Genomic DNA, 70,317 nt, shown 5'->3' with positions numbered 1-70,317 from the left:
CAAACTCAAATGCAACACACACACACACACACACACACACACACACACGCACACACACACACACACACATACACACACAACACACAGAATAAGTTAATTAGATCGAATGGCTTAAGGGAACTGGCAACTAAATCACGTTGGCTACTTCTCCAAGCTCACAATGAGATCTAATTATGCAGTGAAACTTGTGATGGCAAAGTATACCTGTACAAAGTCCAGAACGACTCCAAACCAAACCACACAGACATCTGCACTAGAGTTGGAGCGATAAAACAATCGGGCCAATATCAGCTAATATTAGCTTATCACAGATCTACTGGTATCAGGGGATATGTCAGCCCATAATATAACAAGAAAGTGTGATGCAGAAATGCTGAAGATATGTTTGAGGTAATATAGACAGAGTGACGCCATTACGTTTATCAACAATAAATTGTCCTGCTCCAGAGATTTCTTTGAAAAAAAAATTTAAAGCTGCACCAATCAATATTTTTACATTAATGTGGCTACAATCAATATTTTTATAATAACAATGTATCAAATGACGATGTAAAAATAATGTGGCATTTTGCTAGTAATGATGAGCCTAAAGAGAATTATCACCCGTATCTGCAGCTCCTCTTAGCTTTATGGATTTTTATATGGAGTTTCAGCTCATTGTTCAACTCTGCGGACCCCAGCTTTACTGTTCTGATTCCCTTTGACTGCTCTCCTACTGTCGTTGCCATAGTCTGCAGGGACAAGGTTGTAAAAACCCACTGCACGCTAGCTGCTCAGCAGCAAACAGCAGTTAGCAACTAGCTGGTGAACACAGTGGAGCATTTATCAGATAAAGAGCCATATATTTCCTCCAGGAGTTGGTAGAGACCAAAAATGGAGCTAGAAGAGAGTGAATATTGGACTTACAATTACCAGGTGGCCAGAAACTCAAATCCAAATTAACATTAATGTTGTTAAAAAACGGTTAATTTGTGAAATAGGCAAATATTTGCCACTAGGTTCTCCACATCAATTAAAAGGAATTACGCTTACTTGCGTTCTTGCCAGGAGTTAGATGATAAGATTGATACCTCTCTCATGTGGTAAATATGAACCTACAGCCAATAGCCAGTTAGCATAGCTTAGCATAAACATTGGAAATTGGGGAAAGCTGCTAGTCTGGCTCTGTCTGTATGTGCCAAAATCTGTCTAATAGCACCTCTGAAGCTCCCTGATTACCAAATTATGTGTTGTTAGTTTAAGGTTTCCCTGTGTTTCCTGTCTTTGTACCTAACTATCAGCAAAAAAGCCGATTAGCATATTTCCCAAAATGTTGAACTATTCCGTTATCAAAATATATCTATTATATTTAGAAAAGAAGTATACTGGCCAACATATAAGATTTTTAAAACTCTCAAACATCAGTACTGGCCTTAAAAATCCAGTATCAGTGGGTAATAATCCTTGTCTGCATGGGCACATTATTATTAGACAAAAAACCTCACACATAAGTTATAAATTCTTTCTCTTCCAGTCTCCTCAGATGTTAAATCTTTTAATTGGAGTACGACTTGACTACAGATCAAAAAAGTGAGCTGGTTATTAAAGGTAGTTTTCAAACAGTTTCTTCAGATGACGCATATGTGTGGTTTGGATTGAATTACTTTTACTTTGACTCTGTGGTCAGCTGCAGTCTGCAGTGATGTGCTGTTTGATCACCTCCATTAGCATCAACATCCTCTTCTTTCACCCCTCCCCCCTTCAACCACATACCTTCATTTCGAAGCAGCTTCATATCCACACTGTTTGATCTCCTTGGGAGGGCCTTGTGGATTAGCTAAATGACTCTGCAGTTAGCTTTTAAATTACACAATGCCACCCCAAAAATAGTATCCTCTCAGCTAATGCCTAATCATTGTGCTCCAGCAATGACGGCTTAGTCTGCAAGACAGGAGTCAGCTTTGGCACTGCTGTGACCCATTTGTAGGATGTTAGTTGCCATCATTTGGGTGTTTATGAAATCTATAACAAAAAAACAAAAAAAAGACTGGAATATGACAGTTGTTCTGTTAATCCTATCACTATCTCTAAACTAATTCCTTTAACAGTTGATTGGCTCATGAATACTGGAAAGAACTCTGGGCCACAGTTCTTGCTTTAAATCACCACAGCTTGGTAGAAAATCACTTTCTCATTCTAGTTAAGGATTAATTATTCCTAATCTTGGGGCGTTTCCAATCGAGATTTTATATAAAAGGCCAATACATCTTTGTCAGGAACAATCTATGTTAATTATATTAAAACTGGTGATTAGATTTTCCTCAGTTGTCTCCTTTATGACCATCAAGCAGCCATCAATCTTGGTCATTAGTTACTCAATGTGTCCACTAGATGGAACTATTAACTGTTGAACAGTATTGGTAGCTGCCATTTTCATCTCCCTAAATATCGACCCCTGCACTGCTTTCCAGTTGGTTTTAAGACAAATACTAAAGTCCCCCTCCACTCAAAAATATACTTTACCTCTTGTTTCTTCATTTGTATTTTTTCATCTTCACTGTGCAGAATGATGTATGGGAGGAGTTTGATATTTCTATCTCCTGAAGGGGGCAGTTTCTCTGCACTCACTTTAAATATCAGATTAAGACATGTACATACGGATTGGATTTTTTTCACATCACAACTAGTTTGGAAGCCAATCGTGGTCCAACATGCAATTTACCAAAATGTGCATTACTACTTACCTATTTTGTAGAGTACATTTCATGTATGAAAGGCAGTATATCACATTTATTATCAAGGGACGAGAAAAATCAAATAAACAGTTCTCTCAAGTGATTTAAGAGGAAACAACTACAACTATCATGTCATCTATTTTCTCTATTAATCTATTTTCTCTATTAATAAAACAGACAGAAAAAGGTGTTGCATAAGTTGCCATGGTTTCACCATAGCACCTCTTTTATTAGCAAAATCATGGATATTAGTCCACTAACGTCCCCATCCAATGGAAACAGAGGGTTGGGGGTCTAGGGGGGATATGTAACTTGAAACCATCACAGATCATAATCAACAACAGTGCACTTGTACCCAGCCACCTGTTTGTCTGTTTATGCACTGAACACAAATCTACATATGGTCCTACTGTCTGCTACAAGGCCGCCATTGGCATCCTCTTGTCAAAGCTTCTCTGTACTTAATTATTCAATCAGGAATGTTTTAGTTTATAGCAGCGCACCAACAACGTGCGCTCATTAGAGAGAGAGAGTAGCTTCTTTTTGGTCGTTTAGAAAAATAAAACTTTGAAAGGAGGATGACAAGAGTAATAAAGTCCCTTTGTTTTAAATTGTGCACGCACTGAAACACGCAATCGCTCACAATCACACCGGCTTTTGGCCTCAATCAAAACAAAGCTCCAACTCGCAGCACACATGCAAACCACAGCGGGAAGGTTTACACACGGCTCTCACAGTATGTCAGAGTCAGAGTGAATTTGGTCTACAGAATGACTTGGTCTTACTTGGTTTGTACAAGGAGGCATAAATGATGCAACAATGAAATAATCAGATTAAAAAATTGATAAAATGGATTCCAGGAAGTTTGGGAAGAGTTGAATGGTAAAAGCTACATTAAACTAACATCTAAGTCAAACAAAAAGAAAACACTGCAACTAAGGCATGCAAGGCACAAGCACCTACAAATACAAAACACAAAAAGTGTTCATTCATGGACGACAAAAAAAAAAAAAAAAAAAAAAAAAAAACAAACAAAAGTGAAGGCCCCCCTTTTTATATAAAAATTGAAAAATAATGATAAGGTAAAATAAGCACATTTTAAAAACCGTGAAAAATCCCCGGGCATAGACAGTTGTACAAATATTTTACACAAAACGTTTTTTCTACACACCGTCTTTAAAACTTTTAGAGATGAACATAAGTTAATAAGAGATTAAAAGTGACATTTTCGGCAGGGTCCATGACAATCCCTCCAGTCAGACTCCCCTTGAATAAAGTCACTTGGTAATTCGGCCACCAAGCTGCCTGAACAGAAATAAAAAACAAAAACAAAAACAAACAACACACCATGATTAGAGGCAAAAAATGTGACAGACCACGCTTCATTCAGCTTGTCCTTGAAGCAGCAGACATTACCTTTAGAAAAGGCCACAGTCCTTCAGGTTGTTCTTGATGATGACGTCAGTGACGGCATCGAACACAAACTGCACATTCTTGGTGTCGGTGGCACAGGTGAAGTGGGTGTAGATCTCCTTGGTGTCCTTTCTCTTGTTCAGGTCCTCAAACTGGCACTGAATATAAGCTGCTGCCTCCTCATAAGTGTTGGAGCCTAAAGGAGGGGGGACAAAGGAGGAGGAAAAAGAACAGCACGCACACACGCATGCGCGCACGCACACATAAAATAAACCTTTTTTTACTGTAAAACAAAACAAAAAAATAAATAAAACTGTAGACTACATAATGCCAGATTTTTTTTGTTTGCTTGATAATAACAACTTTGACTAATACCTTAATAATAAATAATTCAATAATAATTAAATATACACATCTCCAACACTGTCACCAAAAACTGAACGTTGTAAACTTTGTAAAGGTAGAATTTATGGCAGAGCTGCTGTACTGAATTGCATTAGATTATACAGGTGTACGTAATAAAGTCGCCAAAGATTTTTTTAAAACTGACGCAGAGGAGTCCAATATATCCTGATGTTTAGTCCCTAATATAGGTCAAGCTCCAAAAACACTGGATCCAGAAGACATTATACGGCTGAGTAGTACTCCTCACAACAAGCAAACCAAACTTCATGTGTAAAATCGCAGCGCTACCCCTTGTAATTTTGTTCAAATTAATATTTTTTTAATTTTATTTGGACTTCAAACTTCTTAGTGTTGTTTTTATCTAACCCGGCTGCAGTAAATGTATTTACAAATTGACTCGTTGCTAAACTGTTAGCAATAGCAGTTTGAACAGCATGCTACAGAGAAAACTTTACTGACACTGAACTGCTTTGCTCCATTTCATCTGACAATGGTCAGTTTTCTTACTGGGGCACAACTGATGGGAAAGGTTGGACACGTTTGGAACCTGACAAGGACATATTGTCTAAACATGAAGCAGCCCACACGGTTAAAGAGCAGAGCATTGAGGACAATAAAGAAAGATCTTTCTGTCAGCTGTAGAGACTACCCCCCCTTTGTGTGGCCACAAGAGGCAGACAGGCTGAGTGTTTAAAAACATGGATGACAAAATGTGAGCAAGTACTTTATGTCCTGGACCTGCAGACCTGAGTCTAAAAAGCAAACAGCACCAAATACAAAAAAACCACAGGTTTTAAACCCCCTATGTATAGATTTTTAGTGTGTTTATAGCACTTTTCAAATTACAGTGATGACATGTTTTTTTGTAGAAAAATTATTTAGACTACATGTTGCTTTTTTAACTTACTCATCGTTAAGCCATCCCTGTACAAAGTACAGTATTTGCATGTATAAAATACCCAAACTGCATACGAGTGACATCTGTACATCTTTCCCTCTCTCACCTGCATATTCTGGGTAGCAGATTGTCAGAGGGCTCTTTTTGATCTTCTCCTCAAACAGGTCTTTCTTGTTAAGGAAGAGGATGATGGAGGTGTCTGTGAACCACTTGTTGTTGCAGATGGAGTCGAACAGCTTCATGCTCTCATGCATTCGGTTCTGAATGAGAGGAGAGACAAACAATGGTAACCAACCAGAGAAGATGCAGAAGCTGAATTCCAAAAAAGATGAATAAAGGGGATGTAATGAATCTCAGGGTTTTGTTAAGGTCAGACAGGTCTTACCATCTCCTCGTCTTCAGCCAGCACCAGGTCGTAGTCACTCAAAGCCACGCAGAAGATGATGGCGGTGACTCCCTCAAAACAATGGATCCACTTCTTCCTCTCTGATCTCTGTCCGCCTACATCAAACATTCTGCAGGGAGATCACAGAAACACACTGTTAAATTACTGTAGCACACATACAACACATTTTCAGTCCTAAACATGCATTTCAACTCTGACACTCCTGTCAGTGTCAGACCCTTACCACTTCTACTGATGCTTTATTGAAGCGTGGATCAGTTTAGGACAACATGCCCAGACTATGATCTTAATTTGATTCGGGCAGTGGGAATTTTTTTTCTCCCCTGTTGTCTAAGCTATGGCCTGGTAATCCAATTGAATTGACATTTTGTTTCACTTAATTCATTCAGCCTGAAATGATGCTCAAGTTAGTCAATATCTGTTTGGTTTTGTTTTGCCCTTGCTAATCAGCAGCAAGTGATGTATCCGTCCTGCTGAGCAGCTAACATTTTTTACCTTGGTTAAAAAAAAAATATGTTGATTAATTTTTTCCCGCATGTTGACTTACAACTCAAGCAGCTGCATTAATCTCACGCACACTTGTTTTTTGTCACTATTTTTCATGTATGTAGCTAATTAGCCATGTAAAAAGATGACCCCCCCCCCCAGAGCTGTAATTGGTCTGACTTTTTCTTTCCGACCAGCATCTACAGCCACCATTGAGAACAACACAGAACCTATCTGGATCACTGAACAAATCGGCAGTGACTCAGCTATGGTGGTTGTACTCACTTGAAGTGCAGGTCCTTGAAAGTGAAGTGTGTTTCCACAATACCAGTAGTTTTGACTCTGGTCCTCAACACATCCTGCTGGGTGGGTACATAAGCACCGTGGGATATCCTGTCCAAGTCATTCAGGTAGCTTTGTACAGAAAAAAGTCAAGAGACAAAAAGGATAAAGATTGACACCAGATACAAAAAAAACAGAGTAAAGAATGGGATTTATTCTGTCAGGTACAGGTTCACATTAGTTCCTGTGTATGTGTCAGTGCATCCTGCTCACTATGCTGCAGAGTCGTTGAGCTGGTACTCTCGGGAGCGGCTGAAGCAGGCCTGAACTCCTCCGTCCTTCCATAGCCGCTGGATGACCCCGGCCAGCTCGCCTGTCATGAAGCCCTCCTCTGCTGAACCCGCCAGGACGAACAGCTGCCGCGCATCATCCTGACAAGACAAAGCCACTCCAATTTAAACCAAGATCCCCAATTTTTTGAATTTATGTCTGCTATTATGTCAGCGAGTACAGTATATCTATTTTTTAGTTACCAATTGTTAATTTTACATTTTGTTAAAACTCTGAAGATGAAAAATGTTCACAGTGCATTTATTGTCAAAAGGAACAACATTTATTGTATTTATCACAGCTAAATTGCATCACAGTTGGCGTGAGTGTGATCCTAACTGACTGAATTTCGACCTAATCATTGGCAGTCATTTCTCATAAAAATCACACTAAAAGATTTCTGCCACTTACAAACAGCACTGTTTGAGAACAAACTAGAATGGCACTCAGGAGAGCGCAGACTTCCGCCACGGCCAAGCAATCCTAAACATCTCTGTCTAGCTCTTATAATAGAAAAATAAAAGGAAAAAGGAAGTAGTCTGATAACATAAATTACTTATTTGTCATAATTCATAGTAATCACAACTTTGTGTAATGCAGATTCAGCATTTTCTTCCATCAGATCAGGATTATTATCTGGATCTGCACCAAACTGTACAAACTCAGATCTTTACACCATAAATATGTCTCACTTTTTACATCAAGATCCAGTATTTCCTGAGAATTTGACAAAAATATCAAAAAATGCCCTCTCTGGCAATGTTAGGGAAAGTGATTAAAAATTAAGATTAATTAACGGATCCGCATCAAAATTTAACGGGTTCTTCCCTGGTCCATGATCTATTCCTCCACCAAGTTTGGTGCAAATTGGTTCAGTGCTTTTTACGTAATCTTGTTGACATATAAACAAACAAACAAACCAACAAACAGACACGGGTGAAATCATAACCTCCTTGTCGTAGGTAATTAACAGATTAATTAAAAATGACAAATTAATGTGTCTGTTTTGGTCATTCTAGCCATGCCACTTTGCATAAAATTAGATTTCAAAAGCTGCACAGTGTCTTAAGCAGGTCAGTGGCCAAAAATTGATATCTGTAAGAGCAGAAAATCAGGAAAGAAAAGCTTTGCGTGTAAAATTGGTCACGATGACAGAGCCAGGCCAGTCACGCTGAGGCAATGACTAAGCCTCTTGTTATGCCCGGAAAAAAAAAACAAATTTGGAAAATGAAACAGGAGTCTGTTTAGAATAAAGAAGAAATAAATTACTCAGCAGTCTGCACTGTATTTATTTGCAGCGCATGGTAATAATACACTACAGTACACTACACTACAACCCACAAAGTCACCAAAAAGCAAGGAAAACAGAAATATTGCTGATTATTACTGTAAAACTAATGTTGTTGTCAGGCAGCTTTTTTGTACATGTACATACAAGTACCAGCCAATGTCCTGGTTTGCAGCACAGCAGGCTTACCGTTTGAACTGAAGGACCCACGGACAGTTGTCATGTCAGTAAACTTCAGCTTTTTTTTGAATGTGATACTAAACCCCTACCAGCTCCATCTGACCTGCTGCAGAGGACGGAGTAAAAAGTAAACTGCCCCAGTAGGGCACGATGACATATGACTAAGTAGCTGTTTCCCTTACGGCACTGAGCTATACATTAGAACAGAAATACAACCTGTATTATCCCAAAAACAGCTTGATGCCAGCTCTGTTTTCCCTTCACTCACCGCTCTGGCTGGATCAGCAAAGTCAATCTTGAGGCGTCCCATAGCTCTGATGATGGCGATAATGGACTGGATGGTGTTGCTGTAGACCACGGCCTTGTACTGCTTACACTCCTCCTCTGAGTAGCCCGCTTCATGGATGATCCTGGCACACAAAGACACGACATTAGCAGTTCTCTCAGAGTAGCACGGACATGTTCGTAAGATAGTATGATCAACAGGCAGTTACTGGCTGAAAATGGCTGTGGAGTGTGTTTTAAGTCTGTTTTCTGGATCTGGATTTAGATTTTTTGTTCCGATTTGTCATGAAATTTGACCGTTCTCTAAGTTTATTCAACTGTTTGATATACTTATATTTGGAAAACTTGACAGACGTAAAATTGACAATTTATTTTAATTAAATTTTTTCCCATCTAAAGTGGAAGCTTGTTGACCAAATATGGAAGGAATTATGGCTGTGAAATACTACCTGTTTACTACCTAGTTAGCTACATACATTTTTCACAATTTTATCAGTGTCCAATTTTTAAGTGTAAAATTAGTAGTAGTAGTAGTAGTAGTAGTATCACAAACTTCAAACAATGGGACCAAAAATGTAAAGCCCATAACATGTACACTGCTTTTTCATAGAACTCTAAGAAAAACATAAAACTGCAGTTATGTAACGTTAAACTTGTGAGTGATGACGCAAGTCAATAGGTTTCTGAAATCTCAATTTATGGCTCACTCTACGGTAAAAAACAAAGTCTCCATTATTATAGGTAAGTACAGATAAGTGAAGGAGTGAATAAAGGAATGATTTCTGTCACAGCAAGTAAGTGTGTAAAGGGTGTTTCACCTGTTGATTACTAACAATCACAGCTGTATCGAGTGATCTGGTGCATATATAGTAAAGTGTGTCATTAGCTCTCTGTGTAGTCATTGGGACTCTGAACAAACAATACTTGAAGTGTTTCAGTCGTGCTTGATGTGTCGTTAAACGTGATGCTGCTCGTCCACACTTACTTCATCTGTTTCACAATTGTACTTTTCCCAGACTCTCCAGCACCTGAAACAACATAGATGGGACAAAAAATTACAGTCGATACAGTGACATGATGTTCATTATTTTACGTACACATCGCGGAAAAGGAGGCACAGTATGTACAGCATCCTCTAAAAGTCACCGCAGGTTCATTGCTGACAAGTGTGATATAAACACACTACTTGCACAGATTTCTGTCATGAAGCTTCATTTGTCTGTCTGGTATCAGAAAACTTAAAAGCATCATTCTGGTTTACATTTGTGCTGGTTGTCTAGGCGTCTCCTGTCATTTATTTAGGTGCTGTGTGAACAAACATGATCAGACTTAAAACCTGTAAGAAACAAATATGTAAATCCCAGTAAAATTATGCATTCGTTTTTGTCAAAGGTTTCTGTTTTATTCCTCTGCTTCCCATTCAGTGACAGGTGATGTTCCCGAGAAGAAAATAATCCCTTAAAAAACACGTCACTATAACGTACATCGTTGTCTTCTTGTAGATGATCTTTGTTAGCTTGGACAACAGTTATTTGGAGCTACATTGGTTGGATTTTCACAGAGGTTACAAAGATTTTGCAACCGTCCGATTCTGCAAAATTAGAGTGAAAATTATTTCCCTTTAAACCCAGACCTACACCAATCAGTATTTTAAGTCACTGTGCAGCCTTAGCAGTCAAAACACAATCACGCCTATGATGCTAAATTAATGTTTTAGCATATCATCTTAAAACTCACACCCAAAACAAAAGTCTTTGCAAAATACAATTTTTTACAAATTTTATTTACTTTCATTTGTAGCATATCAGAGGCTACACTGCCACAGAATGCATTGAAGAAGTGTCTAAGGCCTGGTTTGGCCAGGTCACAGTGCAATTGGATTAATCAACTGGATCCTCCCATCAATGAGATTATACAAAGCTTAAACATCCCTGGGTTAGAAACTCATGCTGCATCAAACTGACTGGTTGGATTCAAAGCTGTCAGATGCATCTCATATGGACCGTTTGATTTATGTGTCATCAATATACAACGCTACAAGAGGCAGTACGACAGCATTGCAGCCTTAAAGGTAAAAGTTATGAAATATAGGAAACATACAATGGTGTAAATCTGACATCCATGTGAATTAGCCAAAGAAGTGTTGGGTGCACAGTCTTTCATATGGTTCTCCCGCTGCTCCCCTTGAGATCCAGGGGTGTTTTCAACTGAGCACACAACATTTTAATTACCTTACCTCTGCAGGGACTCGCAGCTCCCTGGTGAGGAGAAATGTTCATCAATTCAGCGTCCCATATGATAAACAGCCACACACCGCGCACACACAGAGCTAATATTACCACAAACATCATAATGCACTTAAAATTAATTCCAAAACACATGCTCACGCCTCACTAAGCTGCTGAAATTGAAGGGTTTAATGGCTGCCAATTATGGCAAAAAGGAGAAAAGGTAAAACGGTTCAAGTTTGTCACTGAGCTATGTCGTCTGATTGGGCTAAACTGCCTAGACCACGGAACACACATTCCTCTCAGGCTACATGAGATGCAGATATAAAAACAATAAACTATGAGCAAGCATCTCTTGTCTGCCCCTTTCTCTGCTACTGTACCACGAAAATGCCACTACACAAAAAACAAAGATCAATCTTTATGATTTGCATTTGTACTTGTGCAATACAAAGTCTACATCTGAGGCAGTCCCCCTGCTCAAAACACTCATCTCTAAAGCATGTTGTTTGCAAATTACTGCATTAATGCAAACACCCCCCGTGGGATGCCTTGCAGCAAACTGAAATACGCACAAGCTGCCTCTCTCTCTAAACAAACACACACACACACACAAACATTATAAAAGACATCCAAACTCACAAATGTGGAAGTAAACAACACCTATGTGTTCAAAGATATATGGTAATATCCCCATCAGATGATAAACCCACAAACCAACCCCACGTGTCTCCTGCAGGTGCTTGTGGGAATGGTGACATGAAAAAAACAAAACAAAACAATGAAAATTCTAATCCATCTCAAATGACGCAGGCATATACAAGAACCTACTGCTGTGGCTGGGCATTGTACAGTGTATGTGTTTGTGGTGAAGTCACGTGTGAAAAAAAGTGGTGCCACAGACACAAAGACCTGCCTGAGAAAAAAAATTTAACTAAAATATGCACAGTACCGCTGCATCTTCCAAAAAGCTTGTACACTACATGGCCCATGCAGGTGTCCAGTTAGCATGCACTGTCGCTGTTGTGTGTATAGTTGCCACAGATCCTTACTGCTGTCAGCCAGGCTGAACAGGTTGCTATGCAACCTCTAGACCGTCTTTTCCTGACTGGAACAGCCAGCAATGGTTACTAGCTACCAGCACAGGAAGAACTGAGAGGAGGTGTGGCAGCTTACTTTGAAAAAAATTAAACATTCCCAATAAATCTTGGAGATACAATACTGATATAGGGATTTGGATATGGATATAGTCTGTAAGATTAAACTATTGTTTCATCGTCATAGAATGTTTAATGCTGTCTTTTAAACAGTCTTGATTCCTGTTTTAGCTGGATGAAATGGGAGTCTGCCTGCCTGGCCGCAACATTCAAATGACCACACTAGTGTTTTTCCCCTCTGACAACCTATCAAAACTAACCTCATTTTGGATTGCACATAGTATAAAATGAATATTTGACGTACAGATAGATACCATTACATTATACATAATGGTAATGAATAAAAAGTACTGTGTATTATTCTTGAGAAATTGCGGATAGGATAGTCTTTCTCCAAGGTCCAGAGTTAAGCAGAAACATTCAGATTAGTTAAGCAGCATAGGTTGCATTGTCTCTAAACCCACTACATTAACTGCATTAACTGATATTTACAAAGACAAAAACTTTTGCGTAGTGATGATGGAAAATCTGATGTTTAAAAACATCAGCTAGTTTCATCCGGTGTGGCAGATGGGTCGCTTGTTTTTAGAGTGTGAACCGACCTGAAGTACGTTTTTTTTTTTTTTTTTTTTTTTAAATGCGAAACAGGAAGACGGCTAGCTACTTCCATTTAAATCATAACAATGAAGGTGGTCTGATACGCTAACCACAGCAGTACAGACATTTCAGACTTGTTGAAAGATAAAATCTCATAAACAAATTCAAGATTTCTGCTAGCTAACTAATTCGAGCTAGCGTCGGGGCGCTAACCTAGCTAAGGAGCTAACTGCTTAGCTAAATTAGCTCACCGATTTAGCGGCTGGTTGCTCTGGGATTAAAACTAATCTCACAGTTGACTGTTAATTAGTTTATTGTCTGAGCTGATTTAATTTGCTGAGGTGAAAAAACGACATGAACTCCAGCGGCTCCAACTTTTTTAGCTAACTGCGCCTCCACCGTGCCATTCATAGAAAGCCGTGAAACGTCTCTAACTCTGCCACTTGTTCCGTCAAGTTATTTAACGATATATCTTTAATTTAGCTAAACCACAAACATGCTTTTATACATGTTGAATATAAGTTTGCAGCGAGCGGTGGGAAGGAGGAACGTCCCTCTCCAGCGAACAGACCGAGACCCTGCGCCTCTGTCCCTGCGTATTTCTCTCACCGAGGAGCAGCAGCTTGACCTCCCGGGCCGCCTTCTCTCCGTCGTCCCGCAGGTTCTTGTCGATCATCTTGCTCCGCTCCTGCGCCGCCTTGTCGTCCGTGCTCAGAGTACATCCCATCTTCTTCTGCGCTGACCTCCGAACAAGTTAATTAAGAAAGACACAGACTACAACGCAACTTTAACTACGAGTGCAGCGACATGCAAAGGCTACCGAGCTAGCATCCAGCGAGGAGGAGGAGGAGGTGGAGGTGGAGGCGGAGGCAGTCTGTTTCTCCAACAGTTGAGATTCAAACACGCCCTTTCCTCGCACTCAAGCAACCGATCTCACAACCACGACGTCTCAGATATTAGTTAACCACAAAGTACGGCTTTCAGGACGTCTGACGTTCTTATTTGCTTCCAAAGCACTCACGGAGAAAACGGAGCAGGGTGGAGCAAACATCTACCCTGAGTCCGAGTCTGAAATATATTCGCTTCCTGTTCTTCTTCCAACACGCCCGTGAACTGCGCATGCGTAAAAGAGCAACGAGCTTCTTTCAAAATTTTAATCTTCGTTCTGATATTGAGGCCTGTCTGCTGTCACATCTCATATTTGGTTGATTTTTTTTTGACGTGGATAGAAGTAAATACAAGCCCTGCAGAAAACAGACATTAAATGTCAGCATTTGTCCAAACATTAATGCGCTGTTACTTTGTATTGCTTTAATTTAAAAAATACACAAAAAATGAACAGTAATTGTTGCATGTGGAAAGGTTTGCTCACCCTACTATCTGTAAAACATGAAGAACTTACCTGATTCGTCAGGACTTTTAAGGCAAATCAAGATTTGTCATTAGGTTTAGTCAGCTACAAACCTTGTGGTAACACTCATCAAATCGGGGCTCCTCTGAGGAACTGAATCTGAAAAGGATGCTAATTGATGCCCACAAAGCAGGGAAGGCTATTGACAGATCTCAGAGCACTCCCGGCTCGAAATTTCCACCACCCATAAAGTGTCATTAAGAAATAAGAGGAACTTTGGAAGTCGAGACAAGATCTGAAAGACCAAGAAAACTGTCAGGTAAAACTGCACATCTGCTAGGCAGAAAAGTGAAGTAAAACCCCCAAGTGAATGCAAAGGAGCTGTAGGAAGGTTTAGCTGTAACAGGAACGGTGTTGCACCAGCCCACTGCACAGCATTGATGCACAAACAGGATCTACATGGAAGAGTCGTCAGAGGGACAAACCTGTGACATCATAACAAAAGTCAAAGTCTGAAGAATGCAAAGCAACATCTGGATAAGCAACAGTTGTTTCGGAGAAAAGAGAGGAGCTGTATTTGAGGAGAAGAACTTGAAAACCTTGAAAACGGTTAAGCCCATATGGAAATATTCTGCTTTGGGCTTGTGTGGCAGCCATTGGCACAGGAAGCACTGAATGAATAGAGGGAAGAATGGATTCCACTAAAAATCAGCAAATTCTGGATTTGGATGTCCTGCAGTCAGTCAAGAAAGTTAAATTGAAAATAGGCTCGACTCTACAACAGGAAAATGATCCAAAGCAGACCTCAAAATCCACCAGGAACTACTTCAAAAAACACATGCTGAAGCTTTAGAAATGCCCCCCACAGTCCCCCTGACCTGAAAATCATTGAAAAGCTGTGGTTAGATCTCAAACGTGCTGTGTGTGCAAGACAGCCTAAAAGTAATTTCACGGCCATGTAATCTAATGTCTGTTTGTTGCAGGGGTATCTACTGTGTCTATTCACTTCAAAAATCAACAGAATATGTCATTTGCCCTGGGTTGCAAAAACCTTTGCATACACCTACACATAAAACGTTGAGCTCAATAAAAATAAAAAATTTTCTGATACTTTTTCCAAATAGTGAAAATTTAGACTTTGTATCTGATAAAATTTGATTTGATAAGACAAAATTATGTCCACTTCACTATTTTGACTTGGTAGTTTCATAATTTTGATTTAATTCATCAAAATATTGATTTAGAATGCCAATCTGGTCATTTTTACTTACTAAGTTATATTTTCAACTTTGTATTTCATAAATTTTGCCTAAATTTTGATTTATTAAATCAAAGTTCTGAATTGATAAGTCAAAATATTGATTTTGATCTCATAATTTTGATTTATCATCTTATAGTTTTGATTTAATTAGTGAATAAAGGGACTTACTTTCTCATTCTGATTTTGGAAGTAATGATTCTTGAATCATAATTTTTACTCATCACATGTGTTGTCATTTTTAACCCGCCCTATCTTCATCTATTAAATCCTTTTTTTTCTGGTGGAAATGGGCTTCCACAGATTACTTTAATTTATAGACCAGTTCTTAATTTCATGTCAGGTTTTTACAGTTTACAGTTGCAGTGTTTTCCGGGCACATTGTTTAAAAAAATTCTGGTGTGTAGCCATTCAGGAGCCAATTCAGGCAAATCAGCTGCAATTAGATTGTAGCAAGTTTGTTTTGTGTGAGAATGCAACAGAGAGAGAGAGAGAGAGATCAGTATAATGCATAGTTCAGCTGTGCTGTCACTTCTCATTTGCATTAAAAGCCTCTGCCATGAGCTGCCAATGCTCAGTAACATGTTTGCATGAGCAGCTCATACAGACAAACTGCTCCAACAGTAAAGCTTTTGGTGCTGAAATGTTTGGCTATTTGAGAATCTGACGACTTAAAACAGAATAAGTAAATACATATTTGGATACAGGTGAAAGAGAAAAGACTCTGGTTTCTTTCTTTACCCCTTTTTGCAATGTTTACTAAACATTTCTTGAATTTGTTTGAATCCAAAGTAACCCTTAATACCCGAATTCAAGTTCAAAAGGTCAAAACGTTTCTTTGTCAGTCCAGTTCTAAAAAAATGCAGATAAAAATGCATAATGTCTCTTCAGGATCCAGGTATGAAAAATGGACAAAAATTCAGACAAAAACATTAAAAAAGTAAAGTGTATGGATGGATCCTATTCCTTATAGAGGCTATTCTTGGAGATTCACATGTTGAAAATAATCTGAAGTTAAAAAGTGCTTCAAAATCAACTCAAATTCTACATAAAACATTACACAGGAAGAAGAACGGGGCCAGAACAAACAACAATACAAAAGAAACAGCACTGAATTAAAGCACGCATGTCAAAATTAACCCAAAGATTTATAGATTTAAGAGATTTAAACAACATTGTCCTCAAAAATCAGTTGCCCTGATGGCGAAGGCCTGCTGTCCTTTAGTGTTAAACGTCTCTGTGAGGCGATGGAGAGATAAGCTGAGGCTCAGAAATGAGGGTCACACCCTATGGTTAAGCTTTCTCCATGACCACATCCAGGAATTCAAATGACTGGCGGATGATTGTGTGATTCAACCTTGAGAGCTCTGTGGCCAAAACTGTACAGCTGAAATGAACAGAACATGAATGTGTCATTTCCAAATGATGAGACGTGAGCAGTGTAGATGAATAAAAATGGATATGCATGATGCTTATTACATGGGTCCTGTCATTATTTTTGAAATGACTGTATGATGTCGCTTATACATAGACACACGTGGTGCAAATATGGTGAAAAAATTAATCAAAATCAGTCATTTCATGTTGCAGAGCAGTGCCACACATTATGATCAGAATTAGTTGGACCTCAAGTGAACCATCATATTCTCAATGGTATTATGTATAATTTGGATGGGAAAGGGTTGAGATGTGGTCACAATTCATCTCCTCACTTTGCATACAATTTCCATTGCAGATGTCCCCTGTAACATGCAAAGCAGCACCATAATTTTTTCCAGTTCACTCTAAGCGAACACGGAAAGATTTTCCTGTGCACGTACAAAACGTGGGAAGAAGATGCCATCAGGTAAACAGTACAAACCCCTTTTCAAAAAATCATCAGCACACAGTAAAGCACACTAGTCAGGTTTTGAAGGTAAGATGTTTTAGTCTTTTTCCTGGCTGGGGAGGGACATGTAATATTGTTGCCGTGACACAACCATGCCACAGCAGCCCCAAGCAACAGGAAATGCTCTGGCTCTTTCGAGTGATGGAGCCTCATGAGTGCGAGTTGAATGATAAAACGGCAGCTAGTCAGCACTCTGATGCTCATTATGTTCCACACAGATTATGGCCTCCAAATGGGACCTATTAGTGTGTGTGTGTGTGTGTGTGTGTGTGTGTGTGTGTGTGTGTGTGTGTGTGTGTGTGTGTGTGTGTGTGTGTGTGTGTGTGTGTGTGTGTGTGTGTATGATTGCTATACAGGCACACTGTGCAGATAGCTGCAAAAAATTTACTTTCCATTATTCAGTCTTTACTTTAGTGCAGTTCATTCTGTGAGCCTCAAACATCACATCAAGCCCTATATTCAAAAGATCAGTGGTCACATAATCAGAACTAAATAATTCCTTAACCCCAACAACACCAGAAACCGGTCATAGCGTCAACCAGGAGTCAGCGACACGCTCCAAAAAGAGGCCACCCCTCCCTATAGTCCTCCCCTCGGCCACATATTAATTAAGCCCCACAATTAAGTCACGTGATGACAACACAGCCATCTCCATGACAACTGAGCAAACTCCATACTCTCATGAAAAGAGACGCAGTTGAAAGTGCTGAAAAAAGCCTGTGAAAGGACCTCGAGTTGTAATATTTTCTTACAACATTTGAAAGATAAATCACAGATGACAACTCTCCACCATTTTATTCACCAAAAATCTGTCATCTAAATGACATAAAATCACTTGTTGTGGTTACTCCCAGTGGATGGTTTATTCAGTCACAAAAGCTGGAACTGTAGACCAAGCTATATTCATTTTAATCCATTTAGTGAGTGACTTTGATTTGCAAGACACTACAGGCATGGTTAGGTAACTTCCGGTTTTTCAGTTTTGGTTAAGTTTATTTTGAGTTGTCACATTAGTTTTCAGTTTTAACATCCATTTGGTTACAGGCTGCGTTTGTCTGCCCGTCAATTTAGTCACAAGATATTTTCACTCACTCTGTATTAACGCCATAGCCCGAAAAGCGCTCTCTAAATGAGACTCATCTGCAGGTCTGTGAGGGAGATGAGAGTGTGTGAGGAGTCTTTGGATGGAAAAGCCATACATTAGTCCTCCAGATGGCAGCAGAGCCATGAAGCAGAGACCGAAACATGAGAGATGGTGACCAGTGGCTGAAGAATGGACGTTTAATGGGACCTTTCAGTAAAGGACAACACCTTCGATCTGTCTTGTGGTGTGTAAGTGAGGTGGCTCTAACTGCATTTTAACAGACATTTCTATTTAACCAGAGCCACGGACTAATGATTCCCAAAGCGTTTTCAACAGATGCATATGAGGAGGTGTCAGTGGGTCCTCCAAAATCCTCAAAGGCTCTTCTAACATTCTGGTTGAACAAAAAAAAACAAACAAAAAAACTTTAACCTGTTTCCAACCAACTTTCACCACTGTTACCAATTTCAAAGATGGTAGTTGCAAATGACACAAGTACACGTTCAAATTTGTATTTGACGTGATACAAAATTTTAAAAAAGTTATCAGGCTTATGTGTCTTTACTGTCTATTACTTTGTATTGTATTTTCATACGAAATAATTTTCTTATATCTGTCCTGTGTCTTACAAAACAAGCCAGAAAATGTGTTGACTCAAAAATCTTTTTTTTATCATGCAGCAGAGGGAATGTGTTTTCATCCAGATGGTTAGATGAGTCTTTGACAATTATAAGTAAGTAAGTACTGTGGAATCTCTCGTTATTTATTTTTTGCAAAAAATTATGTATAGCTCTGTAACTTGAATCTAATGATAAAGCATGACGCACACAAACTAATTTATCTGGAGGTAATATCAGTGCCAGTACCTGAACAGAGTCCAGGAAGCCCAAATCCCAACCGGACAATAATGAATCATAGCCTCTCTTTGATGAGTCCTCAGAAGAGATTATAAAATCACAATTTGCTCCAGCCCCTGAGGAGAGTTACAGTAAATGTCTAAGTGTCATCAGCATTTGCCCATTAGCACATGATGTAGGATACAGTCATACTCAGAGAAAAATTAATTCAGAGATTGTGAGAAAAGCAAAACTTGCAGTGTGACATTGAAGTTTTCCCTCTCCTTCTGTTACACTTTTTATGAACTCCACGGCTTTGTTAATAACCGAATGCACCAGGAAATTTCAGAAAATGTGAGGCTGCTATTGAGTGTGGCCCTTCTCCATTCAAACAGCTACTGGGACTCCAACTAGATGACCTCATTTCCCTGCAGCCTGTGGGCTTTTTTCTTCATATAGTGAAGAGGAGAGAGCTTCATTGTTAGTGTTTTTTTTTTCTTTCTTTTTTTTATTATTCCTTGGGTGCATAGAGCGTTGGATGGCAAAAATCTGAATGAGGGTGTTCCTCTTATTGAGAAGACACCGAGAAAATGTTTTTCATTTTTTAAGAATTGTAAGAACATATTTTAAGATCTGAGACTGTTGGGCTTTCATGGGCAAGGAAAACAGGGAAATATGTGTGAATATTAAGGAAAGGAATGATGAAAGAGGGGATTTGTGTGAAAGGCCAGTGTACGTGTGTACGAGGAGTGATGGCTTGTATTGTTGTGCAATAATATACATCGCCTGCCCTGCAGCAGTGCATCCTTTATGGTTTCCCTTATGCCCTCCTTTCAACTCTGAACACTTTCATGAATGTAAATACGACATACTGGGTTGGGCTTTTGATGGTAGGTCTGCTTGCGTGTAACTCCACCGGAAAAATACATTCCAACTCACACATTAAAACAAAGGACGAAGCCTTTGATGAAACTGAGACCTTTAACCAGCCCATTCACATATGCAGATGCTAATTCAGTGCTTGTGCATGGAGGAAGCCTTCGTATGATGTTACCATGCAAAGCAAATGCCAGCAAGGACTAGACACGATTGTACGACCCTCATTAATTATACATTCAGTGTTGAGCTTTAACACACAACCTCACAAGCCACTGCCCAGAGGAAGCATCATGAAGCCAGTTCTCCAGTTACATTTTGACATTTCACTTGGAATCACAAGAACCGTAAAACGTGCCACGATACGATACACATGTGGTCTCATTGTTTCACAAAAGTGCCAAGTGATGAGCATCTCTTTCTGCTAAGCAAACTGGCTGCTGGCTGTAGCGTCATTCAGTATTTATTGTACAGACATGATGGCGGTATCAATCTCCTCATCTAGCTCTCAGCAAGAAAGCGAATAAGTGCATATCCCAAGATGTCAGACTATTCCTTTGACTATTTTACCATTCATATGTTATTTATCCTTAGTATACAGAGCCTAATTCAACATATATGGTAAGGTCTGTGGTATCATTCACAATCAGGGTGAGTAACACTGCTAAATATAATTGTTTTCGAATAGTTAGAATTACAACAAGTAAAGGCAGTACATGCCAGAGTGTCCTAGAAATTCAAGAAGCTTCTGGGAGACAGGAAACCAAAGAAACACGAAGCCAAACACACACATGTCATGGAGACAGAGTCAAAGCCTCATATCGATTTGTGTTCATGACAAATGGTGAGAGAGCAGAACTGAATCTCATGGCTCATGGACGCACGAATATAGTTTTCTACATAACCATCACCATATCAAAATAAGAAAGTAACACACTAATAATAATAATAATAATATAAATAAAGTTTATATTTTATTCTTGCAAATCAATCAACAGTCTAATGTTGATGTGATAAGTGTGCCGTAAATCTGGACCAGGACATGCACAATAAATCATCTCATATTTTCTCATATCAAATCATGTTTACATGCCCAGCCCAGGCCCGTTTGATGGCACACTCCTCGTTTCATTTGCAATATTGTTTTGTGGAATGGGACCATTTTTCTCTGTGATAATTCCATCAAAGTAAGGTCATCCACCAACTGGGGCAGACTGCGTCACCAGTTTGGTTAAAAGGTCAAAACAGCAGAGTCTTAAAGGTTAACATCCTGCAGCGACAGAATAACAGTGCAACCCTTCTCTTTTGTTCTCTTTTTAATAGTGCTTTACCATTTTATTTCATGCCACAGCCACTCAAACGTCCGTCCACATGATTGCCTACAGCTTTTTAGCGCAGGAGAACATGATGTGTTTTGTGCTGGAGAGGCCAGTGTTCTAAAAACAAACATTTCTCTCTCTCTCTGTCTATGTCTGTCTCCGTCTCCCGTTTATTCAAATTTGCAACCCTAGCTTAAAGGATTCAATACAACACTCACTAATAGCTCCTGTAACCCCTCCTTACTCTGTCTGTCAGTCTCTCCTTCTGCCCAACAAACAAACACACACACACACACACACACACACACACACACACGCGTGCGCGCGCACACCAGTTTTTGTGAGAGGAGGGGCAACATCAACGTCGGGTTACTTTCTGCTTCTCTCTCTGCTCCAGTGTGTCGACAGAAGTGACAGTAACATGGACGAAACTAAAACAGCTCATCCATCTCATTCCCTGCAGAAAAGGTAAGATAACATTTCTCTGTGGATTTCTACCAAACTGCTGCAGGTAAGTTTAGGTAAGGTTAGGTTTTTTTTTTTAGAAAATTACCCTAACTTACAGGTCAGCAACTTTCAGGAGATTTTAATACGTTTCGGCTGAGGCACCGGTAAACCAACTATTTTTCTACACATCTATAAAGTTGGAAAATGCATTTCCTACATTTTGGATTTCACACAAATCCTCTCAGGGTGGGAATTTTTGTAACCATGTGAATCTTTCTTATGCTCTAAAGTTGTTGTTTTTAAAAAAAAAAAAAGCTTGATTCAAAAGATGCTAAAAGAAGCAAAACTGGAAGGTATAAAGATATAAGGCAATATAATGGGAACATTAAAATACTGATAACAATGTCACCGTGTAAACTCACAGATATACCAAAAGGAAAGTTCCAGCAAGATAATGTGATACATCAATATATTGATTGAAATTTTGCCCTCCACATGCTGAGTCAGCTTCCTAAGGAAGTTTCTATTTATTGTAGAGTGGAACTGGGTATTATTGTTCCCCCAGGGCTGCTCTAGAAATGTTTATCTTCATTCCCGCCCTGAGCTGAAAGGTTTCAGTCAGCCACCAGCGTCAGATCCCGACCCTGGATTCCCCAGTCTCCCTGCTCCCGAGGAATCCCCCTGGTTACACTGTTTGTGTTTAAGAGGGATATTAGATTTCACACAGACAGCTCCTCCCTGAAAACTGTAGCCCCACAAGATGAAATCAAGTTATGTTTGTTAATCTTTGCTCATTAACTCTCTCCTACTCATGCCCCCTGAGATGGACTTCCTCTGTTTGTATGGCACTGCAGTGTCCTTTCTATTTTATTATTTTCAATCTTTTGCCTCCTCTTTACTTTATCATTTCAGTTTTATTTTGGCATCCCTTCCACCCTGGTCACTCTGTGACTTGTGCCTTTTTTTTCTTTCTGTCTCCACTGCAGTACAAACATTCAATTGGTTTTCTCCTCTCTCCGTTACACTGCTGTGCGAGGCCAAAGCTCAGGTTGATGTGAAATGTCCCACTCTTCCGATTCAGGACGTTCCCCTTTGAAATCACAGCAAACCTACTTAGAGTTACTAGTGCAATGATATCAGGAACTTTGCTGCAAAATAAAAAATAATGAAAAACTATTTCAAATCTGTAAAATGTTGCCTTTACAAATCAAACACAAAGTCCAATGAAGCCTCAAACTAAGGGCATGTGCTGTACTTTTCTAGGTCATTGTATCTCATATGGATACATATTGTATGTTTACGTGCTTTGCAGTTGCTGGTTGTGTCTGTACAGACATCCAAAATGATGAGATTTCCAGTCAGAAACATGTTTGTCTTGAAAAGACATAGTAAACAATAAAATACATTTATGAGATAAAAATCTATTTCGCAACGAAACAATTAAAAACGACAACGCTTTGATCCCTGTAATCGTTAAATCCTTCTTTTGATGAAACTGTTTACTCTGTGTAATGTCCGCAGTCACAGATGTGTTTCCACACCTGCTCTTGTCTCTGCAAACAAGCCCCTTGTTTCACCGTCTCATCTGCCGGTAACTCCTGACCTTGAAGCCGACTGTTGTATCGTTCATGATATTAAAGACAGTGCAGACTTTTTAAAGCAGAGATCACCCAGCCAGATGAGTACTACTATATCCTAGAAGCATATTACCGGTACAGCTGTTGCAGGCAGCATCTGCTGGATCTAATTATTATGTCTCTGTGCCTGTCAAAGAAATACTGCTTGCCTCTGTGACTCTCTCCAGTTGCCCTGAACAGCAATAAGGTAGGTCCAGTAGTGTAGGTCCTATTAGTGTGAACGGAGAGAAGAAGTGAGGACGGGCTCATGAGCAGGCAGCAATTCCCACTCTCTTACCAGCCATCACATGACATGGAAACATCTTCACACAGTCTTATTAGACATGTGTATGTGGTACAAATCTACTTGGCAAACTAGTTGGGTATGATATTAACCTCACTGCCCCTAAAAACTCATCTTTGGAGAATGAGAGGCTTTCAGTTAAGTCAGTTAAACAGCTACATACAGCTAAATAGACCTGACTGTCTAAATGTCTATAAAATGTCTTAAAAATGTAACTCCAAAGCAAACATACATAATTTCTTGTCAGATAGGAGCAGTGGTGGAAAGCAGGTAGATAATTATTAAGTATGCTTACTCAGGTTTTGTATTTAAGTATAGTTTTGAGGTACTGGTACTTAACTTGAGTATTTCTATTTCATGTTATTTCTACACTACATTTCAGAGGAAAATATTTTACGCCACTACATTTATCCAACTACTGTCGTTTCTAGTTACTTGACATATTAAGAGAGTACTACACTGATTAACTTTGTACTCCTAAAACACTGTCAGACTCATAAAGAGGTATCAAAATTGATACAGTAGATGTGTTATGCTAGTAGTCGCCAATGTAGCCTCAAGCTGCTAGCCTCAAGCAGAGATGAGGAGTGGGCTGCAGAAGTCTGGTAAGCTCACGTCTTTCATTTTTTTCATTTCTAAACTTGTAGTCTTCAGGCCCAACCGAGGCTGACTCAAATGACATCACTTGAGGCATCTATCAGATTTTTCTGCAGCTCCCTCTGGAGCTTTTGTTTGTTTGGGTTTTTTTTTTACATATGTAGTGGTAATTTCCAACACCTGTAAACTAAACTATATGATCAGTTTAGAATATCGTGCATTATTATAGATTAAATTACTTAACAGTAGAGTACAATTAGGTGCTCACCTATCTAGTACATCACTGAAATACTTCATGCGCTTTGAAAGGGCCTATGCTGCCGATTGAGCACTTTAACTTTTGATACTGAAGTACATTTTCCCTATAATATTTCTGTACTTTTAAAATTATTAATGCAGGACTAAAATTGAGTATTTACTTGGTTGTATTTCTACTTTTACTTAAAAGGACCTAGATAGTTTCTTCACCACCGGTTAGGAGAACATTGCATTGACTTACATTAACTCCCTAGAGACTTACCCTATGTTAACCATTACTGCTACATGGCTTACTGTGACCCTAAAATTTACTTTAACCTAAACCCAAGCGTAATCTAACAGTTTACCTTGGGGAGACCTGCATGTTGCCTAAAAATGAGAAGTGAGTTGGTTAGGTGTGGTCATGTCAATAGGTTGTTGCCCACGCCACATGATCAATGCAAGTAAACTTCAACCTAACCCTGGTTCTTACCTTAGCCCAAATCTTGTCTATACCCTTAATTCACTATAAGACAAAATATTCTCGCAACTCAAACATAACAATCACAAGCTGTCGAGCTGTTTATCTAACACACACACGCGCGCGCGTGCACACACACACAAAGAGAGAGAGGGAGAGATACACACCAGCTCTTTTTTTCATCTGTGACAGAAAAGCCCCAGAATGGGTCCTTGATGAGTAAGTGATAGAGTTAGAGATGCTGTAATGAAGTTTCGTCTCGCTGTAAGACCAGGAGGGAAACATCTCTCAGGTACAGTATGATGTTATCATGTAGTCTAATGGAGTCACTTAGAGGGTTTCAGCAGTATGCAACAACCCTCGTGGTCTCATCTAAGTGTCTTTACATTGATTTTCTGATCAGAATACATCAGTTAATCACATTGTTATGCTGTGTACATGTTGTAGGTCTACTCCTGATGTGTATTGTTCTTTCTCTCTTGCCTTAATTTGTGCGTTTTGCTGTTTGCTCGACTGCTTGGGGCCATTTTAAATACACAACCCATTATAAATACAAACAAACAAGTATCTCTGTATGCATATCATATGTTGTTTAGTAGGGGATTTTATCCACAGCACCTAACAGCAACATGAGTGCCTGGATTTTTTGCATGGGTGGCCCCAGTGGAAATCTGTCTGTATACTCATTTACACAGTGACTGTGCAGACTCACTTTTTTTCTCACGCAGAGAGCAGAAATTACTCTGCAGGTAACCATTCTTTGGCCTCCGAGAATCTGTCCTGATTTGACATTAAAACAACGGCTTCTAATGACGTTTATGGTGGGCATCTGTCTCAAACAGCAAGCACACAAGCACAAATCAACACATGCATGCACACTCGCAGGCATTCAGTAGCTTCCCAAATGAAAACCCAGTTTCAAAACAGGCAGCATCAATTTCCTATCCAGGAGCCGAGATGTTTTTAGGAAATGACTTCTATACACTTGCAGGATCAAAATAACAACTTGACATTATTGAATTGGATCTCACGCACAGATTAGATACTCTCAAAAGGCATTTTGTGACTTTCAAGGCTGAATGGGAAATTTAAATGAACTCTCTAGAGGTGTAGGTGGCCTTGTTACATGGTCCTATTGAACCTGTCAGGTCAGATTTGATCAAAGTTAAGAATCCCAGGTCTTAACTGGTAGAGAGTAGCTCGGCAAACAAACCATTTATTTCTTTATAGAAGTGTAAAGGTAACTCAAACCCAATATTAGCCAGATGCAAAATGGTTTAAAAAAATCAGTTCATATAGGAAGCATCTGATACCCTTTAGGTCTAATCACATCTAATTAAAGTTGATTTTCAAAAATAAGCTAACACCTACTGTGCAGATTTTTATATAAACTCCAAACCAGTTTCAACTTGTTATTGCTGATATGAGTATGTGCTTTATATTCTTAAACACAGCTGCTGCAGCCTTTATTTGCTCACCTGTCCATCCTTCACACCTGGGCCAAACTACAAGCTCAGAAACACTCAATCACCTGCCAGCCGATTCTGCATCTGTGACTGTGTGGGCAGATAAATGCACACACAAACACAAATATTTTGAATCAAAATATTTGAAATAGCAAAACAGCTGTAAAGAAGCTGGTTCTTTCACAGTCTTTGTCATTACCTTGTATTGTACAGATATGACTCGTGCCTGAAGCCTCTGTGAGAAGGACATCCAAGAGGAGATAGAATGGACACTCTGAATTCATCACACACCGACAACATCAACAGCACTGATAACACCAGCGTCTTTTCTGGAAGTCCATACACGACTGTGGAGATAGTGCTCATCATCCTGGTGGCAGGATCTCTGAGTCTGATCACTGTCATTGGAAACATCCTGGTCATGCTCTCTATAAAGGTTCGGGTTTTCTTGTTTTGATCATTCAAGATTAATGAGTGTGTTTCGAGCATCCATCTCTGGACACCATGAAAAGCACACCCAGACTTAGAGATAAGGATACAGCATGTGGAACTCTTGTGCAGAGGGGTAATCTAATAGAAATGAGAGAGCACACATCACATTCTGCAAAAAAAGATTAGCATCTGACAGCCTTCCCCATGTTGTTTCTCTAAAGGTGAACAGGAACCTGCAGACCGTCAACAACTACTTCCTGTTCAGTCTGGCCTGTGCAGACCTCATCATTGGCGTCTGTTCCATGAACCTCTACACTGTCTACATTGTGATTGGCTACTGGCCTCTGGGAGTCGTAGTGTGTGACCTGTGGCTTGCCGTCGATTATGTTGTCAGCAATGCGTCAGTCATGAACCTGCTCATCATTAGTTTTGACCGTTACTTCTGTGTCACCAAACCACTCAGCTACCCAGCACGCCGCAGCACCAAGATGGCGGGCCTTATGATAGCTGCGGCCTGGGTCTTATCCTTCATCCTGTGGGCTCCAGCCATTTTGTTCTGGCAGTTCATCGTGGGCGGGAGAACCGTGCCGTCAGGTGAGTGCTACATCCAGTTCTTCTCCAACCCAGCGGTGACGTTTGGGACAGCAATAGCAGCTTTTTACCTGCCAGTGGCCATCATGATCCATCTCTACTGGCGCATCTCCAAAGCCAGCCGCAGCCGCATGAGGAGGGACAGCAGAAAGACCTCAGGCACAAGTCTGGGAGAAGGCCCCTCTCACAGCCAGGAGGACGGATGTGAGAGTCAGAACAACTGCATCTCGACAAGAGAAGCTCAGGAAGGGGCTGGAAATGGGAAGGAGAGGGAAATGTTGCAGCAGCAGAACGGAAGCGGCCCCTGCAAGGAAGAAAGGACTGACCAGGTGGACTCAGACAGCATCCACGCTTCAACATCTAAAGACATAGCTGCTGTCCCTGCGTCATCACAAAGGGGATCAAATAGTGGGAGAAAGACAAATCAAACACAGCCACCTTCTCCTGAGAGCTCAGCTGCCGACAGGCAAAGTCTGGTCACAAGGACACTGTTTAAGGTAAATTTGTATTTACTGTATAAAAAATGTACACCAGACACCAAAATGATCAGTCACAGATTTGGCTGGATTTACAGTTACCAATATTTTATGCCCTAGTGGTGTAGCTCTCTCCCAATGACTCTGGTGACCCCCTGAGTTTTCCTTTAGCAGCACCATGAGGTTGAAATTTGTTGTTTGGAGTGAAATGTCTCAATAACTGTTGGATGGATTTCCATGAAATTTAAATTTTGGTTTTTCAGCCCAAAACGTTGGTGTTCAAAGTTCATCAGCCTAGTTTCCAGAAACAACAGGCAGCTGCTTTCAGTGAAAAAGCTCTGAAAACTCGCTGCGCACTACCTGCTCCGTGCCAGATGACAAACAGACACACTTAGCAAGTAGCTGGTGAAGATAGTGGAGCATTTAGCAGCTAAAGAGCCAGACGTTTCCCTGTGGAGTTCGTACAGACCAAAACAGAGCTAACGAGAGAGAATAATACATTTATATTTCCAGGTGGCCAGACACACAGCTCCAAATGAATTGTAATATTACTCCATGTCTGCTGGATGTGTAAACAGATAATTGTTTGCTAACACCACGTTTGCTACAACAATTTGATAAGGTCAGAGTTGCTTTTACAGCTATGTCCACAGCCTCCAAGTGGCAAAAAAAAGAGCTATTGATATTGTTTTAAAACCTACAAGTAAAAATTTCCTCTTCTTCTACTGTCATTTTCCAGGTAACAAAGCAGAGTGCTGTGGCAAAGTGGAAAAAGAAGGGCATTTCCTCCAGGGAGAAAAAGGTGACGCGCACCATCATGGCCATCCTGGTTGCTTTTGTTGCCACATGGACGCCGTACAACGTTATGGTCCTGATCAACACCTTCTGTTCCATCTGCATCCCAAACTCCCTCTGGACGATTGGCTACTGGCTCTGCTACATCAACAGCACCATCAACCCGGCCTGCTATGCCCTCTGCAACGCCACCTTCAAAAACACCTTCAAGCACCTACTTCTGTGCCAGTATAAGAACATACGTGCAGCACGATGAGGGCGACAATACTGGCTCGCATCTGTGATGGAGTCAAAAATAATGTGGTAAAGAGTTGACTCCAATATTGGATTGAACATAATGTTGAAATGTAGAATGAGTGTGTTCTTCTTATGCACTTATTCCATTTCTTTTTCAACTTATTCCTGTTGCCACTGAAAATGAAACTATACATTGTTACATTTATAATTGTACGTAACTTTTAATGATTTTAAAAAAGACATGGCATTGTATTATAATTCTCCAGACAATGCATTCTGCTAGGAATGCAGTTTATTGTGAAAAACTACATTTGAGTGTCATTTGGGGTTTTACTTTGAAAGGATGTTTTCCTCTTTTCTCCTTCTACATGAGCTTGTGCGGTATGTTGTTTAATATGCAACCTGTTTTTACCCCAGCGTTAAATGTGTGGTTAATGTGATAAAAGTATAAGTCCACTATAAGAAGAAGATTATAAACTATATTATAAACTGCAAAATGAATACACTGTATTATTGACATGTCATTGCCTAAAGTGACACTGAGCTGTGAAACAGGAAAAATCAGCCAAACTGAAAAATTTGAAAATAAGACTGTAACCAGGTGTGTGTGTGTGTGTGTGTGTGTGTGTGTGTGTGTGTGTGTGTGTGTGTGTGTGTATGTGTATGTGTGTTTGTTTGTTTGTGTTTGTGTTTATGCATGTTTCCTCTATGGTTAGATTTACTCAGTCATATTAAAATGATGACATCTGTAATCCATGTTGTTGTGAAATGAGCCCAAATGTGTGATTTGTCTGTATCTTCCCCTCTGTCGTCATGTATTAATACATTCTGTCTGAAAATAAAATAGATCATGACAGAACATTTAATCTAGTATCAGTTTTCTTTGTCATAAACTGTCTCAAATTAAACTAGTTAATGCAAAGAATGACCACTCAAAGCCTGATTTATTGGCTCCACCGTCACAACAGGCTTCAGCCAGACTGGCTGCAGGTGCAAAATAGGAGGTTAATGGAAAATAAGCTTCATTTTACCCAGTTATGATGAAGCAAATGATGGTGCAGCATACAAATGTTATTATATATTTGTTGCTAGAGTTTAATTTATCATCCAAGTATACAGGCTATGCTGTGTCTGTCCTTGTGTGACTGAGTACTTGTGTCTCTCATGTACTAAACAAGAATAAATACGCTTCACAGCAAAGTCAGCAAGGATTCAGTTTTCTTTAACACTAAGAAGACAGATTACACACACTGCCACAGTTTTTCTGTGGATGCAACTCTGGTTTCCTTCCACAGTCAAAAGACGTGCAAGTCAGGCGGACGGCAGACTATTTTTCTACAGATGTCTGTAAATGTGTTCGTGAGAAACTTGCTGGTTGATTCCACGACTCCTGCTTAATATTTACTGGGACACCCTCTGATTAGAAATTAGTGGCAAGAGTGAAAAAAAAAAAAACAAACCCAAAAAACAACCTATCAAATCAACACCACAGACAGCCAGAAACAGTCGCACAGTTAAAGTATTTTCTGTGATTAAACAGATTATGGAAGGGCAAACCTGGCTGACAAAATTTTCTGCACCACAGAAACATAGGGCAAACCCGTGCAATCCTGCAAACTCATGAACAATCCCTGTACAATTTTCTTTAATTCCGTAAAAATGAACCGTTTAAAGGGTCCCAGTGAAAACCTCACTAGCCACTTAGAGGGACAATTTTCAATACCACTCCCTATTTAACACCAGAGTCCGAAATTCCTGCACTGAATAGAATTGTGGATCAGAGAAAAGCTTTGGCCGGAGACACAGAGGACTGGATACGGCATCCCTCTCCCGCTGCTCCTCCCCGGCTGGCTGGGTGTCATAAAGCTCTTCGGGTTCCCATTAGACACAGAAACAAAAAAGCAGGAATCAAGCTGAAATCCTGCCTCCGTCTCTGCACTTAATAAAGAAAGGACAGATGGTTCCTCTGCCTCAGCTGTGGGAAAACCCCCCCAGACAGCTGTGGAACTGTTACGCCCTCTAGTGGAACAAGAAGCACATCTCCTGATGACACTCCTCCACCTGAAGGCTCACCGGCAGAAACCTAAAAAAAACTTTGACCATGTGCCGTTTGCACTGTTACAACATCAGCTGCAACATTTGTTAAATATTTGGGTGCGTGTAACTCTGTGGAAGAGAACTTCTCTAAAACTGACCGTCTGAGTGTGTTTGTGATCACTGTGTGTTTTAACACTGTATGTGTGTGTGTGTGTGTGTGTGTGTGTGTGTGTGTGTGTGTGTGTGTGTGTGTGTGTGTTTTATGATGGCTCTCACCACAGTGAGTTTAGATGAAGCTTCAGCAGTGCGAGTCTCTTTTTGTCATGATCCACCTGCTGCAGCACGACTGGGAAAACACTGTCCAGTGAACATTTGTATTTGTATTTTCACCCCCATCACTTACGTTGAAAGTGCATTATGAAGAGATATTTTAATGATTACCGCAAGAAAAAATTTGTTTCAGTGTTCACATGGGCACCTGGCTGTTATTTCAAGACAGACAAATTTCACAATTTCTTACCATACGCTTAGATAACCAGATTAAAGTTAAATCCTTAACATTGTGTATTTCAAGCCTGATAACTACACCAGTCTGTTTGAGGGGCCTATCCCAGCACTTCAGCTCATAACTTTGGTGTCACTAATGATTTAGTTTCTGCATACTTGTATTAGCGATTTGGTTTGGCACACTTGTCTTCTAACCTGGTATTCGACTCACAAGGTGGAGGTGGCCAGTCACCATGGGGCCACTATTGATGCTGGTGGAGTTTTATGTAAACACGTCACCGTGCCTGTTTGTTTATTATGTAACCTTTGGTTTGTGTTGCATTCATGTCTTTGTGTTAAAAATTTGTTATCAAAGGCAACCCAAAAACGCGAAGTGGCTCCGCAGGTCTAAGTGCAGTACGTGCTTCTTTTTGGCACAAACGGGAGGAACCTTCAGTACCAAAGGCCGTGTGAGGGCCCACGCTGACATCTACACAGATGGTACTTTGGTAGCACTCAGGAGTTACATTCCTACATTTCCATGTTACATTTCCCTCCGTGTCAAAAAGCAGTGCTCACATCAGTGTTTACCTTGTACACACTGCATCCAGGGCCAATTATCTACTTTACATTTAGTCAAAGTAACCCAAGAACTGCTTCTATTTAGAGTCAAAACACACACCGTGCAGGAGGAAATATCAGATGTTATGTATGTGGGCAGTGTATGGCTGAGCTGTCACCGGGTTTGTTAATTCACTTCATTACTGGCTGCCAGAGGAGCCATGGCAGAGGACAGGGACCAGAAAGGAGCCCCCTGGGAAGACCTGCCACTACCTGATTATTATCCTGAACCACATATTGAGGACGGAGCTGTGGTGAATGGAGACGCAGAAGGGGATGCACCTGGTACCACAGAGGAAAGCACCAAAGATCAGGCGTTAAAATGTAGCCCAAACCTGATGCAGATGCTAAAGGCAGCAGAGAGCAGGTGGACTCCTCAGGGTCGGGACGGAGACGGGGCAGAGGCATCTGGGACAGAGGAGCTGGTTACTGAAGCAATGAAGACTGACATGGTGAGCAAGGGCACTGCTACACTTCCTGACTCTGACTGACCCCACAGGCAGCGTGAATCTGCATACACTCAGGCTGTCAATGATTTTAGTTGCAATGTGCAGGCCTCTATCAATGTTTGACCAGCTCACCCACGCACATGCTGCACTCATTTTGTCTCTCTGAAAAGACAGAGCAGACTCAAAGGGGAACTCCACCCATTTTACACATCAGTGTCTGTTTACAGGTCTTGGCGAGGACAAATGCATATGTGAAAAAAAAGTTGTATAAAGCCTTTTGGGGCTTTAAACGGACTTTGATATGCCTCACGTTATGTCCCTTGAGTCAGCGCTGGTTGGCTCTGAAAAAAAAAAAAAAATCCCCTGAATCTCCAAGTGAACTGTCTGCGGTCAGTTTGCATTGTGGGTAATCTAGGCACCTGGTTTAAGAATGTGTGAAAGAAAGACAATACATCTGGTTCTGCTGCATCAATTTTGATCCTTTTTTTAAACTGTCCATTGTGAGTCTGACAATGTTATAGGAGTGCGATGCTACATGAATGGAGTACTCTTTTATACAGGTACTCCACTCATTAGTATCGCACTCCAGTAAAGTTTGTAAGAGACAGATAAAAAATAGAGTGGCCAACATCGAAGCAGCAGAGGGTGAGATATCCTGACTTTTTGTTTCTTTTATGGGTCAGGCTCCAAAAACACTGAATCCTACATTTCCCACAATCCCCCGATAGCATCTACTATGAGACCCTCCCTGCCTGGTAAATGTCGAGATCTTTAGACTGCATGTAACACAGACTTTCTGTCGTAATCTGATCTCTCAGGCTCGTACTAACATAACCCTGATGACATCACAATGACATCTTCAGGGTTTTGTTTTTTTTCTTCTGACCTTACCGAGCCCCCTCCAGAGCCACAGAGGTCACTACACACTTTTACAGGCTGTGTGGTGGTTTCCATGATGGGTAAACTGTTCTGCATGTGGAAAATGGGCGGTGTGTCCCTCTAAGAGTAACACTACAGAGCTGCTTTGGTCATTTAGTGCACTGAAAACATTAAATTCCAGCTTCTATTGTCCGATCTATTAAGAGAAACCTAAGCTGCCATCTGCGTCCCTGAACGCAACATGTGTGCATATTCATACTCATCCGTGGCCTGAAGTAACACTTGACTGAGCCTGTATTTCCTTACATCGCTCTTGCTTCCCTCTACTCTAACCTGTCTCTCTTCTCTATTTTTTCCCAGGGTTCCCCTCTGTAACCCTCACAAAGACTCCATTTATTGCCACTTTCCTCCCTCTGTCCTCTCTCCACCTGTCACCTGGGCCTGCTGGGGCGAGGGTGTGGCATAAAGCGTCACTCCGCAAACTATGTAATCCGTTCAATAGCATCAGCTCGCAGCTCTGCAGGGTTGTTGAGTGTCACTGTGGGAGCGCTAGTGCCAGCATGAAGAAAGTGTACAGTCTAGTGAACATAACTAAAGCCAAGGACCAGGAGGCAGTGCAGTCTATCTGTATCAAGGTATCACTACTTTTGCTTTGGAAGCACTGTTGTGCTCTTTATGGGAAAAGTTTTTGAGTTTTCTTTTGAAGGGCAGCGAGTCAGGTCTTCAGGTGGAATTAGGCAGAAGTAAGCATAAAGCTGTTTTAATGGGAGTACTTGAAAAAACTTTAACAATCTTTTATACCTTTTTTTTTTTTTTTGGACAACTTCAACTGTGAATTGTATTGCTTCTCCAAGAGCAGGGAAGAAATCTAATAGAATGAATTATGTTATTTGGACTGTTTCTAGCTACAAATGAATGCTCAAATGCACATTAAGACTCACACCCACTTTGATTAAAATAATTATTGGACTTTCACAGCAGTTGGCTTGAATTCAAACGTATTTTCTGGTCCCTGTTAGAGACAGTTTTGGGACCATTAGGTTAACTTTCACACTGCTCCAAGTCACAGCTTAATGAATTTTTGTGTTGAAGATTAAGCAGCTGCTTGAGTAAGCGCCAGCTGTACTCAAAAGACTGCATTCAAGTTACTTAGAGCAAAACTGGAGTTAATTTTACACCAGTCTGCCTTTGAACAGGCACGACAGCTTGAAAATATTCACCTCCAAGCTCCAGGTGTGGGAATATTATTTTCTTTTCAATTTATTTTAGATTTATTTATTGATATGTCTGACTTTCAGGATTTATTATATAGAGATTAAATCAACCAGGTCAACAAAGTGGATATATTTAAATTTTAGCATGTTGGGCTCCTTCATGTTTTGCATCAGGAGGATTATGAAGAAAACAAAATTGTTATTTGTTTATGTGAAATACGTTGAAATTAAAGTTAATGTGCTTTTCAAATGTTATAATTGCGATTGGTGACAGAGTTTTTTAAAACTTTGTTGACTGATTGTCTCAGCTTTGTGGACCTCACTGTATCACCTTGTCACACGTGTGTCAGCGTCTTAAGCCCTACAGGCCGCCAGGATTCCCCTTTTTGACGGCATATAATATGAAACAACAGATAAGTAAAGTCAGAGTAAAGCATGGCACTGAGAAACCCCCACAGAGATCCTCATTTCAAATGCTGACACGTATCAGGTTTAATTGCTCCTAACGAGGATTTGAGGGCTCGGTTTGAGCAGCAGGATCACATGAAAGATGCCTCACTTTATCCTTACTGATACTGATGCCTTTCCCCACTTATTTCACTAATGCAACTGTAATGAATCTCATTATTCATGACTAGAAGGCTTGCTGCAACAATTATTTCTGAAATACATGGAAATGTCAGACGTCAGATGTTTCAGTTTGACTTGTGTGATAAGCCTCCAATAACCGACTTGATAACACATTTGAGTTTTAATTCACACCTTGTTGATACTGGAATATTGGAATGCCTCACATTTTTCCAACCCCGACTCCATTTTTTTATCCAAAAAATGTCTTCCTGGCTTCTTCAGCGCTCTTATCTGAACTGACAACTGATGAAGGACTCGTCAGGACATTTTATAGAGGTCACAGCACAGCAGAGGGGTAAAAGAGAGGAACAAAAGACAGCACATACACATTGCACCCCTTTAAGGGTTACTCCAGCAATTTAGTATTGCTCTCTCATAAAGCTGGGGCACATGACCAAAGTGGTCAAAATCTGTGCAGCTGAGACATAGTGACTTTTAGTCCCTAGTGTGGGTCAGGCTACAAAAAAACTGGATCCGACATTTCCTAGAATGCAGTTCGAATGCATCTAACCGGTAATTCCCACATCTTTCAAATTACATGCCCGGTTTGTAAATAAAGCTTTGTGTTGAGAATTTGTCTCCGAGCCCAAAAGCCACAACAACCCCGATGACATCGCCATGATTCTCTCAACAGAGTTCCTTCAGAGCCACATAAGAGATTATATAACTGTTTTCACCACCTGTGTTGTGCTCCCTGTGAGTAAAGTCGCCTTTATATATAGAATCGGTGGCGTGCCGCTTTAACTAAATGCAATTAAGATTTGATCCAACAGTGTATATGCGTATAAGACTGTAATAGATCTGTAGTATACTGTAACTCCCTAAAGCCCTGAAGCTTCAAACGGTCAATGCATGCAATGCAATGTATATTTTAAAGGTGGGGCCAGTGTCAGGGGGTGTGTCTGGGTTGGTGGGTGTGTGCATGCGTCTGCACACGAGGAATAAGCCCTCAGCGAGCCTGCAGTGTGGGTTTTTTTTTTTTTTTTTGGAGCTGGACCTGAAGCTCAGGCAGCAGAGTCAGACTGAGCAGCCGGGGAGGGAGGTAGCGAACATGGCCAAGTGGGATTCCTCTGGCAGCAGCCCAGCCTTCAGACAGCCACACTGGATGGTGAGACGGCAACAGATACAGGGATGAGTCAGGACATAAGAAGGAGATGCATGACAGTGACATGCCGTGAAACAGAGAGGTGGTAGCTTACAAGAAACTCTGCTGTGATGTGCGGCGCTTACGTTCCAATGTGGCTGTCATTATGTCTGATTCAGTCTGCCTGTTTCAAGCATGATGTTGGTGAGACTCCATGCTTGTGACCTGCCGTGGAACAGCAGCTGATATACTCTTTCTCATCTTGCTCACCCTGTGCGTTTGTGTCTCCTTTTTTTTTGTCTCCAAAGCAAATACAGCTCAATGACCAGAAGCAAGAATTCAACAAACGTCCCACCAAGACAGGTCGTCGCTCTCTGTCTCGGTCCATCTCACAGTCGTCCACAGATAGCTACAGCTCAGGTATGGAAACATGCAAACACACGCGCTCTTAAGTTGGATCACATGTCTTTGATATATAAACTGAGCTGGTTCTGATCCCAGCAGCACGAGAACTACAGGCCCTGAGGATTAGCCTGGGTGCTTTCCCTTTCAGCTAAATCTTAATTAAAAGGAAAAGTCTTCTGAAGAATTACGTCTCTTTAATTTGGTCTTAATCGGCTCCTTGAGCCTTTCTCAAACATGTCAATCACTTCCAGAGTTTATGCAAAAGGCTCACTTCAAAGGCTCAGAGAAAATACTCACCAAGCTGAAGTCTGATTCCAAACATGGCATCAGAAACAACAAAACCAGAGCCAGTTCATAACTGTAAAGCTTTCCAGCAAATCACATGCTTGTATTGCTTTAACCATGTTTGTTCTAGGATTTTATATTATGTCAGCTGATGATTTTTATACACAGTGCCTAATTTCTGTGCTGCAGTGTGCAGTGACAGCTCTGAGGATGAGTTGTCACCCAAAGACAAGCTTCAGAAGACCTCCAAGGGCCTTTCCGACTTCTGCATCAAAAACATCAAGCAGGCTGATTTTGGACGCAGAGAAATAGAAATTGCACAGCAAGGTAAAACTCAAACCTCTGTTTATGTCTTCACAAGTGATACATTTATATGATTTATGTAGCACACATCCAGTGAGACTCTATAGAAGAAAGGTAACACACGAGAAGAAGTTATAAATAGAAAGTACATGTGTCGTTCCTGATGTCTGTCCTCATGTTGGATTTGACTTGGTCACTGTCTGTGGCATTTAGAAATGCCAGCTCTAATGGTCCTGAGGAAAAGAGCCGGTGGGGAGAAACCGCTGGCTGGAGCCAAAGTTGTTGGCTGCACACACATCACAGCACAGACAGCGGTCAGTTGAACACACACACTCTCACAAACGCAGACACACACACACACACACACACACACACACACACACACACACACACACACACACACACACACACACACACACACACACACACACACACAGTCAAAGAAACTAAAATGACACTGACAGAGTGAGTGCAACAGACACTGCCTGGTTGTGGCTGATTAGTTAAAACAAAGATGAAAACACAAGTTCATACCAGAGTGTATTAAATGAATGGTCATCTATTATATTTTTTCTGTACTGCATTAATCTAATCTTAATCTAATCAAAGTTCAAAAGGATTGACAGAGGGTTAGCATATGCCCTGTTGACTCTGTATGCGTTGGTCTCTTGCAGGTGTTGATTGAGACTCTGTGTGTGTTGGGGGCTCAGTGTCGCTGGGCGGCCTGTAACATCTTCTCCACTCAGAACGCTGTTGCTGCCGCTCTGGCTGAAGGAGGTAAAGCCAGCTGTGTACCAGCTGCTCCTCCACCTGACTCATCTAGTTTGTTTTGATTCTTTCTTCCTTCGTTACTTTCTCTTTTGACCATCACATGCTCTTTGTCTCTCTCTCGCGCTCTAAGGCACCTCGGTGTTTGCGTGGAGAGGAGAATCAGAGGAAGACTTCTGGTGGTGTATCGACCAGTGTGTCGGTGCTGAGACCTGGCAGCCCAACATGGTACTGTAGAGGACACCAAACAAACAACACCACCGTGCAGTTATTTCTTACAGAAAGACGGTTCATTCATAAATGGAATTAAGCTTATTTACTTATCTTTTTACCCAGAGTGTAAACCATTGAGATATTCTAGTTGAGGTGTTAACAGATTCAGTGGCCTTTGACTGGTGGTGCTCGACAGCTCTACAGTATGTTCTTGAGGAAACTTGTATTTATTTTATTCATTTATTTATTTATTTTTACAAAAAAAACTAAAACTTAGTGTTTTAGTTAGTGTTTTAACTACTTAGTACAAAGACGCTTATTTTTTCAGTTTCAAGTCAATTTTTTTAAAACTATGGTTATGTTAAGTTATGTTTGGTAAAGGTAACAGCAACATTTTAGTCTTAGTTTCTCTTTTTTTACATCTCTTTTCCTTATGTGACAAAGACTGTCACATGTATTTGCGTACAAATAAATATAAATAAATAAATATAAATTTCATGTGATATCAGAGTAAAAAAATTAGGTAGACATAGCTGCTAGTTGTACTCCTGTACTCCTTTGGTGACGTGTGGATTTTGAAGGAACTATTTAGAAATATTTTCTAAATGTTACTTTATTGGCAATTTGAGCATCAAAACCCAAATGTTAATCACATTTTTCTGGGCCTTGAAACAACCTGTATCTCCAACTCTCAGGTCTAACAACCACAGTTACAAGGGCTGCGCTCTTGGAGAGTTTATCTTGCTTTGTCGCTCTTGTCAGATTCTGGATGACGGAGGCGACATGACCCACTGGATCTATAAGAAGTACCCGAGCCTGTTCAAGAAGATCAGAGGCATCGTGGAGGAAAGTGTCACGGGCGTCTATCGGTTAGTTTCACACCAAAATTGAATCTTTCTCCAAGTAAGCAAAGTTACGTTCTCCAGCTCACGTGTGCGTCTCCGACTGTGCTTCAGGTTGTACCAGCTGTCAAAGGCAGGCAAACTGTGTGTCCCAGCCATGAATGTTAATGACTCAGTGACCAAGCAGAAATTTGACAACCTCTACTGCTGCAAGGAGTCCATACTGGACGGGTGATGAATCATGTTGTGATGGTAAACAGATAAAGACACTGGTGCAGCACAGAGCAGCGACCTCACTGTGCTTTACTCTTCTTTCAGGTTGAAACGAACTACCGACGTCATGTTTGGAGGAAAACAGGCAGTGGTGTGTGGATATGGCGAGGTCAGTAAAAAAAAAAGAAAAAAAAAGTGCTTCAGTGTAACATTTGTCTTTTAAAAAAAAAAGACAAAAGATTAAATCTAAGCAGCTCTACCAACCTCGTTTCTTTTTCCTCGCAGGTTGGCAAAGGTTGCTGCACTGCCCTGAGAGCTTTGGGTGCTGTCGTGTACGTCACAGAGGTGGATCCCATTTGTGCCCTTCAGGCCTGGTATGACTGGAGGAAGCTCTGTTTCCCTCCTCCCCTCCTCCCAATGGCACACTGTAGCCAAACGTCATACAGTCTTGTAAAAACCTGAACCCCATTCTCATTCTCATCCCCTGCTCCTTTTAAGCATGGACGGCTTCAGAGTGATTCAACTGAGTGAGGTGATCAGACAGGCAGACATGGTCGTCACCTGCACAGGTAACTGCTGTCCCCTAAAAATGAATACCCCTATTAAGAATGTCAATAGAGTACACCACACTAATGTTTATTTCCATTGGGTTTTTATTTAATTTTCATTTATTTGCAGGCAACAAAAACGTGGTGGGGAGGGAACATCTGGACAGAATGAAGAACGGCTGCATAGTCTGCAACATGGGACACTCCAACACTGAGATAGATTTGGTAAAACCACAGACTGTGTGTGTCTCTCTGCATGTTTTTTTTTTTTTTTTTTAATATGTGTAATGTGATTAACATTTGGGTTTTGCTTCTTAGGTGTGTCTGCGGACTGCAGAGCTGAGGTGGGAGCGTGTGAGGCCTCAGGTGGACCATGTTATCTGGCCTGATGGCAAGAGAATTGTCCTGCTGGCTGAGGTGACAATACTGTTATTATTGTTATTGTTGTACACCGCTACCAAGGGACAATGCACAGAAACACGTTTTCGTCTGAGCTGATCACCCTGGAGGGGCTCGTGTTGCTCTAATGACTGGCGCTCTGCACATTATCCTGTTTACTTCACAGCCACTCACAAAACACCTTAATGACTTGACAGGAAATATTGAATTGAAATTATTTCATGTCAAGTGCAAGCGACAGAAGCTATTTTCAGTTCTCATGGTGTGGCTATTCTGCGTGGAAGAGCTGCTGGGTGCTAGGTATCAAGGTGCACATACTGTTCGGTACATAATGTTTTTTTTTCTTAGTATGTAAATCTGGAACAAATGGATGTAAAGAATTCGGACAGCTGCATGTTTACATTTATATATATGAAAGGCTCACTGTCTTACGTAACACCTCCAGTTGAATGCAAATGTGTCAAATATTTCAGGTAGAGTTTAGTGTCACTAGAGACAGAGGGATACAAACGGTGAACTATATTGTACTTAATTGAAGTTTGATCAGTGGCTGCTGTCACATTATTGTATGTCATTTCAGTCTTTGAAAGTTTCGGATTTTTCTCTCAGGGCCGTTTGCTGAATCTGAGCTGCTCCACAGTGCCGTCATTTGTCCTCTCCATCACCGCTACCACTCAGGTGTGATGATACGTCTCTCTTAGAGATTTATTTAACAAAGCACCGCGGGAACCTGTTTGTTCTTCTACAAATGTATCAAAGCGGAAGTGTCAGTACGCCTGTGGTTGTGTTAACAGAGGCTGTCACTGTTGTGTTTCAGGCACTGGCCCTCATAGAGCTGTACAACGCTCCAGAGGGACGATACAAACAGGACGTCTACCTGCTGCCAAAGAAGATGGGCAAGTCTTCCGCTCAAATACCCTGACACAAACATGACCTTTACTGCTCTCTTTGTCAAACAGTCAGCAGGCTCATTAAAAAAATGATCAAGCTTATATGTTTCTACTTGCAGATGAATACGTTGCCAGTCTTCACCTGCCGACATTCGACGCTCACCTCACAGAGCTGACTGATGATCAGGCCAAGTACCTGGGCATCAGCAAACACGGGCCCTTCAAACCCAACTACTACAGGTGAAGACAAGCACGCTGCTCCTCACACACAACCAGTACGCTCATTTGATTTTTTTTTTGTTGTTGTTGTATTTAACAAAAAACATTTTTCAACTAGGTATTAACTTGTGGACATAAAACTGAAGGACAGGAGCTCATCCAATGTGCTATTGCGGATTTTATGTTGGAAAAACCTGTCACAGTCCTGTGGACGAGCACTGACGCCCTCCACAGCCTTCGGATCCCCAGGGCACAATATTGTGGAGAGAGAGCAGATGGAGACTGCAAGCCTTTACTTTTGTTCACTTATTTTTCTCTGTCCGTGTGGTTGTATCTGTTGAATGTAATCACGGTGATTTCTGAGCTGTCATTGAAATATGAAGAGAAACACAAAGTGCTGAATGTTTTATTATTTACCCCTCTGCTTGGAAAAACAACAATAACTTTTCTTAAATGGAGCAGCAATCAGTAACATACATTTAACCAACTCAACCAGTTAGTCAGCTGAATATCTGCTGATTATCAGTGAGGGAGAAACACGTTTAAACATAGAAAATACTTTCATATCTCGTGGCCTATAATCCTGATTTAAATCTAACTACCACTTTTACCTGAATTTATCATGAACCTAAACCGAAGCCTCTGACTGTCAGAACAGGATGCACTCGACAATCAGCTTATCGCTAGTTGATGTATCAATTGTATAAACTGATAACCTGTTGAGACAGTGTTGTTGCTGTTTCACATCCGAGGCACTGCTGAGGCAACATTGGACCACCAACATAAAGTAAGGCCCGAAGTTAACACATTTTCATTGACCTAATGCTCCGAAAGATAATTGTACCTGAGTCGTAAGATTTAGTAAAACAAAGAGAACGGTTTCGGTCTTTTTCAAAGCTCTTCCTAGGGTTTCTGTCTGATCATTTTTGTTAAAAGAAAAATAGGAAGGCATTTTAAATATGAAAGCAGAATGGTATTTTTCTTCGTTTGGTGCCAGAAACAACCCCAGATGATCAGTGCCCCCACACAGCCCTGTGCATACAGATCTATCCCTCGCTCCCTACTAAACAAGGGCCGATGGCAAAAGTGACCAGCTGGACCTGCTGCTCTGAAACAGCTCCACTCGTAAGTGACTTCCTTTTTACACAGTAGGGGGCGTAAGAGCACTATTGTCTTCGAGTGATTCTAGCAAATGGTCATAAGTTTCCAGCATCTCTCACTATGAAAAGCCTCAGTTCTTCTGTCCCACTATGAGTTTTGAATCAACTCCCTGCACACGCTCACTCGCTCTGTCCTCTCTCTCACACACACACACACACACACACACACACACACACACACACACACACACACACACACACACACACACACACAAAAAGCTACATCAAGTGGCTGGGTCTGTTAACCTGTTAATTGGGAGATAGATATAAGATTCTGGAGTGTATGCATAGTCTAGAGTGTGTGGGGTGCAGTGCGTAAAAACACCACATTATCTCATATATGATAACAAATGTCCAGAGCTATAGTAAGGAATATGACTTTAATGGTGAGTATAGATTCCAGTTCTTAACTTTAACACTGTAGAGGCAGCCTGTTACTTAATGAATATAGACTACATACAGTATCCACATACAGTCCACATCCAAAATATTCTTATGTAATACTCAAAATATATTGACAATATACATATTCTAAAGTCACGCCCATCATTACTCTGAGGTTAAATGGACATATCAAAGAAAAATATGCACCACGTGATTCAGATGTAGAATATTGCAGAAGTTTGTTGTAGAGGCCCTGCTTCTCATCCATTAGTGTGTTCTGTCTCTCTGTGACTGTTACGGTGGAAATATGCTGTAAAACATGGTTAAAGATAGCCAGTTTAAACATTTTTTTGAATGTAATGTCAACTATCTATCTGATTAAAATAACTTGATAAATATTAGTTTCATTTGTGTCATAATGCCATATCTTCACTTTTATATCGTCAGCATTGGTCTTGGTTCCTGCTGGACGCTACGTAATTAACTCAGTTCCACAAAAATTCCAGTTGGTCATAGAACAATCATTATCTGTTTTCCTCCATTGTTGCATCCTTTCTGTCTCTGGTCATGAAGTACTAAAAATACCCCCCCCCCGGATTACTGTAATCCAGCACCTCCTCGTGTTCGTGTGTGTGTGTGTGTGTGTGTGTGTTTATGTGTGTGTGTGTGTGTGTGTGTGTGTGCGCGTGTGTGTGCACCAAGGCAAGGCCTGGCTGAAGATCCTTACTGAACAGTACACTGTGTTTCTCTGGGACAGCACACTAAAGGTGAGTCACTAATGCTAATGCAACCAGTCTCTCCGATAATTAAAACATTTTATTTTACTAATTTCCCTCCAATGTCTCATACCCTGACTCTCGTTTTACCACAGAGATAATGAAAAATGAACCAATAAATCATCAGTGTTTGTAACAAAAGAGCCGGTTGGCAGTCTCTTTCACTTTTAGGTCACTTTTCACTCACCTGTCCGAAGCAGTTCACCCGTTCTCTGTGCTGTGAACTAATCCCACATGAATTGACACTCACCAGGCTGTTGAGATGTATATGAAATACCTTTATTGTACGAGTAATATAACACAGCAATTTACAGTACAAAGGAACAGTTGAAACAATACCAATTAAACAGCCATTAGAGCCACAAGAGATTAATGAGGAGATCCATTAACTTCCACACCCAATCTAATCTAACGACACAACTCGTTCTCCCGATTACAAGTATCCTATGGTCAGAGAGGGGTTAGTGTGAGTGTGTGTGTATGAATGTGTGTGTCCTTGCCTCCTCCCTGTGAGGGATTCTCCCTAAAGAGCTTTGATGCCTTCTCTGCATCACTACGAGGTCTAATCACCCGTACCAGCTGTCAGCGTGTCGGCCTCCCTCCTTCACTGGCACCACTTAACCTCACATCCTCTGCAGCAGGCCATAATGGACTCTCACCGCGCTCCTACTGAAACATGATGAACATATACTCTATCGGCCGCTGATCGCTCTGCCTGCCCCATCCAAACAAACCCTCACAGATACAGCACCAGTAATATGTTTGGTCCTGGTTTGAATGTGCTGTACTTTTGTTAAAATTGCAGCTAATTTGTGGCAGTGCACTGAATTGTGTAGACAGATTTTCCACTTGTACTCTCTTTTCTCCGTCTTTTCCTCAATCGTCCCTCCTTTCTGTCTTCCTCCTGGTCACCACTGCTCTCTTCCTCCTGCCAAACTTCATACCCTTCTAATGAATTCCCCAAAATTAGGTAAATTTTTTTTTTTTTTTGATATTGTTGAACCTAAATCAAGTTTACAGTACATTCTGTAGCTGCTTCAGTTCAGCTATAACACTCATGATAACTGATATATTTAAACCATAAAAAATTGACATGCTGCATTGCACCCACAGACAAATTGTACATGTCTCAGTGCATCATTTTATACACATTTTACTGTAATTCGGCCTGAAATAATTTGTCTCTTTGGAAACCTTTGAAAATGATGAGGTCCTCCAGTGCAAAAAAAATGTTTCTTTTTATGCATGGTCTATATTTAACCATTAAATTATATTTTCTGCAAATTGTATCTCCCCATTAAAACAGGTCAGCAGAAGGATTGTGTTAATTCTGTAGTTAAGCCTAATAAAAGGAATATCATTTTTGTATTTATTTTTTATTTTTTTAACAGACAAATTTAAGAGTTCTGACTCCATAAATAGTCAGAATTAGGCTTTAAAAACTCACCATGTGTCATTTGTGTTTAACTGTTCTCCTCGGGACATTAAAACCCTTAAAATTCCCAGAAACAACACTGAGGATGTGGCCTCAGTGGTAGCTACAACCCTGTGAACTACTGTAGCTTTGACAAATGCTAATACAGACAACAGGAGTTTATAATGATGCATTTGACAAAGTGTCTGTGCGGTTTAAAGGTTTGACGTCGCACTAACATCATTTATGTTAAACCTTTGCAGCGCCTGGCCTCAGTCCTTTCGTGACTGGGCAGGATCAGGTTGCACCATAAGCTGAGCTAGCTGCTGCTGCTTACACCAATACTGAGGATTTACAATGCAGGTCTTCAGCTGCTGGTTTCACATCCAAACACATGAACACCATTGATTTATTGATCAGGGCAGATGATAGTCCGCTCAGTGCTTAATGGTCTGTTTATGGATTTATGGGTTATGGCTCAATAGCCAAAGGTCTCCTTTGGTCCATACCTTCAGCGTTCGAGGTCTGAGATTACACTCAGGGTTTGATGCCATGATCAGCCACTGTAAGTGCGGCCAAGACGACCCTGAGGGACATCATACATCTGAGGGCGGAGGGGGGGCAGGACAAAAAGGATTTATAATTTCTAGCAGTGTTTTCCAAACCAAGAGACTCACTGGACTTGTGTTGAATTGTTGTCTGTGGCTTGTTCTCAGATTACTCCTCTCAGAAATGGCGCAATTGCTGCATCCTGGCTGAGCTTCTATGGTGGTCTGAGACTGTAAGAGCACTCAGGGTTGATGGTCAGTTTTAACCCCTCACTGCTCCACCTGCAGTCAGTCACACACCCAGCATCCACATCCACACCCCAAACATGCCACGCGAGACACGGTGTAACACCCAGGCCTGTACTGATGTATTCAATGACAGCTCTTCATTTCTAAACATAAAATAATCCTCTTCCTGTGATGAGTCCGGGGATGATGGTGGAGGCCGCGCATGTAACAGCTCTCGGCCAGTTGTTGGCAAGTCTAGAACCACTGGATCCTTCCAGCCCACCAGAGTGAGTTCTACCATTGCCAAACACCGTGGGAGAGTGCGCCGGTGACCACCACCAGGTCTGTGTGACGACTGGGGTTCAGGTTACACGGGATGGCACCTCAGAGATAGAGCACGGGCCTCCATGGCAACCAGTGATATCTGAGAAAGGGGTGGCGCAATCGATCCGATCCATCGTTCAACCCTCCCTCTCCTCTCTGTATGTTTCTCACTTACACAGAACGATGCCAGAATGTTTATGAACAGCTGAGTGTCTGTCTTGTCCCATATTGGCACCACACATGATTGCTCAAATGACGAGAAACAAAGCAAAAATGTGCTAGTGCCAAAATGGGCAAAGAAGACGGGAAATGTTTTAGAAGCAGCTCTTGGTCAACAGCGCATGTGTCCGCTGTTTTACAGTTCAAGTTAAAGCGGAGTCTGGACACAGACACAGGCAGTGTGGTTCTGTCTCTACTCTGTTTATGGCCCTATGGTAATTCACTGATAGTGTGCTGTGACAGTGAATTCTACCAGTGCCATACACAGAACAGGAGGAGATGTAAGTGCAGGCCCACGTTAATGCCGACAGAGCTTTAACAGCCACATTTTGAGTTGATCCAAACCTGAACACCTCCGCCCCCATCCTGTGCGTTGCTTCATGCTCAGGTGCTACTTTAATGTCTGCTGACCTGTTTCAAGCTTGAGGAGTCTTGTCCTAACAGTGCAGTGTAAGATGGAAATGAGTAGACAGTATCAAAATCAATGGTGTCCTTCCCTGTCTTGTCTATACCTCACAGGATGGGGACTAATTCCAGCCTTGCCATCTGCTGCTGGGTCAGACCGGCCTGCGGTGCTTCTTTCCCAATTTACGCAGATTCTTTAAGAAATAATACACAGTCTTAGGGCTGCAGTTGTACCCTCCTAAAAGTTGCTGTTAGATCATTGTCAAGTGTTTTGGGACATTTCTAGCCTCCATGAGAGCCATCCTGATCCTGGTGAAGGAGCTGGTCTGCTGCTCAGATTGATTCTGGCTGTAGGGAATGATGCGCTAAGTGATTTTTGAGATGCTCCAAATGGGTCCCAAAGCAGGGCTCATCTTCCTGTTTCCGGGAGAGATCAATAGAGTAAAAAGCTTGAGAGAGAGACAGAGAGAGAGAGAGAGAGAGAGAGAGCATAAACAGAAATGAGAAGAAATCAGAAGTTGCTGACCTGAGTTGCATGTTTTTAGTTTCCCCCTCATATCTTGTTCACTGTTATGATTAGTTATTGATTAGTCCTCACGTCTGTCAGAGGATATCTCCATCAAGAGAAATACAAGAACAGAATAAAATTAAATATTTTCAGGTCCTTCACCAAGATCAGTCCCAGTAATAATCAAGGTTCAAGGATAAACCAACTGCACTTCTGGAAGAAAGTCCCCAGATCGTTACATTATGTAATTTGGTGTCTTTGCGGAAAACAAAAACACTAACTCAGCATTTCCAATTAAATTTTTTGTGTGTGTGTGTTTACCTTGTGATGATGATCAGCTCAACTACAGGTCATAAATGCCCACTTCTTTATTTACACATTTACACATACTGATTATAATAAGGTATGAATGGCAGCCTGGTTACACTCCCTTTGAGTAGGGACTGCATGCATTTATCCAAACGCTACGCAGGATTTCACCACGCATATCGCGGAGGCCTGTGTTTGTTTGTTTGTTTTTTCAGATACAGTATTGGGCTTCTTACCTTAAAAAGTAGGTCCTACATCCGCACTGCACACAACAACACTTTAGTTAGAAAAAGACAAGAAGAAACTTCTTCATTGAGCCGAGCCTTCAACAGCGTCCAGCAGTAGAACAGCTTCACACCCAGACAGTCTTTTAATCGTATCAAAGATGAGAGAGTTGCCCAGTGATGTGTCACTCAGCTGGATGAATTGGGCCGCATGCTGGAGGAAAGCTGACTTTAAAAAAAAAAAAAAAATCTAAATTACTCTGAGGTACTTCTTCTCCATCCCGCTGGTCCACACAGTGTCAATTTACGCTCCGTGTCTCCATCTATCCGTCCCGCCCGGCTCCCTGCTTGTTTTTGACTGTATGGCAGGGGATTTTCTAGTGGACAGGTAATTAGCTGGTAAGCATCTTAACCCACTGGCAGTATAGTAATCCACGCCGCCCTCCTCCCTCTCCTTCTGCCGCCTCTATACGCAGGGCCTACAGCGCACTTCCTCTGCGCCTTTTACGCACAGGACGCTCACTGCAGTGGCGATGAGCAGAGACACTGGAAAACCGCTTGATGGGTAACTTAATGCTGCCCGTATTAGTTTGGTAGACTTCAAAAGAAATCAGGATTGTGATCATGCAAAACAATTCATTATAGTTAACGTTATACTACAACAGCCACATCAGCCTGAAATAAAGCAGAATAAAGTCAGACTGAAAATAACGGTAAACTCCTTTCAGCTTTCATTCCCCCTGCTCCATTTCTAATCCGTCACCCTGACTAAACTCTTTACATGCTACATAATAAAACCCTGATTCCTGTTAACAGACAGCCGACCTACCAGCATCCCCCGGGTGTGGCATCCAGCTGCAGCCAGGCTTCAAGTTCCGCTCTCTCTCTCTCCCTCTCTCTCTCTCCTTCTCTCTCTCTCTCTCTCTCTCTCTCTCTCTCTCTCATCCCTGCCCGGGACTGAAAGTTTCTGCGAGCCCAGGCCTCCTCTGCCCCCTCGTTATATATGCGGGCACCCAGAGCCCCCCCCCCCAGGGCTCATATACCTGCTGTCGGTGATTATTAGACAGATTGCAGGTGGAAAAAGAGGCATCATCCTCTCAGCTGATGTGAGCCCCGTCGGAGCGGGACAGGGCAGGTTTGGGTTACGGCTCTTTCAAAGGTGACGCTGAAATCCACCCGCTCGCCCTTTGTCCTCTCCATACATTATGAAGGAGGCGCAGCCGCGTCCCGGCGCCCTCTGCCCTCCGCCGCTTCTCCTGCTGCTCGCCGTACCCAGAAACAACTTCACCCACCGCAGACGGGAGAGTATTAAGAGAAACACACGACTGATCGATGCTTCATCACCCACGAAGCTCGTCAGTACTCGTTTCTCTCGATCATTAGCGGGTGGAGGGCGTTGGGCTTCTTAAAAAGTTCCTCCACACTCTGGTACGAGTCGATGGGCAAGTGGCTGTATTTCATACCACAGTAGAGTCCCCGTGGTACATTACCGTAGGCCCCCACCTGTCCTCCATAAGAGCAAGACTCCCAGGTTGAGATAGACATGAACTACACATTTAGCATTGGCTTCTCTTTGTAGTTATTTTGTGTCTCTAGTCAGTTCTCACCTCTGCAGTTGTTCTAGTTTGTGTGTGTGTGTGTGTGTGTGTGTGTGTGTGTGTGTGTGTGTGTTGTTTTTTGGTCATTTGAGGTCTTTCTTGAAATGAATTTCCTGTGGATTTTCTAATTTTTTCCCCCCTTTTAATCGGATCTTAAAAACCAAGAAACTAGTTTGAGGTAGATAATTTAACATCATTCTCATACAGGGGCTGATTGATTGGCATATTACAGCTATTGCATTTAAAACTCTTTTTAGACATATAGGCTATCAGAATGAGTTTCTGGAGAAAATAACTACAATGGCCAAAAGCTTCATCTGCATTACTGCGTGTGGCCTTACCCTCCAAACCTCCAGACAAATGAAACTGATGTTGAAACAGGAAACCTGAACATGCCCAGAAAGAGGCTCCATGGCCACACAACTATGAATATTTCATAAGATCATTATTTCCTGCCTGTGTCTGTTAATCGGCGTGATACTCCTGCATCTCAACGTGCAGGGCTTTGGATGCATCTTATTTATTCATATTTAATTTTTTTTTTACTGTATCTGGTCCATATCTGCAACTGAGAGTCAATAGTCTCCTCAATAAAATGAAAAAATAGCTTAGGGATTTCCAACGAACTCCCAGTTTGGATTAAAGGGTAATTTTAGGCCTTGTTAAGACACTTTTCAAAGTTTTTCTGTGTGAAGAAAAATACTTTGTATGGAAGCCAGTGGAAACTTCGACTCACTTTGACTTTGACTTACTAAATCGAAATTATGAAATAGAACATCATAGTTTCAAAAGACATGCCCTGAGCATTTTAATTTTTTTTTCTGACTAACCTTTCATCTATTTTTATTCTTTTCTTGGCAGGCATCAGCTTCCACACCTAATCAACTCTCACCAGCGGGTCTTTTTCCACACCAGACATGCGGACTTGTCATTAATCACAGGTGTCACTAACAACATCAGCAATGGCTCCGTTCCTCTCAGTGTGCCCCAGTGAGCCGGGACAGTGTGTGACAGTGAGGCAGCTGAACAAATACCATCACCCAGAAACTGAGGAAGTTAAATGGCATTCATCGATCACTGCTTTTAATGTTTACACCATTGCTTTTCCTACTGTGATACGTTGAAAGGTCTCCACATAAAACAATAACTCCCTATAGATATGGGTCCTGTGCGATTTCACAGGTTAGGGACTTTATTCTGTTTATACGTTTAAAGAATAAAGCTGGGGGTGTTACAGAAAAAAAAAAAAGGGGAAAACAAAGATAGAGGGTGTATTTAAAAATGGTCTAACTTTGTTGGTGGGCCTGCTCCTTACAAAGCACCAAGACTTATGCAGTCTCAAAGACTGACAGACAGGACTGCCATCTAGTGGACAGAGGGGACACAGGCGATACAATCATTTGGTCAGTGTGAATTTCCCCAGAATAAACACCATTTATCCCCATCACATGACTTTAAATTCCTTATGTATGTGACTAGTCCTAAGTCCTAAGAAAATAAGGTTGAACAAATCTTTCTTTTCAAAAGCTGACTTTTTTTTTTTTTACCTCAGCACCTGAGGTCATCTGACATCGTGTCATACACAGAAGCATATTACTGTCATAGTTCATATTTAGTTTTTGTTGTTTATTTCTTTCTTCAAGTTACAAGGGAAGCACATTTATTCATTTTTTGCCTTTTAAAAAAACAAAAACAAAACAGGGACATCTTGACTTGTGTCTTGGACATCGGGCTTAAAAGACAAAAATAAAAACATTCAAACAAATTATAGGAATCAAATATATGTCTCATTAATAAAAAAATACATAATACACTGAAGAACCCAGATGATGAAAAACAACAAGGCTGGAAGGTGGTTTGTTTAGTTGCATATGGCAACTGACTGTGTATCATGTTGTCCTAACATCTAAACCAACATATATTTGGTTGCCAAAGCTAATTAGAGCCGTCTTAACTGGGCTGTTTAACAAATATATTTTTAATGCCATGTCAAAAACTATGACATGCTAGTTTTATAAACCTATGCTATTCTCAAACGAAGGTAAACCTTCTTGCAACACATTGCAGTTTTTTGTTTCCTTACAGAAAGAACACAAAATACAAACTGATCTGCAGCACGTTGAGTGCACGTTACAAACCTGTGTCAGGCTTCAAGCCTGCATTTCTCTGGTAACGCCTCTTCTGAAAATCGCTAACAGGCACATGAAACTTTTCGGGACTAATTCAGGACAAAAGCTGTTAATCTGTCCCCTCAAGTAGAAGAAAACTGTGCCTGTATTTATGTTTTAACGAATCTGAGATGGCCACTCAAGAGTTTGACACTTAGAGGAACATTATACATTTATCTTGTCATTTAACCTCAGAGTCTTTATCCCCAAATCCAGTCTAAGGAAGATTTCCTGTGTGTTTGTTTTTATGGGGTACATATGGAACTAAGTTTGCAGATGCATTACATTTTGGTCCCGCCATTTTGGAAAACAACAGGCCATCAACAGCTTGACATAAAAGTAAAATGCGACAGTGTTGAATGGCTGAAACAAAGAGCACTTTTGTTTGACAATGTAAATTATCTTTGATGGAGACATTTGCATAAGAAAGGGGTGCAGGGGAGCAGGGGTGCAACATGTCTTTGGAGGATTTGATTCAACAAGGAGTCATCCCACAGACAAAGATGTATTAATTCTCCTCATCTTTAAAGGACAATTAGCTTTTAAACTAGTGTGTGTTATATAAGTATTAAACAATACATTAGGATAGAATTCACCACCTGCAAAAAAACAAACTATCCCTACGCAAGTCAAACACCTAGTATAGTTCAACACAAGCAATAGGCAAAGTTAAGAAGTTCAACAATTCAATAAGGACCTGGATAATCCCCACCCAACCCCACCCGGCTCACAGAGGCCCTGCACACAGTTGTCCTACAAAAACTTTACTTCTGTGTCATGCCACAATATACAGAGATACTGAGAGAATGACAAACACTTTCCTAAAACGGAGAGGAGGACAAATAAGAGGAGGAGGAGGAGGAGATGGGTGTTGAAGACGAGAACGATCGGGTTGGTGAACCTTCTCCTCCACTTCTGCTGAGCATCAGTACAACACGGGTTATCAATGCGGCATGATTCTCCCTGGAATACCTTCATGCATGCACACAGGCACGCACACACACGCACACGCACACACAGACACACACAGACACACACACACACGCGCTTTGGCGTTGTCATGGTTGATGCAATGGTTGTTTGATAGTGTGCACAAGGTGTGTGCAGGTCTGCACAGAGGGCAGTCCTGTCAGAGAGGCCGTCTGCAGCCACGCCAGTCTGTACAGGATAAACACTCGACAGCACCGTGGCCTTCTGGTCTTCTGTGCTCCTCAGAAGTGGTGATTGTAATGGCAGCTCCTCAGGGTGGCAGTCTCAAAAAAGTGAAAGGTGATGTTAAAAAAACAAAAACAAAAAGGGGAATCCACACTCTTCTGAAGTCGAGACTGCTAAGAAATAGTGGATTGTCATCCTGCAGACCGCTGTCAGTGAGGAACAGATGCCCGATGATGCAGTAAAATGTTGAATAAAGACAAAAGAAAAGAAAAGAAAAAAAGAAAAAAAGAAAAACTTGAGCATGATACAAAAGAAAAGCTGGTGTGATGTGGCTTGTGGATCCAAATAGGAAACAGAGTGTAAACAGTCTCATTTTGTTTTAATGACAGTCCTCCTGCCTCCTGCGCTGGTCTCACTGCTCGGCTTAGCCTCAGTCAAGCAGTGTGGCAGCCTTGACTGAAGCCACCAAAGATCATGGAATTGAATGGTGCGCTCCTTTCTGATCTAAACAGGCTCTGTCGGGGTGAAGAGGAAGGGGAAGGGGCAGGTGGTCATGAATTCCTAAATAAAGGTTAATATTCTCCAATATCACACTGCAAATTCTTGTGTAGCAATAAAAATTCTTGTGTTGCTGTAAAAAAATTGTCTTGTTTAAATATGAATATAGTACTGAGTTTCTGCTCTTTAGGAAATGACAGTCTGTTGTGAGGTGAAGTGGACAGGACCCCCCCCTTCACTACAACTCCATGTCCTGAGCCTCGTCCTCCGAAAAGTCTGACATGGAGCTCTCGGAAGAAGAGTCGCCCCCTCCTTCCTCCTGCTCCTTTAGAGCCTCCTCTGTGGCGTACTTCTGGATGTACTCTGAAAGAGAAACACGAGGAGGGAGAAAGGTGGATGAATGAGTCCATGTGACGTTCACGGCAACTTAGCAACAACACAGCAGCAACACGTCAGTCGGGGGTGAGGAACTCCTCTGTAACTGTGCAAAACACGCACGGTTTAGAGCGTCTGATAAAAATGTTTTTCCCACTTGCCAAAACGATCTCAACTCAAGGCCCACTTACTCGCTTGTTTAGGAGCTTTCAAGTGCATTAAATTGGCTTTCATTAGTAGGCCGAGCTTGCATGTGATACAAATTTGTGCTTAAAAAGACCTAAGTGGAAATGTGAGAAATTCAAAAAAGTCAAAATATCACAAATACGTTTTACGCTTGACTGAGATGGAAAATTTGGTGCATCGATTAAAAAAATTAAAAAAATTAAAAAAATGTGACAAAGTTCAGTTGAAAGACACTTAGCGAATAAATCCAGATGACTAGATATTGGCAGCGGATGAAGACATCTCACCTGCGTGGAACAGTGAGGAGACTTTAATGTTCCTCGAGTTAATGCACGACACAAACACAAATCCATATTGTTTTCCACGGTTTGAGCTTTGAATGGCGCTCTTTTAACGACTCCATGTTATTGCATCCTCTTCTTTTTCATGGTTAAATGGTACTCAACTGGAGAATTAGCGCTACCAGCTGTTTATCTCGGCGAAAAGATTCCTACTAGTCCTATGACAGTAGCAGATGCAAACAGGCATGAATTCACCCTTTCTTCTGATTTTCAGGAAATTCGGTTTAAATTTGAGCTACATTTGGACGGTTTTTGGGGCTCCGGTTGTTGAGAATGTTGAGATTGCTCCGGATGTTCTGAGATCTACTGATTGAAAAAGAAGTGAAACTTCAAGTTTTCTTAAAATATAGCTTGTTTCCATTAATATTCACATGCACCTTCTACATTATTCATAATAATGTTGTCTGTTCTATGTTTGACTCGTCCTGTCAACTCCTGACAAAAAAAAACATTGATCTAAACAACTGGAAATACAGACTGTATTTTGACTGCAAGTTCCAAACATGTCTGACGTGGCTTTTGATGATATCTGGACTTCAACCATGTGTCTTCCTTTAGGCTTGAACAGCCACAGTAGCTCCGTGCAAAATCCCTGCTGCATTCTGGGACTGCACAAAATCTAAAATTTATATCCCCCCAGTGCAGAACTACTCAGAACAGTGATACCCTGCACTATGTACATGTTTTTTTAAATCTCAAAAGCTTATCCACTATTTCAAATATTCAGCGTAAGACACCGGTGCGTTACCTTTGATCTTGTGTTTATAATCCTCTGGTCGGTGCAGGTACATGGCGGCTGCGTCCCCGTTCAGAGGATCGATTGGGTTTGGGTAGGCGAGCAGCTGAGGGAGGAACGACTCAAAGATGTTGGTGAGGTCTGGTGGATGTGGGGAGAGAGAGATTAGTCAGTACACAGAACTACAGACCTACACGGGTCATATGTAATGTCAACAAGCTGGACTTGCTCTCATCCCTCCAGCACTGAGTCATTCCAGCATGTGTGCAGCTACTTCATCATCCGCTAGGGATCATTAAAAAAACTGCTTCAAATCCAGGTGAACAACAGAAACATCTTTCTGAAACAGTCATGTACTGCTGAGACAGCTATCAATATTACTCACACCTTGATCAAATGAACTGTGTGTCAACGCATCCTTTGCTCATAAAGGCACAAAGACTCAAGTGTTAATTCAAATCTGGTCGCTACTGACCGAAGTTTCGAAGAGTTTTACATTCAGTGTAACACTCACTTGAATAATCAGAAAGAAACAAAGTGACAAGAATCCCCTCGAAGCGAGTGTGTTCACTACATCCTGTTAGGAGTCCTCTCAGGGCCTTCTTATCAATCAGTGCTCAATGCATGACCTCAATACAAGCGGTTGTCACTTAAGTGTAAGCCGATTAAACCGAGATGCCCTGCCTGGGAGGTGCACTGTCGAGGTGTAAGCCGCTCGCTTTGTGTTATTTTATGGGCTATTGCTGTCAGTTCGACCGAGTGACTGGTGAGGGTGTGTATGGCTGTCACAATGAGAGCTGCGGCTGCGACCTACCGTAGAGAGCCGTCCATGTCTGGTTGATGACATCTAAACACACCGTGCCTGACCTGAAAAAAACAACAACACTGTGACTGATACAAAATAAAAGCCTAGCAGAGGCTGTCAAAGCAAAGGAGGGTGCAGAGTGAGTTCTGGGTGACGTGAACAAGACGAGACAATACACAGCATTTCATCAAAAGTATGTAGGTGTCAGGTTGTTTATGATATCTAAAACTGTCCTACTTACGCTTCATCAATGTTGGGATGAAAGATTTTATTCATGAATCCTGTAAAAAAAAAAAAAAAAAAGGAAGGTTTTAATCATGCTAGTGTCCACTGTTTAACAGTACTACTTGATAATAATAGTGATAGGCAAAGAGATTTTCAAGGCTTCCGTATATATTGTTCACATAGATTCAACACGACACCTGCATGACTATTTCATACCTATTGATGGTGATTTGAAGGGGTATTTATCTGGCAGGTCCACCCGGACCTTCCACACGCCTCCTTCATACGGCGCTGGAAAACATAAGATCGATCAGTACAGTATGTTCTCAAAACAAACAAACTCCTAAACTAAAATGGTGTCAGATGAAACAGAATTCTCCAGGTTGTTAAAGGACTAATTCTTTTTTTCTTTTTCGCCCAGAGTTAGACTAGAGGATCGATACCACTCTCATAAATTTATATGAGACTGGTGAAAAGCTGGTAAACTCTGGGGAGAAATCTGTGTGAAAAATCAGAAATTTTCAGGAGGTTCTTACTTCCAGGTGGTCCATGGAACTTGACCACAAACTCGTTGAGTCCACTGAGGATGGTGACCTCGTGCTTGCTCTCAATGCTGGCGTTTGGTTAAGGAAAATGCGCCCCAAAAACACAACCAACACAAGAGGCAGAAATTGCAAATATCAACCGATGTTTTCACCAAAACAGGCTGGGCTGACTTGCTAAATCTTAGATTCTCACTCTCTGTGAACTTGTCTAGGCAGATGTCAAACATTGGCTCAATAACATGAGGCAGTCAGATCAATAATGCAGTGGCCACTGCCAGACAAAACTCCACCAACGGACAACAGCTCTCCTGAACAACAAAACAACTTCACAATGAGACGGGACAGAAGAGAAAAAAAAAATACTACCTAAAACAGGAATAAAAACCTTTCTACTGCACAGTATATGAATGATCACACATCCACATTTCTCAATGTACGAAAGCAACAAACATCAACTGTTCTACTCAGACAAAATCAGGAAAGTCTGCTGGGTGATTTTTTGATGGCCAGAGATCATTATTCTCAATACACATGTTCAAAAAGGGAAAACAATACTGAAGGCCCAGACATCAGAGCATGGTCTGTCAACTGCCAAATATTAAGATGATCAGTGTGCTGACCGTAAACCCTTCTATCTTTGGCTATGCGAGCTGTAAAGAAGACTGATAGGAACTTTCATCTGTTTCGAAGTGTAAATTACAGTTGGACAAAATGGAAGGTGACTTGGGCGGGGAGGATGTTTCATAATCGCAGTGTGCGGTGACGGCAAGAGACACAAAACTGAGTCAACTGTCTGACTGAAACACAGAAAGGTCAAGCGTGTTCAGTCAACGGCTGTGACACTGACACAATGACAGATGGGGAGGGAAAAAAAAGACAACACATAAAAACTACACAAGGAACTGTTTCACAAGGAACACCCTGTTTCATCATCCTGTCATAAATTTTTCTGTCATCAAGGTTCCCAATAAACTAACTAAGGTAACATCAGGCTGCCAATTTAGCCACACGTGATAACGCCAGATTACATAACTATCCGGCAGTAAAATAACCCTGTATAATCTAAGAGAGAAGAAGGTTTAAAAAGCTCAGTCACTCAATAGTAAAAGGTTTGCAAACCACTGACCAAGAAGACAGGGTAGCTCTAAATGTGATCTGAAGCAATGGGTCCTATAAATAAAACCTGTTATAGATGCAGACTTGTGCAGTAAAAATGTGCAACTCTCTCTTCTGCCTTCCCCTTAGGGTTATCCATAGAAACCAAAGCATATGCTCACTCAAGAGTAATGTAACTACACAAGGGAAAGCCTGTATTTTGACAAAAGCTCAGTGCAATGATTTATCAGCACTATACAGTACTAGTTCTCATGTCATTAAGTGTATCGGCTCTATTTCCATTTGTGCAATTGAACTACACACTTCCTCACCAGCAGTAAGTAGACCGTGTGGCAGTAAGATCGGTCCAGCATGATGTGTGCGTTGGACATACAGCGATGTTTGTAAGGACAGGAAAATAGCAGCGGCAGCAGGTCAGAATCAACTGTGCTTTGTCACAGCGGTCCAATCCAGCACATCTGACCTAAAGCCACAACATGAGACTACGTAAGACATCTTCCGTTAAACATCAGTGCTACACTCAGGTTTGGGAACTGCTGGAACAAGAGCCACAACTGCAAGAGCTGAGGGATGCAAATGTGTTTTTCCTTAGTCACTCCTACTATCTGTTCTTAAATTTCTCATCCATATTTCATAATAACGTCAATTAAAAAAAACAAAAACGGTTACCTTATTCAGAATTTCTCCTTTGTCTCCATCTTTTTATAGACACGACTGTACGTCCATGATCACACCTGCGGTAAAAATGCTGTTATCACCAAGCATCACTACCTTTAAATACTCAGTAGTAAATAAACTCATACTATTTTACCTGGGCATCATTAAATCTGCCTGCACTTGAGCATGTTTCTTCCAGGTAGAACCACATGTGTATTCTATCTCTAACCAACAGTCTCAGGTGAGGGGTGACAAACATCATTATTATAATTAATTGGTTGATAACAGATTTAATGACAGATTATTATGAAGATAATATCAAATACGTAAATTTAACGAGCAATGGGAAGTGTTAAATTTTCAAATTGATTCAAGTGGATCCTGGAATCAACACTGTGTATTAGGTCAAATTTTCAAACCGATTGTGATAAAAAATTTGAATCCTTATTTATTAGCCTAATTTCATTCACTAATAGCATTTGAGCCAAAACAAACAAACAAACAAGCAAAGAAAACAATAACAATGTAACCTCAACATATCCCATTAGAAAGGACTAAAGCTTACTATTAAGCTTACTACTCACTATGTATGTTGTCAGTAGGGCTGCAACTAATGATTATTTTCATTCTCAATTTCAATTAACTTTTTTTCGTGATTAATCAATTAATTGTTTAATCTATAAAATGTCTGAAAATTGTGAAAAACCCAAGCCCTGGCCAAGCTGATGTCTTCAAATTGCTTGTTTTGTCCGACCAACAGTCCAAAATCCAAAGACATTTAGTTTACACAGAGACATAAAAACGAGAGAAAAACAGGGACTCCTCACATTCCAGAAACTGAAAAAAAAACCCAAACATTTTTGCTATGACTTAAAATTAAATGAACGATGAGTCACTATAATTGTCATTGACTCGTTTGACTAATCAAATAATCGTCTAATTGTTTCAGCAGCAGTTGTGTGATCCTAGTTCTGCGATGGTGAAAACAACGTGTTCACCCCCCTCAGCTCTAGTGCAGTGTGCGTGCCCCCCCAGCATGTGCCCCAGACAGCGCGCTTGTTGTTCCTCGATCAGCTGTGTGTGAAGCCCCGCCCCCTGCCATGTTCCGGATGGTAACAGGCGGACCAATCAGAGCGCAGAGTCTGGCTGCAGGACAAAAACAAAACAATGCAGCTCACGCTGTCAGAAAACCTTTCATGCAAACTTCAGCTGAAAACTGCAGACAATGAGCCACAACACAACAGTATACGCACCAGAAGACTTACACCAGTCAGGTGTCAACGAATTAAAACAAAACATAATTTGATAGTCAACCTCAAAGAGCGTTATGTTATTGAAAAGAAAATATTAAAAGGTCAATTATCAAATCCATTCGCTTTTTTAGCTTTACAAACCTATTTCTAGCATCGTTAAACTCAGATAAAATTATATTTCGGCTTCATACCCTTTACTGTATAGTATGTGGTAAACACGCCAACCGTGGCTTATTCACTATAAACACAATTAGTGTTCTGTTTATCTTCAATTGCAATATTTTAGCATTACGGCATCGATTTAAAAAAAAAGCACAAAAGATCAAAGTCTGGTTTTCACTGTTGTCTAATGTTATTAAATGTAGTTAGCTGTCGACTTTCCATGTGTCATTTTGTCAAAGATCGTCTCTGTTCCGCTACATCGACTATTTGTTCTCTCTGGGTGATAGCATGCTACACAGCTTGCTTTCCCCCCCAGCGTTAACGTTATTGAATCGCGAAAAAAATACACGAGACTTTCGGAAGAAGTGCTTCCAAAATGTAAAAAAGTCCTCGCTAATCTTGCACATTGTGTTGTCAGTCCTGTGGCACCACATATTATTGACTAGCGGGCTAACTTATCGCTCCCAAGCTACGGCTAACAACGTTCAAAGCTAACACAGAGTTTAACCAGCCAGCGTTATGCTGCGACAGATTCAGCTGCTAATTCTCGATGGATACAAACAAACAAACAAAAACACAGCACTAAATCTGTTGGTAAGCTAACGCTGGCTAACAGTCCAGTGAGTCCACACAAATAACATTAAACGTTTAGCTACCTCGCTATTCTGCTAACTTAACTGAGCTAGCGTTAGACACGGAGCTGCCTCTCGCTGTTTAGCGTTACTCACTTCACAAAATATATTAATCTCACATAGCTAGCAGCGGGATAATATACGTCGTTACAACAGCCATCGGGAACAAACGATGGATTGAGTCAACATCAGAGAGCTGACAATGGCCACAACACAAGACGTGCCTATTTGATTTGGCTATTTCGGCTTGTTTATGTTCAGGGAAGGATACAGTTTCACCACGTCGGTATCCATTCGCCTCTTGCCCGGACTTGGAGACGACATTTTTGTATTCCTTTTCAAGAAAGTGATCTAAAAAAAAAAAAAAAAATACTGCGACGACGAGGCTACCTCGACCTGTCAGCTTGGGGAGACTGTATCAGCAGCCTTCCCACAATGTCCATAAACAAGATCCTAGCTGCAACATCGCCCACTTTTTCTCCTCTCAGCGGATCTCCGGGGTTTGTCTGGGACCAGCTCTGCCTAGTTGTGTCCTGTCCTGAGGACTCTGCCAGTGACATCAACCTCCAGCGACCAGGCTGCCGAGAGGAGGGGCCCCTGGTACAGAAATGTACACCACAGAACGCAACCGCACTGTTAGTATCTTATTTATGACCGTGAACACAACTGCTGCGGTCGCTCCTGCGAAGATGCAAGTTTGCGTTTAAACAGAACATTTACCTCTGGCTTGTTTTTCCAGAGGCTGCCCGAGTAGCGCTCGAAGGCGAAGTGCGTGCTTGTTTATCAGGCCTAGATCTATGGTCGGAATTAGCTTATTTGAAAGGCTGAAACAAGCGCATTAGGCCAAAATTGTGTTTCTTCACAGGCACTCCGTGTCCATAAATGATATGAATCGCAAATATGAACAGTTAATGAGTGATTTTAGCCTCTCACATCATTTTGGTAAATATACTGGTGAAGAATGAACAAGTCCAGAACACTGGGTACAAGGGTACAAGATACTTGGCAGTTTACTAGGTACACCCAGCTAAAATGAATGCAGTTTAATGCATCACTTTGTCCTATGTGATAATAATCAATCCTGCCTTCTTGAAGGGTATAATATTCTTCTTTCAACCTGTCATGGAGAGGTGTCAATTTTACTGTATGGTCATTTCGGAGGCTGTAGTTTGTGCTGCTGTTTAATTGTATTTCATTATACTGAGAGTTGTCTCCAATATTTAGTCTCCCCCTCATTGATTAAATGATGATTAAAAACCCCATTTCAGTCAGCCCCATTCAGTCTCACTCATCACGGTGTTCGATTTCATCACACATCACAATCCAAAACTCCACATCTCAACATCTCATGAGGGAAAAAAACACATACAGTTACAGCTTAATGAACTAATTTACAATTAGTAAATGATATAATAGTGATAAAATAAGGTGGAATGGATCTGAATAAAATGGACCGATGCCACATCAATACATGTCCCCCAGATCTTCTGGAAAGCTGCAGGTGTGTTAGTATTGTTTTAATTTGCTTGCTTAATATTGCTCATCTCATTACAATTTGCACAGTCATAAAAAAGGTCTAATTGCAAACACGGCAGTGCATATAGAAAGACTGAAAACCTCTTGCATTACAGACTAAAGTCAGATTTAAATGTGTACATGTTGTGTTCTCTCTTATAGTTTAACTTAACTTGACAAGCTTTTTCATGGAAAAGACTTTAGAGGAGGCACCAAACAATCTCTAGTTTTAATCAGCCTGCAAGTCAAGATTTGAGATAGTGCAGGGGCAGATCTGTGCAGGACACATTTTGGATGAAAACTTTTGATGTGTGCGTGTGTGTGTGTGTGTGTGTGTGTGTGTGTGTGTGTGTGTGTGTGTGTGTGTGTGTGTGTGTGTGTGTGTGTGCGTGCATTTCCGCTAAAGTTGTGAAATAAAGGCCAATTTCAGCAGTATTATCAAAAGCTGTCAAATACAGATCTTGCCAAAACTAAAAGCAAGCAGGAGATAGCAAGCAAAAGAAACCCCTCTGCTCAATCAAATCCATAGGCTCATCCTCAAAATATTGATTACACTCACAAGTGTGTCATCACTCACTCTCTGATCTTGTTCTGCTCTTACAAATCTGTCGACGAATGCTTTCAAATCTTCACTTGCAGATTGATTACTACTCATATTTGCATTGTATTCACTCACTAGTTTTGTCTTTGGTTAACTTCCAGACAGTCTGTCCGACATCCATGGGCATATTATCTCATCTATGTAATGCTCTCATATGTGTATATGTTAAACTTGATCAGTGATCCATCATTTTTTATTTTAAAGTCCTTTAGCCCAGGGATGGTCCATGTTTCCAGGTTGACACACAATCATAAAACCGCACTTTGTTTAGCCTGTCTTACACGGCAGATTCAAACAAGCTTTGGCAACATCATTTACAGTAGAATCATTTGGTTGTCTGCTGTAATCTCTTCATGTATGAACAAACAAAAAGCGTGGATGCAGTGCATCTCCCAATCACGCTAATCACTTTGGAAATCATTTGGATGAGATGGTATCAATGCTGACCTCCAGAAATCTATGAGTAGATCACTGGATGGATCAAAAGGTTGACACTCTATCTCAACTCATCTTAATCTCATTAACACAGCTGCAGCTCATGGTTCAGGAATTTCTTACTGTCAGTGACATCTCAAGCACTGGCTTCATTTCCTACTCGCTGTCAGTCTACTGAGGAACTATATGGGGAGCCACTGAGACTGAGATTTTTCTTTCTGCTAACTAATGATCTGCGTGGACCACGTTCTCACATTTTAGCCACCCGGTGAGTTGAAGTTGTTATGCAGAGGGAAATTTATGAAGGAACATGGTGTACCCTGTAAAACATCGGTGCCTTCAAGCTGAACAACTGGTGCACTGCTGTCTCAATAGAAAGGGGTTAGGAGTGCAACAAAAAGTTTGCCACAAAGAGTTATTTTACTGTAACAACTATAGGGCCTGGACAGTCAGCAAGGGCCTTAAATGTTAAACATTAACATGATTGCTTGTACATAGTAAAACACGTGTGCTGTGAAGTCTGCTGTGTAACGTTAAGAGTGTGAACTGAGGGGAAAGAACACTGATAAGACAAACAAAGGAGTGTGTTTGTCACTGAGGCAACTCTAAACGACAATGCTTGTGTTTATTTACACACAGCCTGTGTGAACAAGCCATGTTAGCTTTCCACTTGGACGATTGATCTTTGTGTTGTGTTTTGCTCCTTCAGTCTGTCCTAGTGAGCTTCAGATCCAGATTACCACATGTCAGCAAAGCAGCCCCCGAAGATCTGGGGGAAAGGTTGACTCTTGCTTCAGTTGATCAAAAGGAATCACTCCAACCACTTGTTTCTCTCCAAGTAACTGAGAATTTGTCCCTCGGATAAGCTGTGCCATAAATCTTGCGAGCAATTAAAAAAGTACATTTATCCTTTTTTTTTTTTTTTTTGTCACGTTGTAATCCACCATACATTTTAAAACATTTCGGTGGATCATGTAGATCTTGACTAATTGCAGAAACAAATTACAGCACATAAACTCAGGATATCCCTCACACCTCATAAATCCCTTTAAATTTTACATTATCCCATGCAGTTCTGCCCATTTATATGACAGAAAATAGAAAATTAAACTATCAATCATAAAAAATTAATTGTTTAGGTAAATTTTTCTAACAAAAATGCTTACCATTCATTGGTTCCAGCTTCTCATTTGTGAGAGTTTGTTGCTTTTCTTCGTCTCATGAAATAGTAAATTGAATATCATTGGGTTTTAGACTGTTAGTCGGACAAAACAAGCATTTTGAAAACGTCTCATTGAGCATTAGGAAATTGTTAGGGGCATTTTCACTATTTCCTGACATTTTTTAGACCAGTTGATCAGTTGATCAATAGAGAAAATAACCTGCCAACTACCTGATAATGAAAAATATAGTTTTGACATTTTTATTAGATACTAAGTTGATTTCAAAAATCAAAAACATAACTTTATTTGCACGCGGAATTTCTAATACACAATTTTTGTATTTGTGTACTCTGCTACTTCTCTTCTGACTGCTATCTGTGGTACTAGCAGGGGCGTAGTAGTGAGGGGGTCCAAGTACCCAGTGCCTCAACATGGGGAGGGTCCTCAAAAAACTTCTTTGTATTAATCCTACGTTTTAAACTGATATGTTATTAGAATTTCTGGTGGCTGACTAAATGGTATGACAGACTCTTTATTGTATCAATATTAGATTCTCTCAGGGGGCCCCTGCTCCTCTGAAGGTGCACATGGTTTAGTCCACTCCTGCAGTAGGGTGGACGAAAATAGTTGATAATAACTGCTGAGGAGTTCAGGTGAAGCACTCATGTCATTACAAAAAGTCAAATCAGGCTACAAAGCACGAAGGCAAAACGGAGAAGAAAGCCAGTAAGTAGGGGCCAGAGTAAGATGCTTTCCACCTCTGTGCTATGCTCAGGGTATAATGCCCCAGGGTTGTTTAATGTTCTAAAATCGCATAGTTGAAGCTTTCCAGAGTATTATTGTTATGCTGAGAGAAAAAAAAGAAAAACGTTCATAAATGTTTTATAAACAGTTAATGTGTTGATTTCAGATATTTTTTTTGCAGATGTATTGAAACAGGAAGGGGGCCCACTGAGGCACCATCAGTGCGGGGCCCAGATTTTGGTGCTACACCACTGGGTACTAGTCTTAGGCAAAGGAAGGAATTGTTTCTTTATAAACCACACAAATAATGTAAAGCTTTTTTTTAATGTACTATTATATTTTAGGTGTTCTTTAAATAGATTGTCAACATTTAAGAACAATAAATATCTCCCTGTTAGTCTTGAACGCGACATGCAGCCCCCCCTCCTCTGATTGGTCAGTTCAGGCCAGCTGTCTGTGACGCCGCAGGCAGCAGCAGGTGTGGACGGACTGTCTGTAGTGTTTTGGTTTGTTGGTTTTCCGTCTTCACTTTAGTTTGGTGTGATTGTCGGAGCCTGCAGTCTCATGCCACGGCATTTGGTTAAAGTGAAGCGAGTTCTTGTCCAGGTCTGGGTATAACCCCCCCCCCCTTCTCTCTCTTTGTGTGTTTGTGTGCGTGTGCGTGTGTGTGCGCGCGCGCGCGCTCTCCTGTTAAGATGTCGTCGGCCCAACATGACGGGACCTTCAGTCAGCTCAATAAGTTTGAGAAACTGTCGTGGAGGCCCTCCATCCGAGACTCGGGTTAGTAAACAGCACCGGCCGCTCTGCTGCCTCACACTGTCAGCAAAGTAAAACCGCCAGCTCAAGGCCCACCCTGTGTCTGACGGCAGCCATCGCCGGCTGAGTCTTTGTGTACGCCAGGATGCTCGTTTGTCTGTGAGTTAGCGAGGCTAGCTGTGGTGTGTCACCGCCGCAGAGCACGCAGGCCAAAGTTAGCTAACGCTGCTACGGAAGCCAGCAGAAATTAGTGAGTGAATGAAGCCCCGGGAGGCATCTACAGAGCTGCTGTCACTGCTTTTGTCTTTTAAATCGAGATTAACAGATGAGACACTGATAGAAAAAATAGTGCGGGACGAGGATTATTTTACCTGGAGGGGACACTGCTGACAGCAGAGCAAACCTAACTTTAGCTTTACCTCACTGATGCAGTTTAGAAAACAATCATCACTCACATTCAGTAGTAGGTTTATAAAACTTCAACTCTTTGTTTGATTCGTCAAACGGCCTTCAACACCACAAAATGTCAACGACTGAAGAGAGACTTTTTGCATAATCATTAACAGTACGCTTAATGAAAAGGTTGACACTGGAGACAAAAATAGACAATTATAACTCCCGAACAGCGACAAAAGCCTTTCTCAGTGTTATCTACCAGTTCTGGTGGTAAACATTTCAACCGCAGACTCTCAAAAAGGATTCAGTTTCCTTTTAAAGCAGATTTATCCTCAAGATGTAAGATCTTAGTTTTGATTAGTTGGAGCGTCATTAGTCCAACCTCTGAAATACAAGCCGTACATTAACTGTACATATTTCAGTCTGCTTCTGTGTGACACCTTCCTTTCTTTTTCGTGACTGACTAACAGGCTCTAAGAAGCGGGCACGGTGGCTTCAGGCTCGACGCATCTTCTCCCCTTCCTGCCCTAACCTGCGGATCCCCAACAGGTTTCTGAGAGAAGGTGCGGAAACCACAGGACCTCCCCATTTGACTTCTTAGCCTCGCAGAAGGAGACATTCCAGTATTTGTAGGTAAAGAAAATAAGCCTACATTTGGTGAGGACACGGTGATTGACACCGTGTCTGTCTGTCTTTACCTTATTCCTCCCACAGGGCACTGTGTACCCCCTGCGCGGAGTGGACACCGCTGTGTTGCAGACAGCACCAACCTGTACGTGTTTGGAGGCTACAACCCAGACTTTGAGGAGGCAGGCGGGTCTGAGAATGAGGACTACCCTCTTTTCAGGGAGCTTTGGCGGTTTCATTTTGCCACAGCCACGTGGCAACAGGTCCGCACGGAGGGTTACATGCCTACAGAGCTGGCCTCTATGTCAGGTAAGGACTGACTGGTCACCCTTCGTTTTAGTAGAATTACATCCACTTGTTTTCATTTAAAATCAGCAGCTGGTCCTATTAGAAGGAACCCTATAGAGCTTTTGGCAACTAGGATCGGGCTATGGAGCCATTGTTTTTACAAGTTGGTCCTGGTTTTTGTTATCGTGCACACGGGTGACAATGCTACAGCTGGCTGTAATGCACCAAGAAGTGCAGCAAGGTGCCAGCAAAGGCCTTGAAGAAGAAGTCTGCCAGCAAATAAACACAGATGTAAACAATGCAGGTTTCAGGCCTGTAAGGAAAATCCGCTTTGCAAATAGTAGGGAGATCCGTGAGTAACACTGAATGTAGACAGAAACTTTGTTTACAGGAAAGCCCCTCAGGCCACCTTTAAGGCCTTCATTTAAACTGATATACTGCAAACCATCAGTGAATTTACATGAATTTAAGATTACAGATTACAGTCAGCCCTCTGCAGTAACCAGATTTCAGTGCCAAATGTAGATTGTCTTAGCTTGTTCTGATGTGTGAGACTTCAGCTGTGATAAAAAGAAATACATTGGCCTCGTGAAGCATTTGCAAAACTATTTTTTTTTTTAAATGTTTTGAACGCTGATTGGTCTACTTAAACTTGTAGTCTTCATTTCTCCACTTTTATTGGCTCATTTCCACCTAGTACAGTCTATGTTATTGCCATCATCTGTTGATGTGCATCACCAACCTCGACAGATGGCAGAAATGCACATCACCCTCGCGCTAGCGACGTGCATTTGCATCATGCATATGCTGGTGTAATGTAAGCCACAAACGACACGGTTACCCGCTCATCGAAATGTCGCTCCGCAGCACCTCCAAGGGTCAAATTTTCACAGGAAACATTTAACACAGATTTTTCCCATTCCATGAACTGTAACTCTGAAAGAGTAGGTCAAAGCTTCAGGGATTGAAATGGACCGGCATGTAGATCTGAGCCAACCTTACCAGAGATACTCTGCAAGATACTAAAACTGTGGTACAGACTGATCGTGTTGGTGTCTGTCGCTTTCAGCTGTTCTACATGGCAACAACTTGCTTGTGTTTGGCGGCACTGGGATTCCGTTTGGTGAAAACAATGGCAATGACATCCACGTTTGCAATGTTCAGTACAAACGATGGAACCTGCTCAACTGCAGAGGGAAGAAGCCCAACAAGATCTACGGGCAGGTAACAGTGTTTGTCTCTTTTATAGCTGGTTGAAAGTATACCTAAAGTCTGAAAGCTTTGTTCTGTGCCATCATTTATTCATAACTCTTTGACTGCTGTACGTAGCTGTGTATTCCACCCACAAATATCCATGAGTATTCTCCATTTTCCAGGCGATGGTCATCATAAATGGCTACCTCTATGTGTTTGGAGGGACAACAGGCTACCTTTACAGCACCGACCTGCATAGGCTGGACCTGACCACCAGGGAGTGGACCCATCTCAAACCCAACAACGCATCCTCAGATCTACCAGAAGAGAGGTCAGTCGGAAGAGATCGTTTGAACAGCTACAGAATGTTTGACCTGTAATGAGTTCCCATAAAATTAATTCAAATGTACTGAAAATGAATTCCTGATTTTACAGGTATAGACATGAGCTAGCTCATGATGGACAGAGAATATACATTTTAGGAGGTGGAACTTCCTGGACATCATATCCCCTGGACAAGGTGAGAGGAACCAGCACAGACAAAATGTTACATAAAAACAAAGTGTTATGTCTTCATTTTATCTATTTAATACTGTTTGTCTTCATCAGATTCACGCATATAACTTGGAGACAAATTACTGGGAGGAAATAATCACCAAACCACATGAAAAAATAGGTTTGTGATCTATGTTTAGCTTTTTTTTTTTGCTGAATAAAGGATTTGAAAACGACAATGAATTCCTTTTGCTTAGTTGTCGTTATCATTGGCAGGATATCCCGGTGCCCGCCGTTGTCACAGCTGCGTGCAGGTCAAAAATGGTGAGGAGTATTTCACGCCGCATTATCCGGACGCACGTCTGAAATGTTTTGGGGTTTGTTTGTTTGTTTTTTTTGACCATGTCTCACTCTGTTTTTACCCCCAGAGGTGTTTATATGTGGGGGTTATAATGGAGAGCATATCCTATCGGACCTGTGGAAGATCAACCTGCAGACTTTTCAGTGGACCAGGCTGCCTGCCGTCATGCCAGAACCAGCCTACTTTCACTGTGCTGCAGTCACTCCGGTTAGTAACCTCATCTGATTACATCATTCACACACGTCACATCTGACTTCTCTTCTACACCGAGTGACAAAAGAAATCCACACGGGTGTAGACACAAGTTTGATGTAGGGCTGCAACTAATGATTACGATCATTTTCATTAATCAATCAGAAAACCCTCGCACTGGTAAAACTGAAACCAGAAAATATTTGGGGTTTTTACTTAAAGATTGCTTAAACAATGAATTGATTGTCAAAGTAGTTGCTGATAAATGTATGTTGATTGGTTAATTGATTAATGGAGTGATTGTTGCAGCTCTAATCTCATCTACTGGTGCTCTCCTTCAGGCCGGCTGTATGTATGTCCACGGTGGTGTCGTCAACACGTCAGGGAATCGAAGGACTGGCTCTTTGTACAAAGTGTGGTTGGTGGTGCCCAGCCTGCTGGAACTGACCTGGGAAAAACTGCTGAAAACCTTCCCTCACTTAGCCCAACTGTCCACGCTTCAGCTGCTCAGCCTGGGTCTCACACACACACTAATTCAGCGACTCAAATAGAGGGAGCACAGAGACCGAAGGAAGCAGTATGTGGTGGAGCAGCACTGACTCTAAAATTGCTGATAACTCAGCAAAAACAGTTCTTGAAAGAAAGTCAGATGGTTATGAAAAAACTTTGAATGCCTTTTAACTCTAGTCTTATGTAGAAGTGTGTGTGCGTTTTTTTTTTTTTTTTTCTCTCTCTAAAATGCAAAGTGCAATGTTCAAGTTTTTCTGTATGTCAATGTGTCAGATTTGAGTGTGCACGTACCCGTCAGAAGCCATGCATCAGTGTGGGAACCAGAATCCCTCTGTGCTGATTTCCACTTCCTTGTCCCGCAGAGGTATCTTGTGCAATGCTCATCATTTATGTAGTGCACTCTTGAGTTTTTTATTTATTTTTTTTTTTTAAACCACACATCAATGTCACAGAAACTTGCAGAGCATAAGCAGGGATACTGAAAACCAATTCTTGAAAAGCAAAATGAAGTGAAGTGTTTGCTGGAGTGAAATTTTTTTTTTAAGCTTCCATTCAGAGGTTGAGATACGCTTGTGTCACTGTTGCTGAAGTGATGACGCGTTGCTGCCAGTCAGCCGCTGCTACGCCCACTGTGACATAGGTAA

The 70,317-nt window shown here is 41.2% G+C and overlaps 5 protein-coding genes across 15 annotated transcripts in view; 3 read left to right on the top strand and 2 right to left on the bottom strand.

Moving 5' to 3' along the window:
• Positions 1–2,899: 2,899 nt before the first annotated feature.
• LOC120793022 (guanine nucleotide-binding protein G(i) subunit alpha-1) lies at positions 2,900–13,768 on the bottom strand. 2 transcript variants are annotated; one of them, XM_040132600.1, is made up of 9 exons: positions 13,279–13,768; positions 9,673–9,715; positions 8,671–8,812; positions 6,878–7,035; positions 6,608–6,736; positions 5,816–5,945; positions 5,537–5,690; positions 4,131–4,323; positions 2,900–4,015 (listed from the first exon to the last, which is right to left on the bottom strand). In XM_040132600.1, exons 1-8 carry the CDS (start codon positions 13,394–13,396, stop codon positions 4,133–4,135), a joined length of 1,065 nt encoding a protein of 354 aa, XP_039988534.1. In that variant the 5' UTR covers positions 13,397–13,768; the 3' UTR covers positions 2,900–4,015; positions 4,131–4,132. The 2 variants fall into 2 exon arrangements, with proteins under 2 accessions (XP_039988534.1, XP_039988533.1); XM_040132599.1 differs by having other exon boundaries at positions 2,900–4,019; positions 13,279–13,767.
• A 7,928-nt stretch (positions 13,769–21,696) lies between these two features.
• On the top strand, positions 21,697–29,577 carry LOC120793374 (muscarinic acetylcholine receptor M2-like). The gene is made up of 4 exons (XM_040133385.1): positions 21,697–21,749; positions 26,643–26,865; positions 27,083–27,949; positions 28,668–29,577. The coding sequence occupies exons 2-4, from the start codon at positions 26,695–26,697 to the stop codon at positions 28,977–28,979; spliced, it is 1,350 nt and encodes a 449-aa protein (XP_039989319.1). The 5' UTR covers positions 21,697–21,749; positions 26,643–26,694; the 3' UTR covers positions 28,980–29,577.
• A 2,593-nt stretch (positions 29,578–32,170) lies between these two features.
• On the top strand, positions 32,171–42,723 carry LOC120793191 (S-adenosylhomocysteine hydrolase-like protein 1). 4 transcript variants are annotated; one of them, XM_040133003.1, is made up of 17 exons: positions 32,171–32,556; positions 36,669–36,780; positions 37,240–37,377; positions 37,567–37,667; positions 38,028–38,130; positions 38,255–38,349; positions 39,097–39,203; positions 39,291–39,407; positions 39,495–39,558; positions 39,675–39,763; positions 39,888–39,958; positions 40,068–40,162; positions 40,256–40,354; positions 40,946–41,014; positions 41,154–41,232; positions 41,346–41,466; positions 41,564–42,723. In XM_040133003.1, the coding sequence occupies exons 1-17, from the start codon at positions 32,266–32,268 to the stop codon at positions 41,568–41,570; spliced, it is 1,758 nt and encodes a 585-aa protein (XP_039988937.1). In that variant the 5' UTR covers positions 32,171–32,265; the 3' UTR covers positions 41,571–42,723. The 4 variants fall into 4 exon arrangements, with proteins under 4 accessions (XP_039988937.1, XP_039988938.1, XP_039988939.1 ...); XM_040133005.1 differs by lacking the exon at positions 32,171–32,556 and adding an exon at positions 33,988–34,067; XM_040133004.1 differs by lacking the exon at positions 41,564–42,723 and having other exon boundaries at positions 41,346–41,470.
• A 9,740-nt stretch (positions 42,724–52,463) lies between these two features.
• Positions 52,464–60,922, bottom strand: LOC120793741 (ubiquitin-conjugating enzyme E2 H-like). Of its 5 annotated transcripts, none has more exons than XM_040134063.1 (9): positions 60,493–60,651; positions 58,362–58,585; positions 58,004–58,155; positions 56,568–56,644; positions 56,248–56,322; positions 56,048–56,087; positions 55,816–55,868; positions 55,014–55,142; positions 52,464–53,726 (listed from the first exon to the last, which is right to left on the bottom strand). In XM_040134063.1, the coding sequence occupies exons 6-9, from the start codon at positions 56,080–56,082 to the stop codon at positions 53,602–53,604; spliced, it is 342 nt and encodes a 113-aa protein (XP_039989997.1). In that variant the 5' UTR covers positions 56,083–56,087; positions 56,248–56,322; positions 56,568–56,644; positions 58,004–58,155; positions 58,362–58,585; positions 60,493–60,651; the 3' UTR covers positions 52,464–53,601. The 5 variants fall into 5 exon arrangements, with proteins under 5 accessions (XP_039989997.1, XP_039989998.1, XP_039989996.1 ...); XM_040134064.1 differs by lacking the exon at positions 60,493–60,651 and having other exon boundaries at positions 58,362–58,426; positions 58,504–58,997; XM_040134062.1 differs by lacking the exons at positions 58,004–58,155; positions 58,362–58,585; positions 60,493–60,651 and adding an exon at positions 60,668–60,922.
• A 4,361-nt stretch (positions 60,923–65,283) lies between these two features.
• Positions 65,284–70,317, top strand: part of LOC120793775 (kelch domain-containing protein 10-like) — a 5,617-nt gene continuing 583 nt past the window's right edge. Inside the window, exons 1-11 of one of the 3 annotated variants that reach the window (XM_040134153.1) lie at positions 65,284–65,360; positions 65,550–65,634; positions 66,477–66,569; positions 66,721–66,942; positions 67,991–68,145; positions 68,298–68,446; positions 68,551–68,635; positions 68,725–68,791; positions 68,887–68,934; positions 69,039–69,178; positions 69,505–70,317. The exon at positions 69,505–70,317 is cut by the window's right edge and continues 583 nt beyond it. In XM_040134153.1, the coding sequence (XP_039990087.1) occupies positions 65,550–65,634; positions 66,477–66,569; positions 66,721–66,942; positions 67,991–68,145; positions 68,298–68,446; positions 68,551–68,635; positions 68,725–68,791; positions 68,887–68,934; positions 69,039–69,178; positions 69,505–69,714 (1,254 nt within the window). In that variant the 5' untranslated portion in view covers positions 65,284–65,360 and the 3' untranslated portion in view covers positions 69,715–70,317. Of the gene's footprint in view, positions 65,361–65,516; positions 65,635–66,476; positions 66,570–66,720; positions 66,943–67,990; positions 68,146–68,297; positions 68,447–68,550; positions 68,636–68,724; positions 68,792–68,886; positions 68,935–69,038; positions 69,179–69,504 lie in introns of those variants that run through there. The other 2 variants (XM_040134156.1, XM_040134152.1) reach the window with 2 other exon arrangements.

The sequence above is a fragment of the Xiphias gladius genome, chromosome 8 (genome assembly GCF_016859285.1).
Source record: "Xiphias gladius isolate SHS-SW01 ecotype Sanya breed wild chromosome 8, ASM1685928v1, whole genome shotgun sequence".
NCBI lineage: Eukaryota > Metazoa > Chordata > Actinopteri > Istiophoriformes > Xiphiidae > Xiphias > Xiphias gladius.
The sequence above is the reverse complement of the archived record's forward strand: the minus strand, read 5'-3'. Positions and strand labels throughout refer to the sequence as shown.

Coding starts and splice junctions, on each gene's coding strand:
- LOC120793374 (XM_040133385.1), top strand. CDS start 26,695: ATGGACACTCTGAATTCATCACACACCGACAACATCAACAGCACTGAT. Junction 26,866..27,082: donor TGGTCATGCTCTCTATAAAG/GTTCGGGTTTTC, acceptor GTTTCTCTAAAG/GTGAACAGGAACCTGCAGAC. Junction 27,950..28,667: donor TCACAAGGACACTGTTTAAG/GTAAATTTGTAT, acceptor GTCATTTTCCAG/GTAACAAAGCAGAGTGCTGT.
- LOC120793191 (XM_040133003.1), top strand. CDS start 32,266: ATGGCAGAGGACAGGGACCAGAAAGGAGCCCCCTGGGAAGACCTGCCA. Junction 36,781..37,239: donor CACAGATAGCTACAGCTCAG/GTATGGAAACAT, acceptor TCTGTGCTGCAG/TGTGCAGTGACAGCTCTGAG. Junction 37,378..37,566: donor AATAGAAATTGCACAGCAAG/GTAAAACTCAAA, acceptor TGTGGCATTTAG/AAATGCCAGCTCTAATGGTC.
- LOC120793022 (XM_040132600.1), bottom strand. CDS start 13,396: ATGGGATGTACTCTGAGCACGGACGACAAGGCGGCGCAGGAGCGGAGC. Junction 8,813..9,672: donor ACAATTGTGAAACAGATGAA/GTAAGTGTGGAC, acceptor TTTGTGTGCCAG/GATCATCCATGAAGCGGGCT. Junction 7,036..8,670: donor TTGCTGATCCAGCCAGAGCG/GTGAGTGAAGGG, acceptor TTGTCTTGTCAG/GATGATGCGCGGCAGCTGTT.
- LOC120793741 (XM_040134062.1), bottom strand. CDS start 60,720: ATGTCGTCTCCAAGTCCGGGCAAGAGGCGAATGGATACCGACGTGGTG. Junction 56,323..56,567: donor GTTCCATGGACCACCTGGAA/GTAAGAACCTCC, acceptor TATGTTTTCCAG/CGCCGTATGAAGGAGGCGTG. Junction 56,088..56,247: donor CTTCAAATCACCATCAATAG/GTATGAAATAGT, acceptor TTTTTTTTACAG/GATTCATGAATAAAATCTTT.